The 72,089-nt window shown below is 40.5% G+C and overlaps 2 protein-coding genes and 1 non-coding gene across 3 annotated transcripts; 1 reads left to right on the top strand and 2 right to left on the bottom strand.

Annotated features, from left to right (window-relative positions):
- Positions 1 to 7,658: 7,658 nt before the first annotated feature.
- On the bottom strand, positions 7,659 to 8,084 carry LOC110775837 (uncharacterized). Its single transcript, XM_021980432.2, has one exon. It carries the CDS (start codon positions 8,082 to 8,084, stop codon positions 7,659 to 7,661), a length of 426 nt encoding a protein of 141 aa, XP_021836124.1.
- Positions 8,085 to 12,042: 3,958 nt separating this feature from the next.
- LOC110775838 (uncharacterized) lies at positions 12,043 to 13,140 on the bottom strand. The gene is made up of 2 exons (XM_056841801.1): positions 12,633 to 13,140; positions 12,043 to 12,521 (listed from the first exon to the last, which is right to left on the bottom strand). Exons 1-2 carry the CDS (start codon positions 13,138 to 13,140, stop codon positions 12,043 to 12,045), a joined length of 987 nt encoding a protein of 328 aa, XP_056697779.1.
- A 780-nt stretch (positions 13,141 to 13,920) lies between these two features.
- Positions 13,921 to 14,026, top strand: LOC130460426 (small nucleolar RNA R71). Its single transcript, XR_008920297.1, has one exon. It is a non-coding gene; the product is annotated as a small nucleolar RNA R71 (small nucleolar RNA).
- The last annotated feature ends 58,063 nt before the right edge of the window (positions 14,027 to 72,089 follow it).

Raw genomic sequence — 72,089 nt, forward strand, 5'->3', positions numbered from 1 at the left:
ATATACTGTAGGTCAATAAAAAATTCTAGATTTAACAACAAGAAGCGCAAATATTTAATTTAACATCTTAAAAAATTACAAATTTTGCGTTCGAAAAACTAAAACCTCCGAAAAGTCATAGTTAGGCTTCGAATTTGGGAATTCTGGGTTCGGCCGAAAAAGAATAATTTTGTCAAAATTTTAGAATGCTTTTTACATATAGAATTGACACAAAAATCACTCGATTTCGTTGAGTAACGAAGAAACTGCCGAAAAACTGCGAACATATAATTAAATAATCGCAAATTTGCAATTAATTACAATTACGAAATTAATCACCCCCTTTAATTCCTTGCAAATTTATAAAATTTAACCATGTTAAGAAATTTTTATGGAATTAATTAGAGGCTCGTGATACCATTGTTAGGTTATGATACATATAACTGAATAAAAATCATGCGGAAAAACCATAAAGCCATGAATCCAAATTAATTGCCACATAACAATTAGCATAATTTATGACACATACACTTTGTAGCGTGCCCTACCTAGCTGCGCCCGAACCGAACAAGGACAAGTCTAGGACTCCAAATGTCGTCCCTCCGTAGATAGTGCACAACACGCTCGGATCCGCCTTAGATTTAATTAACTAGAATTGCACTAAGGTACTATGTATTTTTCGGATTTTATGACAAATAAAAATCTGAGTTTTAAGCCTAAAACTTGAATGAATACTTGAATTACTCCTTATAAATTGTGAACTATGATCACCTATTTATAGGGTATGGGAATCGGATATTAGAATCCTACTAGGAAACTATTTAATTAATCAGAATTTAACTTAATTTAATTAAATTCTAGTAGATTTAGGAATTTAATCTTAAACGAATCCTAATCGATCAAGGTTTCGTACACAAGCACAAACACACACACGCACAGCAGCCCACGAAGGGCGTCGTGCGCACGCGCGCTGAGGCCCAGCAACAGCTCGCAGCCCACGAAGGGCACGCCTAGTTCGCTAGCCTTGCTCGCGTGCCTGGCCTTGCTCATCGCTTGGCTGGGCTTGCTTGCTTGGTCGTGCGGGCTTCGCTAGGCGTTGGGCGTAGCTTTGTGCTGGGCCTTGCGTCTAGCAAGCTCGTCCGATGTTTATTTTGTACGTCGTGCTTCCGATTAATTTTCCGATTCCGGAATTCATTTCCGATACGAACAATATTTAATATTTCCGATTCCGGTATATATTTCCATTTCGAACAAATATTTAATATTTCCGTTTCCGAAATTATTTTCCGATTCCGATAATATTTCCGATTCCGACAATATTTCCGTTTCCGGCAATATTTCAGATTCCGACAATATTTCCATTCCCGATAATATTTTCCGATATGTACCATGTTTCCGTTTCCGGCAACATCTACGACTTGGATAATATTTATATTTCCGATACGATCCATATTTTCGTTTCCGGCAAAATCATCGTTTCCGGAGTATTCATAATTTTCCTTTGACGATTGATAAATTAAAAAGTGATACCGCAAGTGCACGGTGTCTGTTGTTAGCAGATACTTAGCAAATACGGGTCGATCCCACAGGGAGACAGGTTCTATTAGTTTTTGCCCAACTATACGAACTATTTCATTAACTAGTAAAGCTAAAGCAATAATAAAAATGCGTAATTTATCAATGAATTAAAGGTCTAGGGCGTCTGTTCGGTTCACCATGCTTATACCAATCCAATAAACACAATTCAATTCGACAACGAATAAACTAGGCCGAGTAATGAAAGTACATGCTAGTCCTACGGTCGGGTCTTAACACTTTCAATTCAACATATGCAGTACGATCGCTAACATAATCAGAATCGCCAATTGTACAAAGCCTCTAAAAACACGATCTTTCGATTCTAATTCCTATTAGCTAGATAATTAATCCATGAAATTGGCCAATAACATGAATCAACGATTAAAAACAAATCAATTGGAATTACTCATTCATAATCTATAAATTTACAAACTTTAATGCATAAAGATTATGGTATTAACATGGCTTCCCTTACGAGAAAACGCTCACTTTTTGAATTTGAACCAACATGAAACAAATAATAAGAATTGAATTATAATCAACGAACGAATTAATCTAAGGAACGAAAATAATAAATTTGAATTAAAGCAAGCAAGAGAAATTATGAAATTACCTACGATTGATGAATGATTGAAATCAGAAAAAATAACGTTCGACAATGGAGAGAGAAAAGTAATAAGCGTTCTTAAAATTCTAAGGAAGAAAAATAATAACATAGAGACCCCTAGGAATATAATTCCTTTCAATATTTATAGGCTTCCTATTTCTGAAATAATAATAGATAAATAAATGAGAAAATAAAAATAGAAATCGTCAATGATTGGTCGATGGCGTGATGACGTGGCGATGAAAACCCGACGGCGAGAGAGACATACGCAATATGGTATTTCGTCGGCTTGGGCGCACTGTGGGCGCAGCCTTGCGCTGTGAGCAGGCGAGCAATTGCTTAGTGAAGCGTGAGTGCGATGTGGGCGCAACACTTGGGCTGTGGGCGCAGCACTTGGGCTATGGGCGCATCGAAGAAGAGGATATGCCCTGTGGGCGCAGCACTTCGTTGTGAGCATGGCAGACGTTATTTAGTGAAGCGACGGGGTGCTGCGGGCTGGGTGCATAAAGCGCTTCGTTGTGGGCACATTACACGATTTAGGTACGATGTTGTGACGATGCTTCCCACATTACCGAGATTTTATGACGAGCATCGGAAACTAGCCCCATGTCATCCAAAATTACGAATTGCCTCGATGGCCGATTCCGCAAATCATTTCCGAAAACTTCATTTTCCAATCAAACACGACGTTTTCAATACGAACCATCCGATAGTCATTCGACCCACCTCTAAATCTCCAGAAACATCCAAATGATTGCAAAATCACCTGATATATCAAAGAAAACACAAACGGAGCGTAATAGAGTACGATAATGACGACTTATGCAATAATGACTCTAAATGCAACTAATATGAGAGAAATGTCTAGAAATGCAACCTAAATGAGCCTAAAATACCCTATATAAATATGATTCATCAAATTCCCCCAAGCTAGACTGTTGCTTGTCCCCAAGCAACACTGGACTGAAGACAGAGAAATGAGACGCACATGACCTCCATTGAACCTGAACAAACCTACTCAACTCTCGGGCAAACAATCAAACAAAGTTATTGAGACAGAAATTTAGCTCGGATACAAATAGAACCACGAAGCATCATGATCCACAATTGAAACAACCAAGCTAAGCCACAAACTATTCTCAATCAAGCTAGTCGTCGCCGCATACCTTGTAGAATATAAATATATGATATAACATGGGGTAAGATGACAATAGCAAGGAACAATTTTCATTCAATCGCAAAACAAACATGCCAATCAAGAGGTCTTTATAATAAGCTTGTAATGGGGCTAGGTAAAAATAAAGGGTAGGGTATAATTTGGGAAAAAGTGAGAGTAAGGTCCAACTTGGGGAGCAAAGGTGAACTATATGCGTCGGCGTGATAATGCCGAAAATCTAACTCCATCGAACCATGAAACCCGAACAATCAACCAAGTTATAACCAAGGGGAAAAACATAATATAATGTCAATGATCTTTCTTCATTCCCCTTCCCCTACTTCCAAACTATATACAAAAACGAAAAACATATTTATTGAATTATTTTTTTCTCTTTTTTTTTTTTTTTTTTTTTTCTTTTTCAATTTTTTTTTTGTTTTTTCTATTTTTTAAAATGAAAGAAAATAATGCAATCAAAAGTACATAAAAAAATCTAATACTAACTGTTACAAGCTTGGGTGACAACATTAATATGCACCATTTCCGAACCACAAATCTAAACATAGCCTCGAACCACGATCTATTGGCTTAGTGTGCCAATCAATCAACATCAATGAAACCATTACGAACACCGAAGCTCCCCCAAGCTAGACTCGGGACAAGTAACCAACGGGGCTAATAGGGCTCAATTTGTGGAGTTAAAAGAATAAACGGACAAGGCTACAACATGGGTATGAAAGGCAGGAACTGACGTTTCTAAATTCGTCTGAAGGCTTCGTAACATAATGGCCTCTGTCATATGCGGCATGCGTGAGTTGCAACTAAGCTACTAATGAATCTCAAACCAAAATCATACGATAACAAGTCACATCAATCACACAAACACATAGTAAGGTGACCTACAAGGTAATTGGCTAGCTATTCTTGACACGAGACCAACATCTTACCGCATACCATTCAATTGGTTCACACAATGCCAAGCAGTTATCAATGTATAGCACAACCGACTTAATTTCAGAATCATAGCTAAGTTCAAGAAAAACACCAGAGAGTCAAATAAAGTCCGAACATGGTTTGAAAGTCAAATTCACTATGCAGGGTATAAGGAAATATGAATGCAATGCAAGTAAAGAAAACAACTAAACTAATCAATAATACTAGGAAAGCAGTATATTTTTTTTCGTTGCACGTAAACTCCCACCCCTAATGGATGGTACAAAGCGTACAACACCTAAAAAAAAGCAATAAAACTATACTAGAAAGCAATAAAGATAGATATCCCTCCCCCAAGCTAGAATGAACACAGTGTCCCTACTGTGTACACATAAAACGATGGAAAAGGAGAGGATTAGCTCACTCAGCATGAGCATCATCTACCGAAGCTGGTCCAGTAGTGGTGTTAACAGGTGCAGCGGTGGAGCCAGAAGCTGCAACCTGTTGACGAAGAGTGGAGACCTCCTTATCTAGAGCTGTGAATCTCTGCCCAAGGGTATCAAAACAACGAATAACGTCAGAGGCAAAAGTATCAAAGGTGGTGAGAAACTTACGAAACTCCCCAAGTGGCACGGGGGTAGAGCTCGATGGCTGAGGATCGGTGGCGACGGACAAAGCTACAACACTCCTAGGGTGTACCAGAGTGAAAGGAATGGAACGATCAATGGGCACAAGTGGAGTAGTTGGCTCGAGCAAGGGAGAAGGAACAGAAGGCCTTGTTATCCATGGTGCAACACCCGTCCCGAGGTGCGGGTCAGGACCAAATAACCAAGAGTTGGGTTGATCCAAACGAGCTCGAGGGTTTGGAAAAAAGGCATGTCGGATTCTTTCTGATATTGGTTCAAGTCCCTTCACAAACCTTACATATTTAGTATCATCATGAGCTTTCAGCCAGTCAAATCTTTTCATAGCAACAATATCGATGAGGTTAGTAGAGGGAGACTTCCGCTTCCCTTTCAAGTTGATTTTTAGTTTGGTGGCAAGAACCGTCACAAAAACACCCAAGGTTATGTTGCCACCTGCTTTAAGCCTCTCGGTAAGGAACGCCTGCATTAGGAATTTGCCAAAGTTCAATTGGCCCATGGTCTCTACATCCCCATGAAGGAACCACCAAAGCAACTACAAGTCTTGATCTGTGGGTTGACCCTTTTCACCTTTCGGGTGAAGCACTTGTAGTAAAAACCTGTGAAAGAGTCGGATGGCAGGATTCACTATAGACAATGCTCGGCTATGCCCCACTTTCCAATCATCCCGACCGGTTAGTTCCTCCCAAAAGGAGCCTTTGTCAAAATAACCATTTTCCCAGTCCCCATCAAACTCGCCAAATTCATCCGAGCCAATATCACCATCTTTTGGCCACCCGAAAACATTGTTGAACTCGTTCCAAGACATAACTCTTTTCACACCACCTAGATAAAAAACGACATCACCTTTACCCGAACCAACAACAAAGGAGGATAGGAACTCATATGTCAATTCCGGATGAGTATCATATTGCATATTCAACACCTTGGTCCATCCATATTTTAATTCTAGCAATCCCTTGAAGGCAATCATCAACACCAATTAATTTTTCATCTCTCGGTGAGTATAAAAGAGTAGGTTTTACCGGCTTCGTTTGCAAATCAATGAAAAAGGCTTGTTGCCTTTCGCTAAGCCAAGGGAATGTGAATTGATGAGACGATGAAGGAGGGGCGGGGTCATTTGTAGGGGGTGATGGTGGGGGTGTAGTGGAAGTGGATGCACGATGCTTGGATTTTCCTTTAGATTTGGGTGCGGGTTTAGGCTTTGATGTGAGCTTCTTTTTCTCAATAGATTTCTTAGGCTCAAGGGCGGTGGAATTCGCCTTAGCCTTTGGTATATTTCTTTTGGTAGGGATCATGATGCTTACTCCAATTCACCAAAGACAATAATGTAGAGTCAACCACAACACAAGTTCACCAATATCAAGCATAAAATTCACCAATTCTAATCCACAATTGTGACAAGAACAATCAAGTATTCGATCAATTATTATGAATGAATAATTGCCACAATAAACTCAAAATAATCAATCAATTAATCTCCAACACCAAGAAAGAGGCAACAAAATCTCCCAAATATGACAAAGTAGAGGCAAAAGTGAAATTAACTGAAGAGAAGTTTTCACCTACACCAATTCCAAGCAATGAATTCAATTAGATGATTGAAAACCAATTGTAGTATGCTCCAATAATGCCCAGATGTCACTCAATTGCATCAATTAACAAAATAGCAAAAACCCCCAAATTGATTGAAAGGTTAGGGTTTGTGATTTATTGGGAAAAGGGGGTGCGTTTAAGGTGGTTAAGGAAGCTGGAGTAGGGGGGCGCGCCGACCGCCGGTGCAAGGCCGTGCGACGGTTGTGGGTGAGGCCGACGAGGGTGGTGGCAGGGAGGTGTGATGCTTGTTGCGTGGGTGAGAGGGGAAAACGGCAGGAGAGGGACGACTTGTGGGGGTTGCGAAGGTGGGCGGTTGGTGGTTTGGTGCCGGCAGAACGCCGATTAGATGATGGTGGTGCAACGACAGATTACCGCCGGTGGTTGCTGGCGGTTCGGTGGATAAGGTGATGTGGGTGTGGGTCGCGGGTTCGAAGAGGGAGAGAGAGGGTGGGCGGTTATATTTTTTATTTTATTTTTGTTTATATACGAAGGGGGTGTACGAGTTGCGGCCACAGCTGGCTGCTGCGGGCAAGGCAGAAACGCTTAAGGGATGGGGGTGGGCTGGCTACGGGGTAGCTGCGCCCACATCGAGGAAGGTGTGCGCGCCTTGCGCTGCGGCCACAGTAGAGTGCTGCCACCATGACAGACACGGGCGAGAGAGTTCCTGCATAGGCTGCGGGGTAGCTGCGCCCACAGCGAGAGATGCAGGGTGGGCTGGCTGCGGGGCGAGACTGCGCGCGCAAGCGAGGGAAAGGGGCAAGCGGTTCATGCGCGCCTTGCGCTGTGGCCACAATTCTTGTTGCCACTTGCTCCTAGCGTGGCTTATCGATGCATCGAAACTCCGGAATTACCTGAATTGAACACTAAAAACTTGATCTCGTGCCTACAAAACCATCAAAATAGACCCAAACATCACTAGACACAAATGTTAGTTTCGTTAGTAAAATGAAACAAACAAAATAAATAAATAAAAACGATGAACGAAAAACTAAACTAAAAATAAAATAACCTAAAAATAAATTAAATTAACCAAATAAATCAAAAAAAGAAATAATAAAATAGAAATATTTGGAAAAAAAAATTGAAATGAGAGAGAGTTAGAGATCGGGTTGCCTCCCGATAAGCGCTCGTTTTAAGTCATTAGCTTGACTCCAAACCTCAAAAATCAAGCGTCGATGGGTGGATCGGAGAGATAGATCATCTCCAATTTTCCGATAAACGCTCCTTCAGTGTATAGCTTCAAACGCTGACCGTTCACTTTGAATTTGGTGCCATTTTCACTAGCAACCTCAATAGCTCCATGTTCCTTGACTTCGGTGCTAGTAAATGGCCCGGACCATCTAGATTTAAGCTTTCCGGAAAAAAGCCGTAATCGTGAATTGTAAAGCAAGACCTTATCACCGATGTTGAACTCTCGTTTTTGGATCATCTTATCATGAAACTTCTTCGTTTGCTTCTTATAGAGCCTATGATTCTCGTAAGCTTCAAACCGAAGTTCATCTAGTTCATTCAATTGAAGAAGTCTCGCTTCACCTGCCGCTTCTAAATCCATATTGATCTCCTTGACGGCCCAATTAGAGAGATATTCCATTTCAACCGGTAAATGATAAGTTTTGCCATACACCAATGAAGGAAATAATGCCCTTGGTCCAAGTATGCATTCTATGTTAAGTCTAATAAATGCGGTTCAGTATTAATTAACAAGTTAATAATTCAGTGAGATCAAGTGAGCTGAATACCTAGCTAGAGGCCGCTTCAGTTCAAGTGGAATTAATGATATTAATCCACAGCTTACTCTTGACTGAACCCGTAGGGTCACACAAATAGTACGTAAACGGATCAAGTATTTAATAGCATTAAATACTCCATCTATGGATATTCGGAATCGAAGGATCTTGGTTTCAGTGGGAGCTGAGATCGTCACAGGCAAGAAATGAATACTCCGGAAACTATGATATTGCCGGAAACGGAAATATGGACCGTATCGGAAATATAAATATTATCCAAGTTTACCGGAAACGGAAACATGGTACGTATCGGAAAATATTATCGGAAATGGAAATATTGCCGGAATCGGAAATATTGCCGGAAACGGAAATATTGTCAGAATCGGAAATATTATCGGAATCGGAAAATAATTCCGGAAACGGAAATATTAAATATTTGTTCGAAACGGAAATTAATTCCGGAATCGGAAATATTAAATATTGTTCGTATCGGAAATGAATTCCGAAAACCGGGAATTTTATCGGAAGCGTATCGTACGAATAAGCATCGGACGAGGCTTGCCGGACGAAGGCCCAGCACGAAGCCAGGCCATCGCCCAGCAAGCAATGGCGCGCCACAACACAGCCCAAGGCTGCGGCAGGCCTACCGCAAGGCAGGCCCAGCGCGCAGCTTAGGCCATGGCAGCCTCGTGGGCTGCGGTAGCTCGCATGGGCTTCGTGGGCGTGTGGGCTGTGCGCGGGCATGGCCTGCATGCTGGCGGGTCATGCTCGTGTGTGTGTTTGTGTCCATGCATAATTCCTAAAACTATTAGGATTTGATGTATGATTAAATTCCTATTCCTATTAGGATTATTTAATTAAATAGAGTCCTTGTAGGATTCTAAGTTTAATTAAATCGTATCCTACTAGGATTCCAGTTCCCTTTCCAAACCTCTATAAATAAGGGCCTAGGTTCATAATTTATACGAACGATTGAAGTATTCAAAGGGTAAGTTTTTGAAATAAAATTAACCATACACTTGCAAACACTAGCCGAAATTCCTAGTACCTTAAGGGCGATTCTAGTTGGTCAATCTTAAGGCGGATCCGGACGTGCTGTGGACTATCTACGGAGGGACGACACTTGGAGTCCTAAAGACTTGTTCTTGTTCGGTTCGGGCGCAGCTAGGGAAGGCACGCAACAAAGAGTATGCATCTAAACTATGCTAAATGATTATGTGTAAATAATATGTTTTCCTGGTTTTTCCGCATGATTTATGAATTGTCATATGTATCATAACCTAACAACCAACCGATACGGAGTTATCCCTAACGGAGTCTTGTAGGCCGTGTGCAACGCCCACAATGTGTCATCCAACTTCAACGACCAATCTTTTCGAGACTTGTTGACCACTTTTCCGAGAATTCTCTTGATCTGTCGATTAGAAACTTCGACTTGGCCACTCGTTTGACGATGATAAGCCATGCCAACCTTTTGAGTAACCCCGTGCTTCTTCAGAAGAGCCTTAAAAGTCCGTTGATGAAAATGGGAACCCCCATCACTAATCACGACCCTTGGGACTCTGAAGCGCGGAAAGATGATTTTCTTGAAAAGCTTCTTAACGACGTTAGAGTCGTTGGTTGGCGATGCAATAGCTTCCACCCACTTTGTAACATAATCAACGGTAACCAAGATGTACCGATTCCCACATGAAGAAGGGAACGGTCCCATAAAATCAATGCCCCATACATCAAATGGTTCAACCTCAAGAATTCCGGTCTGTGGTAGCTCTTGCCTTTTCGAAATGTTGCCCGTTCGTTGACATTCGTCGCATGCATTGCAAAAGAAGCGGGCATCCTTGAATATAGAAGGCCAATAGAAACTACTTTGGAGAGTTCAATGGGCGGTCGGAATAGCACTAAGATGACCGCTAGAAGGCAAACTGTGGCAATGCTTAAGAACACCGTGTGTATCCCAATCCGCCACACACCTACGAAACATACCATCGGCACACTTCCGATACAAATGTGGATCGTCCCAAAAGTACCGCTTAGCATCATGGTAGAATCTCTTACGTTGTTGATATGTCAACTCCGGAGGGTGGGAGCCACCAACACAATAGTTTGCAAAGTCCGCATACCATGGGGATTGAGTAGACACAGAGAATAGATGATCGTCAGGAAACGAATCATTGATAGGCCCGTCTGTGCTAGATTGAAATTTCAACCGAGAGAGATGATCTGCAACAACATTCTCAGCACCCTTCTTATCCCGAATCTCCAAATCAAACTCCTAAAGAAGAAGAATCCATCGAATAAGTCTCGGTTTGGCCTCTTTCTTGGCCAACAAATACTTCAAAGCGGCATCATCAGTGTGTATAATGACTTTCGAACCAACAAGATACGTCCGAAATTTGTCAAGAGCATAAACAACCGCAAAGATGTCTTTCTCAGTAGTAGCATAATTCATCTGAGCTCCATCCAAGTTTTTGCTTGCATAATAGATGGCATGCAACACCTTGTTCTTTCTTTGGCCAAGCACTGCTCCAACAGCATAATCACTCGCATCACACATAATTTCGAACGGCAAATCCCAATTCGGAGGCTGAATGATTGGAGCAGTTATCAATGCTTTCTCAATCCTGTCAAAAGACTCCAAACAAGCATAAGTGAACTCAAATGTGGCATCCTTGAGCAATAATTGAGTAAGGGGTTTCGCGATTTTAGAAAAATCTTTTACGAAACATCGATAGAAACCCGCATGACCGAGAAAACTCCTCACTCCCTTGACATTCACTGGAGGGGGAAGTTTCTCAATCACCTCAATTTTTGCTCGGTCAACTTGGATGCCACGCTCAGAAATAAGATGACCAAGTACCACTCCTTCATTGATCATAAAGTGGCACTTTTCCCAGTTCAATACCAAATTCACGTTAGAACAACGTTTAAGCACTTTAGAAAGATTATGCAAACATACATCAAAGTCAGAACCATAAACACTAAAATCATCCATAAATACCTCCATGATATCCTCGATGAAGTCAGAAAAAATGGCCATCATACACCTTTGAAATGTAGCAGGGGCGTTGCACAAGCCAAACGGCATTCTGCGGTATGCAAAAGTTCCATAAGGACAAGTGAACGTCGTCTTTTCCTGGTCGTCTGGGTGAATGAGAATCTGAAAGAAACCTGAATATCCATCCAAATAACAGAAAAAGTTGTGTTTTGCTAATCTTTCTAGCATCTGATCAATAAAGGGGAGGGGAAAGTGATCCTTCAAGGTGGTTGTATTCAACATTCTATAATCTATACACATACGCCAACTTGTAACAACACGAGTGGGGATAAGCTCATCCTTATCATTCTTAACAACCGTTGTCCCCCCCTTCTTGGAAACGACTTGCACCGGGCTCCCCCATTTAGAATCTGAAATGGGATAGATGATGCCCGCGTCAAGTAGTTTCACTACCTCTTTTCTCACCACATCTTGCATATTAAGGTTCAAACGACGTTGTGGCTGCATGCGAGGGCGGTGATCTGCTTCCAAATTAATTCTATGCATACAAAAGTCAGGACTAATGCCCTTGAGATCGCCAATGCTATACCCGATTGCCTTTTTGTGCATATGTAGCACGGTCAGAAGCTTAGAAAGCTAGCTATCATCGAGTGCAGCATTAACTATCACAGGAAAATCCTCATTATCATCAAGAAATGCATATTTAAGGTGAGATGGTAATGGTTTTAGTTCTACCTTCGTTACCTGTGGCTCGGAAATAGAGCAAACATTTTCTAATACCTCAAAACCATCGACCTTCTCAGCTTCACTTCCATCTAAATCCGAGATCAAGGAATCAATCTCAACATCCCTTCTCCTTTTCGGGCCTCCAAGGTGAGAGTCGCCAGCAATAGATCATCATACAACATCCTAGGGATGTTGTTTAGAGAAATCTCTTCTACAATGTCAATCCTGCAACAAGTATTCTCAAGCATAGGAGACTTCACAACATTAGTTAGATTAAAAGTAACAGTATCATCACCAACACTCAAAGTAAGAGACCCAGACTTGACATCAATAACAGCACCTGCAGTACATAAAAATGGCCTACCCAAAATTATGAGAATTTGACTATCCTCCTCCATATCTAGCACCACAAAATCAACAGGAATTTTAAATTTCCCCACCCGGACAAGAACATCCTCCAAAATACCCAAGGGATACTTTATAGAACGATCTGCCATTTGCAACGTGATTTGTGTGCATTTTAGTTTTCCCATATTCAACCTATTACAGACAGAAAGGGGCATGACAGACACACTTGCACCTAAATCACACAATACTTTATCAATGAACAATGCACCTACATGACAGGGGATGGAAAAACTACATGGATCCTTAAGTTTGGGTGGAGACTTATTTTGCAATATGGCACTACACTCTTCAGTTAGAGCGACTCTCTCCACACCACCATAATCCCTTTTCTTAGTGATCATCTCTTTCAAAAATTTTGCATAAACAGGAACTTGAGATATTAAATCGGTAAAAGGGACCGTTACCTCAAGATTCTTGACCATTGCCAAGAACTTACCAAGTTGTTGATCGACCTTGGTTTTCTGCATCCGGTGAGGGAAAGGCAACTTATGCACAATAGGGAGAGAATTAGCAATCTTCTCTTTCCCCTTATTTGCGCCAACATCATCAGCATTATCAACTTTCGGGACTTTAGGCTCTACAAAAATTGCTTTCTCTGGTCCATCTGTGTTCTCCTTAGCAAAAGTTGCATCATCAATGGGCATCGGGGGTCCATCATATTTAGTGCCACTTCTAAGAGTGATAGCGTTGGCACTTTCTCTATTATGGGGCGGAGTAGGTGGCCCTGGTAGTGTACCCGGTTGCCTTTGAGATAGAGTGTCAGCAAGTTGAGCAACTTGATTCTCCAACATTCTATTCTGATTCTTGAACTATTTGATGCTCTCATCATGGTTCTTTTGAGCTATCTCTGCGGTCTTCTGCATATTTGAAATAAGCTTATACAGATCACCCATGTTAGTCTTTGGAGTAGCACTGCTTTGAGGGGGTTGTTGATATCCTTGATGCAGGGGCCTATTAAACCCCGGGGGAGCATTATGTGAGGCTCCTTGTTGAAATGGAGGCCTAGCAACATGTGGTTGAGGTAGATGGAACTGTGGTTGCGACCATTGTTGCTAGGGTTGAGGATTCTGAACATTGTTTCCCCGATATGAGAAATTAGGATGATTCCTCCAACCAGGATTATATGAATTGGAATATGGGTCATTAGGTTGCCTCTGTTAAAAAGCATTCACTTGCTCCATTTGTGTGGTATCCTGCAAACTATAAGAGCACTCATGACCAAAGTGACCTTGAATTCCACATACTTCGCAGTAAGAAGTTGTCACTGGAGCTACACTAGACATAGCATTGATACTCATTGGGGGAGTACCAGACTGAGGAGCCTTCAAAGAATCAATCTTCAGGTTCAAGGCTGCCACTTATGAGGACGATGGAGCATAAGCATCGACATCCAATTTTCCCTTCTTAGATATGGTTCTGGTGGTACTGTAATGGTTGGCAGCTAAATGGGCAAGAAAATCATAACTTGCATCCACTTCTTTGTCAATATAAACACCCCCAGCAGCAGAATCAACCGTGTTCTTTGTTTCATCTTGCAAACCATAGAAATTTGAACCAAGAACCATTTTTCAATGTTGTGATGCGGACACGACCGCTGCAAAGCCTTGAATCTATCCCAGGCTTCTCGAAGTGATTCACCAGGTTCTTGAGTGAATGTAGTTAGCTTATGCCTTATTTCAGCAGTCTTGGTGGGTGGAAAGAATTCTTCTAGAAAGGCCTGCGAAATAGCACTCCACTTTGTCTCCTTGACATCATTCAACCATGTCTGAGCCTTATCACGAAGGCTAAACCAATCAACATGACTTTCAATTGGTCTTGAGTGACCCCTTGATGCTTGATAGTACCACACAGTTGGTTGAACCTCTGCAAATGGTTGGTGGGTTCCTCAGATGGATGGCCACCATATTAACTTTGTGAGACCATGGAGATTAGAGCGGGCTTGATCTCAAAGTTAACTGCATCAATAGTTGGCATTGTGAGCCCAGTCGGAACACTATTCGAGGAAGGAACCCCATATGATTTCAGGGATTTAGACATCGTGTGACTCGGTGGAGTCTGTGAGTCTTGGGACCCTGACTGCTTCTTCTTTTTATGTTGCTTTTTTAGTTGACGAAGGGTCTTTCCAAGATCGGGATCGGGAGGAACCAAGGTACCCGTTCTGGCCAACTTGGGCATAAACAACAACGAAAGAAAATGCAGTGAGATTTGCCTCAATTGGAACTAAGAGTTCCAATGAGACAATGGAAACAGTTCAAATAATCAAACTAAAACTAATAGAATCTAGCCGTCTCCCCGGCAACGGCGCCAAAAACTTGATAGATTAAAAAGTGATACCGCAAGTGCACGGTATCTGTTGTTAGCAGATACTTAGCAAATACGGGTCGATCCCATAGGGAGACAGGTTCAATTAGTTTTTGCCCAACTATACGAACTATTTCAATAACGAAAGTTGATTTTTAGTATTAACTAGTAAAGCTAAAGCAATAATAAAAATGCGTAATTTATCAATGAATTAAAGGTCTAGGGCGTATGTTCGGTTCACCATGCTTATACCAATCCAAGAACACAATTCAATTCGACAACAAATAAACTAGGCCGAGTAATGAAAGTACATGCTAATCCTACGGTCGGGTCTTAACACTTTCAATTCAACATATGCAGTACGATCGCTAACATAATCAGAATTGCCAATTGTACAAAGCCTCTAAAAACACGATCTTTCGATTCTAATTCCTATTAGCTAGATAATTAATCCATGAAATTGGCCGATAACATGAATCAACGATTAAGAACAAATCAATTGGAATTACTCAATCATAATCTATAAATTAACAAACTTTAATGCATAACGATTATGGTATAAACATGGCTTCCCTTACTTAACCCTAGAAAAAGACTACTCACTCATAACTAATTTAACAATCATGAAAAAAAAAAAAGAATGGAATTCATAATCAACGAACGAATTAATCTAAGGAACGAAAATAATAAATTTGAATTAAAGCAAGCAAGAGAAATTATGAAATTACCTACGATTGATGAATGAATGAAATCAGAAAAAATAACGTTCGACAATGGAGAGAGAAAAGTAATAAGCGTTCTTAAAATTCTAAGGAAGAAAAATAATAACATAGAGACCCCTAGGAATATAATTCCTTTCAATATTTATAGGCTTTCTATTTCTGAAACAATAATAGATAAATAAATGAGAAAATAAAAATAGAAATCGTCAATGATTGGTCGATAGTGTGATGACGTGGCGATGAAAACCCGACGGCGAGAGAGACATACGCAATATGGTATTTCGTCGGCTTGGGCGCACTGTGGGCGCAGTATTGCGCTGTGAGCAGGCCAACAATTGCTTAGTGAAGCGTGAGTGCGATGTGGGCAAAGCACTTGGGCTGTGGGCGCAGCACTTTGGCTGTGGGCGCATCGAAGAAGTGGATATGCCCTGTGGGCGCAGCACTTCGCTGTGAGCATGGCAGACGTTATTTAGTGAAGCGACGGGGTGCTGCGGGCTGGGTGCGGCCACAACGCTCTAGATGTGGGCATAAAGCGCTTCGCTGTGGGCACATTACACGATTCAGGTACGATGTTGTGACGATGCTTCCCACATTGCCGAGATTTTATGACGAGCATCGGAAACTAGCCCCATGTCATCCAAAATAACGAATTGCCTCGATGGTCGATTCCGCAAATCATTTCCGAAAACTTCATTTTCTAATCAAACACGACGTTTTCAATACGAACCATCCGATAGTCATTCGACCCACCTCTAAATCTCCAGAAACATCCAAATGATTGCAAAATCACCTGAAATATCAAAGAAAACACAAACGGAGCGTAATAGAGTACGATAATGACGACTTATGCAATAATGACTCTAAATGCAACTAATATGAGAGAAATGTCTAGAAATGCAACCTAAATGAGCCTAAAATACCCTATACAAATATGATTCATCAACGATCTCAGCTCCCACTGGAACCAAGATCCGTCGATTCCGAATATCCATAGATGGAGTATTTAATACCATTAAATACTTGATCCGTTTACGTACTATTTGTGTGACCTTACGGATTCAGTCAAGAGTAAGTTGTGGATTAATATCATTAATTCCACTTGAACTGAAGTGGCCTCTAGCTAGGCATACAGTTCACTTGATCTTACTGAATTATTAACTTGTATAATTAACAATGAACCGCATTTATTAGACTTAACATTATTAACTTGGACCAAGGGCATTATTTCCTTCAATAGAATCCCTCTTGAAGTGTCGTAGAAAGGCTCTGGAAAGTCAAAGTACAAGTCATCCTATCCTTCTTTTGTGAATTGCCATTGAGTGTACGTTGATGGGGAGGTATTATGACTTGATCATTGCCAATTCGACGGGCTCTTAGCTTAGCCTTTTGCTGCTTGTTATCGAACTTAGTCGGCTTGTATCCTAGACAACAACAGTCAATCTGTCCATGAGTCTTGAAAGGAGACTCGGTAGGCGGTGGCAGAGTAGTGCCCAAGAAGCGCCCACGCTTGATCATCATGCGCCTTGCCATGGGATTCATTTTAGAATCAATGGCTCCAACTTCGACACTGAACCCCCAAAGGTCTTCTTCATTGTCATCATGTTCTATGAATATCAGAGCCTTGTCGGCTATCTTGGTTCTTGGATGGGATGTTTTTATTGTAATGACATTTCCTTGGACCTCCATTCGGACTTTCTGATGGAGCGAGAATGGCACAGCTTTGAGGTCATGGATCCAAGTTCTCCCCAAAATGAGATTGAAACTTGCTTTGATGTTGAGCACTTGAAAGCTCACTTTGCGCTCGATTGGGCCTGTTCGAAGTAGAAGAGTGAGAGTTCCCATTGCTTCCCGACGAGTGTTGTTAGGCGCGAAAACCTTGGGAGGAACAAGAAAAGTCACTAGGGGTGAAACCCAAATTCTCAGCAGTGCGAAGAGGACACACATTGATGGCTGACCCATTGTCCACTAGAGTCATTGTGATGATTTTGTCTTTGTATTCAACAGTCAGATAGAGATCCTTGTGATGGCTTGCCCCTCAGGTGGGAGGTCTTCATTTTTAAAGGTAATTCCTTCTTCCAGATTCATAAGTAACCCGACCAACTCGTTAGGAGTGACTTCTTGGGTGACATTCAACTTGACAAGAGCATTGATTAGAGCAGTGCGATGTTCCACGGATCAAGCCATGAGTTGCCAGATATTAACCTCTGCCTTAGTGCGCTTCAATTGCTTGATAAAAGGATTCTCTTTGGTGGGAAGAGGGATGTTAGCTGCCGGTGTCGTTCTGTTGACTGGCTCATGAATTCGACCGGATCTGGTCATGACCTGAACACTGTTTTCTGCCTTAGGGTCCAAGTACCAGACAACGCTCACAATTTCTCGGCATTCATCGTCAGAGATGTTCTCAATAGGAGGGTCCTGATATGTGTCTTCATCATCGCTGGCCCATATCCCACAAACTTCTTCTTGAGGCAATCCGATAACAATCCTAGACTCCGACCCTTCACTTGGTTGTACAGGGTGCGGTACAGGCCTTTGGTTATGAAAGATTTCCTCTACCTTGAAAAGACCCACAACATGGGAGAGAGTTTCTTGATTATATATCTTCGAGAGCCCTTATGCGAGCCTCAGCTTCTTCAATACGTTCATAGAGCTCTGCTACGGCCGCTGCTAGTGAAGTCATCTTGAATAGGATTATGAGAGAATGAGTCCGAGCACCCAATTACCACATGATTTTGATCTTTAGAACTTGGACTTCCCGAGACATGATATGATATGCATGAAATGAATGAGACCTAGACTTTACTCTAAGTGTCACTCTGAAGATTCGGGATTTTGGATTTTGTATTTGCATTCGGGATTTGCAACCTGTCGGAAATAGTTGAGAGGAGCTTCATTCTTTTGTGGAGGCTTCCTCCTTGTACTAGAACATGGAATATTGAACTCGGACTATTTTAGGGGGATTTCAACCCATTGAGAATTTGGACTTGTATTTTTTCAAGGGATTTTCAACCTATTGGAAATATTTTGGAGATTGGATATTGTATTATTTCAGGGGAGTTTCAACCCGATTGAAAGGGAATTGATTTTGTATTATTATAAGGGAATTTCAACCAGTCAATATTTTAGGTGAATTTCAACCCATTAGATTTTGGAATATTTTAGGTGAATTTCAACCCGGAGTAGAATTTGGACTATTTTAGGGGAGTTTCAACCTGCTGGATTTCGAAGTATTTTAGGGGATTTTGAACCCGTTAGACAATTGGACTTGTACTATTTCGGGGGATTTTCAACCCATTGAAATTCGAAGTATTTTTCGGGAATTTCAACCTATTGGAAGTATTTAGAATTTTGTATTTGGGAGCAATGGAAGACAAGGATTTTTTTTGTAGCTTGAAGATGAATTTGAAATTTGAATTTGTCTCGGAGTTTAAACTTTGAAATGGAAAAGACGCATTTTTGTATAGGGTATGAGGCTTAGAGTTTTGAAAATCCCGGCATTATGCCGCCATGGATTTGAGACATTGGATTTGGAATTTCGAAAGTCCGGCATCATGCCGCCGTGGACTTGGAATTTTGAAATGTTTGGTCATGGAATTTTGAATTTTAAATTGAATGAGGAAAATCCGGTGCTACGCCATCATGGATTTGGAATTGAAAAGTTTCGAATAGGGAACTTGAGATTTGGAAGATTGAATTTAGAACTTCGAATTTGCGGTTTGAAATATGGAATGGAAAAGTCGGCATTATGCCGTCATGGATTCGGAACTAGAAATTTTGAGTATGGGACTTGAAGTTTGAAAGTTTGAACTTAGGAATTTGGTCTTGAAGCTTGAATTGAAAAGTTGGCATTACGCCGGCATGAGTTTGGGTACTTGAATTTGATGTTTAAGATTGGAATTGGCAACTTGAATTTGAGGTTCGAAAGATGGAATTTGAAGATTTGAATGCTTGAACTAGAAAATCCGGCATGACGTCGTTGGACTTGAATTTTGAATTTGGAATTTGGACTAGAAAATCCTGCATTATGACGCCGTTGGATTGAATTTTGAATTTGAAACTCGAGATTTGGACTAGAAAAGCCGGCATTATGACGCCGTTGGATTGAATTTCGAGTTTGAAACTCGAAATTTGGACTAGAAAATCCGGCATTATGACGCCGTTGGATTGAATTTTAAATTTGAAACTCGAGATTTGGACTAGAAAATCCGGCATTATGACGCCGTTGGATTGAATTTGAATTTGGCATTTGTGCGTGAGGCGTGTTTGAGGGTTTTGAATCAAATGGAGTGGCACTCCTAAAAGACCTTAAATCGGCGATTTTAGATGCATGAGGCTTGAGTGATGCTCCTAGGGGGTTGGTTTCCTATTTGGAGGCTAATGGTTTTGGAAAAGCTAGAACTCGAAGTTAGCCATGTTAGGTTATGATTCATATCACAAAACATAAATCATGCGGAAAAACCATAAAGCCAGGAAAGCATATTATTTACACATAATCACTTAGCATAGTTTAGATGCATACACTTTGTTGCGTGCCCTCCCTAGTTGCGCCCGAACCGAACAAGAACAAGTCTTTAGGACTCCAAGTGTCGTCCCGAAAACATGGTACGTATCGGGAAATATTATCGAAAATGGAAATATTGCCGGAATCGGAAATATTGCCGGAATCGGAAATATTGTCAAAATCGGAAATATTATCGGAATCGGAAAATAATTCCGGAAACGGAAATATTAAATATTTGTTCGAAACGGAAATTAATTCCGGAATTGAAAATATTAAATATTGTTCGTATCGGAAATATATTCCGGAATCGGGAATTTAATCGGAAGCGTATCGTACGAATAAGCATCGGACGAGGCCTGCCGGACGAGGGCCCAGCACGAAGCCAGGCCATCGCCCAGCAAGCCAAGCGCGCCACACGAACAGCCAAGGCCACGCCAGGCCCAGCGCAAGGCCAGGCCCAGCAGGCCGTGGCAACGCGCACAGCGCGCGCAGCTGCGAGCAGTGGGCTGCGAGCATAGCTGCAGCTCGCGTGGGCTTGTAGCTCGCGTGGGCCATGCGGCCGTGTGGGCTGTGCGCGGGCATGGCCTGCATATTTCGGGTCATGCTCGCGTAAGTGTTTGTGTTCGCATACGAAACCTAAAACGTGCAGAATTCGTTTAATGATTAAATTCCTAATTCTATTTGATAAATTAATTAAATAAGAGTTTTATTATAATTCTAATTTAATTAATTCGTATCCTAATAGGATTCCAATTCTCTTTCCATACCCCTATAAATATGTGGCCTGGGTTCACAATTTATAACGAGTTATTCAAGTATTCAAAGTGAGTTTTTGAGAGAAAAATTCAGTCACACATCTTGCTCAAAAGTGCCGAAAATTTATAGTACCTTAGGGGCGATTCTAGTTGGTCAATCTTAAGGCGGATCCGGACGTGCTGTGGACTATCTACGGAGGGACGACACTTGGAGTCCTAAAGACTTGTTCTTGTTCGGTTCGGGCGCAGCTAGGGAAGGCACGCAACAAAGAGTATGCATCTAAACTATGCTAAATGATTATGTGTAAATAATATGTATTCCTGGCTTAATGGTTGTTTCCGCATGATTTATGAATTGTCATATGTATCATAACCTAACAGTGGTATCACGAGCCTCTTATTATTTTCATAATCTAAATTGCATGAACATGGTTAAATATTACAAATTTGCAAGAATTAAAAGGGGTGATTAATTTTCGTAATTGTTAATTAATTGCAAATTGCGTTTATTTAATTATACGTACGCAGTTTTTCGGCAGTTTCTTCGTTACTCATCCAAATCGATTGATTTTTGTGTCAATTCCGCATGTAAAAGGCATTCTAAAATTTTGACAAAAACTTTTTTTTCTGCCGAACCCAGAATTCTCAAATTCGAAGCCTAACTATGACTTTTCGAAGGTTTTAGTTTTTCGAATGCAAAATTTCGTAAATTTAAGATGTTAAATTAAATATTTGCGATTCTTGTTGATAAATCTTGAATTTTTGATTGACCTGCTGTATATGTTTAACAAGTTTGAATGCCTAGCCTTGTTAATTATGCAATCTAATTTGTAATTATGATTAATTAGTTAAAAATTAGAATAATTTAGAATTAATTTGATTTTCATAATTAATTATAATTTAATTAGAAACCTATGATTAAAAACCACCATAAAAATTGTAAATTTATGATAAATTTTAAATTTTTATGACCTAGGCTTGAATCCATGATAATCGGAAATCAATTGAATAATAAATTTTCGATTTTTTCGCCCTAAAATTATGAAATTAATATTAATTTATTAATTTGTCATTAATTTTAAATATAAATTTTAAATTTTTATGCGATTCGTTCATATAACTTGCACGAACAAAGCAATGGACGCTTCGTGTTACCCTTAAGGGGTGTTGTATAGTGCGGGCATGCGACGACGAGCAAGGGAGCTCGTCGCCCGTGCGGCACGAATGCAATGAGCAAGGGCATGGTGCACGAGCACAAGGCAGCAGCCCTGCCTTGTGTCGTGGGCCACGAGCTATGGACGAATGGGCATGGGCGAAGGCAAGGCACGGTAGTCGCGTGTGGGCAGCAAGCGAGCTGCGCCACAACGCGCACTGCCTCGCGCAAGCGCGCGCAGCCTCGCGCGCAGCGAGCGCAAGCTCGCGTGCCACGAGCGCTGCGCCCAGCGTCGATCGCGCGCAGCGAGCAATTGCTCGCGCACAGCGAGCGATGGCTCGCGTGCATCGAGCGCTGGAGCGCGCGCAGCAAGCGCTGGCGAGCGCGCACAGCGAGCGATGGCTCGCGTGCATCGAGCGCTGGCGCGCGCGCAGCGAGCACCAACTTGTGCGATGGCTTGCGATGGGTAGATGCAGCAGCTATGCGACGAGCGCATGGGCTGCGCGCACATGGCCAGCGATGGCTGTGTGCGTGTGGCCCATGGGCGTGCGATGCGTAGGGTGTTTGCATTACGATCGTTTTGAATGTTTAATTTGAAATTTTCAGTTTACGTAATTTCAATTAATTTTAAAATTAATAATTTAAATTATTTTCTTGGATTTTAATTTTGAATATTGTAATTATAATAAATTTTATTTATTCTAATCATTTTACTAAAATTAAAATCATGAATTAATTTAAATACGACTGAAATCAAATTAAAATTTTTGGATTCAATTATAAATTTATATGGGCTTTAAATTTTAATTAAATTTGTATGTTTCCGGTTAGACTTGAAATACATTTTTATGTTTAAAATTAGTAAAGCATATGAATTTATTGGTTTAAGTGGGAGCGCTTTTTAGTCATAAACTCTTGATTAGGTCTACGAATCCTTAAGGTTAAAACAACTTGATTAGAATTAATAAGGACTGAATAATTGGTAGATTATTGGTGCCCTTGATTAATTGCTGCAAATGTTTACGTGATGCATAATGTGTTTTACTAACCAGCTATGTGGGCCATTCATGATAATGAATGGGTGAATGGTATATATATTGTATATGTACTGTTTTGCAGGTTATGAAGTGACTAGTATGGCCCAAATAGGATAGAAAATATGGTCTGCGTACCATTAATTTGAATGTAATTGGTCTAAAGTACCAAAGTTGTTTTTCAATTTAAATATGGTCTGCGTACCATCAAATAGTTGTAATTAGTTTTAATTATAGCTTATCCTATTTGAAGAAAATGGTGGCTCCCACGGAGATTTTCAAGACGGACTTTGAAGTCAAAGCTTCAAGATGAAGTCGGGCCATACTAGATCACATTTATCTTATGCATGCTTTAAGTTATTTATTGCTTTAAATATGTCTTAATTATGCATAAGATTGTGGCTTGATTATGTTGCATGATTAAGGATTTTAGTTCGCTTAAAATCTAACCAACATAGTAAGAGCCTTAAGTTCCAAACTTAAAAATTAAGTTAAAAGGTGCCATGCCAAAATATACACTTGCTTGGATATCCTTTACATCAATCTAGTAATAGTTTTCGCTCAGCGAGGTGTTACTTATTGGTCCTAAAGGGGCAAGGTACACAAATAATTGTGAGTACATGTTAGTTTTGGTGAAACTCAGCGATATAAGTAAGGAGTCCTTTTATGTCGTGGCAAAATCGATAGGTTTACCTAATAAGTTCTTAGACGTACCTATCAACCAAGAATAGTTTCTAGACTATTAGCAAAAGGCTTTTGCTTACCTAAGATGTTTTAGGATTAAGTCGACAAACAGTGCTTAGTTCTTCAATGATTTTAGGATCTTGGAATCATTTTATTCACACCTGCCGGAACACATAACTTGAATAAAATGCTTAATAAACATTGAATTATGCATGTATGCTAGAATTTAAGTTTATTAAGAGAAACTGTGAATGGTTATTTATTTGTTTATTCTTTTCAATTGTAGTTTTTAATATGGCAAACAACAATTCATTCAACATTCGATCAATTCTCGAAAAGGAGAAGTTGAACGGGAAAAACTTCCTTGACTGGCAAAGGAACTTGCAAATAGTTCTTATGCAGGAAGAAAAGGAGTATGTCCTAGATGAGGCGATGCCCGAAGCCGCAGGCGACGGGGTCACTCAGGCAGCCCTCAATCGTTGGATTGATGCCAACAAGGATGTGAAATGTCTAATGCTCGCCACCATGAGTGCGGATCTGCAGAAAACGTTCATCAACTCAGATGCTTTCACAATCATCAGTGAGTTGAAGAACATGTTCCAAGATCTGGCTCGAGTCGAAAGATTCGAGACTCATAGGCAAATTCTTGAGACCAAGCTTAAGAAAGGCAAGCCCGTAAGTCCACATGTTCTCAAAATGATTGGACTCATTGAGAATATGAGTCGGCTGGATCAACAATTTTCTCAGGAAATGGCTATAGACACCATCCTCCATTCTCTTCATAGCGGGTATGATCAGTTCAAACTGAACTACAGTATGAATAGTCTGGACAAAACGCTCACTGAGCTTCACGGTATGCTGAAGACCGCTGAAAAGACGCTCAAAAGTGATAAGCAGGATGTGCTTATGGTGCGTGGGGGCAAGTTCAAGAAATCTGGAAAGAAGAGGAATGCTAAGAAAGGTGGCAACAAGGCCAGCCCAACTAAGCAAACTGGCGCCAAATCTGTAAAGAGGAAGGTCAGTCAACCCACTTCTGAATCCGAATGCTTCTACTGCAAGAAGAAGGGGCATTGGAAGAGAGATTGCTTGAAGCTAAAGGAAGATCAGAAGAACGGAACAGTCGTTCCATCTTCAGGTATTTTCGTTATAGACTGTATACTTGCTAATTCAACTTCTTGGGTATTAGATACAGGTTGTGGCTCACACTTATGTTCCAATCCACAGGGACTAAGAAGAAGTAGAAAGTTAAGCAAGGGTGAAGTTGACCTACGAGTGGGAAATGGAGCACGGATTGCTGCATTAGCTGTAGGAACTTACTTTTTGTCGTTGCCCTCCGGGCTAGTTTTGGAACTGGAAGAATGTTTCCATGTTCCAAGTCTTACTAAAAACATCATTTCAGTTTCTTGCTTAGATGCTAAGGGATTTTCTTTTTTAATAAAAGACAATAGTTGTTCGTTTTATTTTAATTAAAGAGATGTTTTATGGATCTGCTAGATTAGTCAATGGAATTTATTTATTAGATCACGACAAACAAGTATATAACATAAATACCAAAAAGGCCAAAAAGGATGATTCAGATCTCACCTATCTGTGGCATTGTCGATTAGGCCATATAAACTTGAAACGCTTAGAAAGACTTCAAAAGGAAGGAATTCTAGAACCATTTGACTTAGAGGATTATGGTAAATGCGAATCATGTTTACTTGGCAAAATGACAAAGCAACCTTTCTCTAAAGTTGGAGAAAGAGCAAATGAACTATTGGGTTTAATCCATACAGATGTATGTGGACCAATGAGTACAAATGCTAGAGGTGGTTTCAGCTACTTTATCACTTTCACTAATGACTTCAGTAGATATGGTTATGTCTACCTAATGAAGCATAAGTCTGAATCCTTTGACAAATTCAAGGAATTTCAGAGTGAAGTAGAGAATCAATTAGGCAAGAAGATTAAGGCACTGCGGTCTGATAGAGGCGGTGAATATCTGACCTATGAATTTGATGACCATTTGAAAGAATGTGGAATTCTATCAGAATTGACTCCTCCTGGAACACCACAATGGAACGGTGTGTCGGAACGGAGGAACAGAACCTTGCTAGACATGGTCAGGTCAATGATGGGTCAGGCCGAACTTCCATTAGAATTTTGGGGACATGCACTAAATACAGCTGCACTCACTATAAATAGAGCTCCGTCTAAAGCTGTCGAAAAGACTCCATACGAATTATGGTTTGGAAAGCCTCCAAATGTGTCTTTTCTTAAGATTTGGGGATGTGAAGTATAAGTCAAACGATTAATTTCAGACAAACTTCATCCAAAATCTGACAAATGTATCCTTGTGGGCTATCCAAAGGAAACAAAGGGGTATTACTTCTACAATACATCTGAGAAAAAGGTGTTTGTTGCTCGAGATGGTGTCTTTTTGGAGAAAGATCACATTTCCAAAATGACAAGTGGAGAAAAGTAGACCTCGAAGAAATTCGAGTCGAACAACAAACTCTAGAGAATGCTCAAGATGACATTCAGGATGAAACTCAGAGATCTTTAGAAGAATCTGGTGAGAATCATGGTCAATCTAGAAATGTTACCCCGCGTAGATCGCAAAGATATAGATCTCAACCGGAAAGGTACTTAGGTATTTTGACGAACGAGAGCTATGACGTTCTATTACTTGAAAGTGATGAACCTGCGACTTACAAACAAGCTATGACGAGCCCTAGCTCCAAGCAGTGGCAGGAAGCCATGCAATATGAATTAGACTCCATGTCTGAAAACCAAGTATGGGATTTGGTCGATTTGCCAGATGGCTACCAAGCCATTGGAAGCAAATGGGTTTTCAAACTGAAAAAGGACAAGGATGGGAAACTTGAAGTTTTCAAAGCTAGATTGGTTGCAAAAGGTTACAGGCAAGTCCACGGTGTGGATTACGATGAAACCTTTTCACCAGTTGCAATGCTAAAGTCTATTCGGATAATGTTAGCAATCGCTGCATATTACGATTACGAAATATGGCAGATGGATGTCAAAACTTCTTTCTTAAACGGCGTTTTAACAGAAACTGTGTTTATGACACAGCCTGAAGGTTTTGAGGATCCAAAGAATGCTAAAAAGGTATGCAAGCTAAAGAAGTCAATCTACGGATTGAAGCAGGCATCCAGGAGCTGGAATATACGTTTTGATGAAGCAGTCAGTGACTTTGGTTTCATCAAGAACGCGGACGAATCTTGTGTATACAAGAAGGTCAGTGGGAGCAAAATTGCTTTCCTAGTATTATATGTCGACGACATATTACTTATCGGAAATGACATTCCTATGTTGAACTCTGTCAAGATTTGGCTTGGGAAATGTTTTTCGATGAAAGATCTAGGAGAAGCACAGTACATATTGGGCATCAAGATTTACAGAGATAGATCTAAAAAGATGATTGGACTTAGTCAAAGCACTTATATCAATAAGGTGCTTGATAGGTTCAAGATGGCGGACTCCAAGCGAGGCTACCTACCCATGTCTCATGGAATGACTCTAAGCAAGACTCAGTGCCCAAAAACACTTGATGAGCGTAGACGAATGAATGGGATTCCATATGCATCATTGATTGGTTCAATAATATATGCTATGATATGTACACGCCCGGATGTTGCGTACGCACTCAGTGCTACGAGCAGATACCAGTCAGACCCAGGAGAGGCGCATTGGACTGCTGCCAAGAACATTCTGAAGTACCTGAAAAGGCACAAAGATGACTTCCTGGTCTATGGTGGAGATGATGAATTAATTGTTAAAGGCTATACGGACGCAAGTTTCCAAACCGACAAAGATGATTTCAGATCACAATCTGGGTTTGTCTTCTGCCTCAACGGAGGAGCAGTAAGCTGGAAAAGTGCTAAGCAAAGCACCATTGCGGATTCTACAACTGAAGCGGAGTACGTTGCTGTACATGAAGCAGCAAAGGAAGCTATATGGCTAAGGAAGTTCATAGGTGAACTCGTTGTACTCCCCTCCATTAAAGGACCAATAGCCCTGTATTGTGATAATAACGGAGCTATTGCACAGGCAAAGGAGCCTAGACACCACCAGAGAGTCAAGCATGTACTTCGTAGATTTCACCTTCTACGAGAGTTCGTTGAAAGAAAAGAAGTCGAGATAAGCAAAATTGGTACTGATAACAACATATCAGATCCATTAACTAAACCTCTGCCGCAGGCGAAGCACAACTCGCACACTGCAGCTATGGGAATCAAGCATATTGGAGAATGGCTTTGATGTCTCTGTTTAATGTTTTAAAGTTTTAGAGGTTAAATCTTTGTAAAACATTATTGGTTAATCATTCACAATAAATGAAAAGAATTCATTTTTCCATTTAATTTGTGGTTTATTAAATGATGAGTCCCTTCAATTTGACGATATATTCAAGATAGACTATCAGGACCAGTCCTCTGACTAAGAAATGTCTATCAAGTGAACTTGAATGTCAAAGGTTGAAAATGGTCCCTAGTCGGAGTTTTCTATAAAATTGGACGTATAGAAAACATTAGACGATTAGAATGCAAGATGACTAGTAGTTCTGTTTCTTGAACTATGTGGACATGGCAATGTCATAATCATTTGCATAGATACTTACTTTGGGAAGACTAGTATCGGACAAGACCTATGAAACTTTACTGTAAGAGATGAAAATCTGTCATAAGTAAATTTCATTAAAATTATTAGACACTAAATCCTCAATACCTGAGTGATTTGAGATTACTTGTTTGAGAACTGGTTGCTTTGACGTTGACCAACCGTCGCACCGTAAAAGGAGGCTATAAAGGCAACGCTCAGGTAATCACCTATCAAACGAAGTCTAATCTCAAGATCACAAGATTGGGATTGTCCTCCCATAAATCGGGATGAGATGCTTAAAAGTTGTACAAGGCCACTCGGAGAGCTAGAAACTGTGAAATGCATGGTCGTGCTCGGATGAATCATAGGCTATGATTATCTGTTTATTTGATCAGTTGAACTCTGAAACCGAGGAACACCTCTGGACATAATAAGGATGACAACTCCTACCTTATGTTCAAGAGCAAGCATCGAGCGACAAAGGAATTAGGAAATGCACACTTGTCCCTAAGGACAAGTGGGAGACTAAAGGAAATAATGCCCTTGGTCCAAGTATGCATTCTATGTTAAGTCTAATAAATGCGGTTCAGTATTAATTAACAAGTTAATAATTCAGTGAGATCAAGTGAGCTGAATGCCTAGCTAGAGGCCGCTTCAGTTCAAGTGGAATTAATGATATTAATCCACAGCTTACTCTTGACTGAACCCGTAGGGTCACACAAATAGTACGTAAACGGATCAAGTATTTAATGGCATTAAATACTCCAACTATGGATATTCGGAATCGACGGATCTTGGTTTCAGTGGGAGCTGAGATCGTCACAGGCAAGAAATGAATACTCCGGAAACGATGATATTGCCGGAAACGGAAATATGGATCGTATCGGAAATATAAATATTATCCGAGTCGTAGATGTTGCCGGAAACGGAAACATGGTACGTATCGGGAAATATTATCGGAAATGGAAATATTGCCGGAATCGGAAATATTGCCGGAAACGGAAATATTGCCGGAAACGAAAATATTGTCAGAATCGGAAAATAATTCCGGAAACGGAAATATTAAATATTTGTTCGAAACGGAAATTAATTCCGGAATCGAAAATATTAAATATTGTTCGTATCGGAAATATATTCCGGAATCGGGAATTTAATCGGAAACGTATCGTACGAATAAGCATCGGACGAGGCCTGCCGGACGAGGGCCCAGCACGAAGCCAGGCCATCGCCCAGCAAGCCAAGCGCGCCACACGAACAGCCAAGGCCACGCCAGGCCCAGCGCAAGGCCACGCCCAGCAGGCCGTGGCAGCGCGCACAGCGCGCGCAGCTGCGAGCAGTGGGCTGCGAGCATAGCTGCAGCTCGCGTGGGCTTGTAGCTCGCGTGGGCCGTGCGGCCGTGTGGGCTGTGCGCGGGCATGGCCTGCACACTTGCGGGTCATGCTCGCGTAAGTGTTTGTGTTCGCATACGAAACCTAAAACGTGTAGAATTCGTTTAATGATTAAATTCCTAATTCTATTTGATAAATTAATTAAATAAGAGTTTTATTATAATTCTAATTTAATTAATTCGTATCCTAATAGGATTCCAATTCTCTTTCCATACCCCTATAAATATGTGGCCTGGGTTCACAATTTATAACGAGTTATTCAAGTATTCAAAGTGAGTTTTTGAGAGAAAAATTCAGTCACACATCTTGCTCAAAAGTGCCGAAAATTTATAGTACCTTAGGGGCGATTCTAGTTGGTCAATCTTAAGGCGGATCCGGACGTGCTGTGGACTATCTACGGAGGGACGACACTTGGAGTCCTAAAGACTTGTTCTTGTTCGGTTCGGGCGCAGCTAGGGAAGGCACGCAACAAAGAGTATGCATCTAAACTATGCTAAATGATTATGTGTAAATAATATGTATTCCCGGCTTAATGGTTGTTTCCGCATGATTTATGAATTGTCATATGTATCATAACCTAACACAAAATTCAAAGACAGACTGACTCCCACTTGAAAACTTGAGCAAACGTGGGTAGCAAGCCACTGTGAGCCACTGTGCTGGATGCCGGCAGTGGCGTTTGGCGCAGGGGCCTGCGCCTGGCGCCAGCGCTGGCATCCAGAACTTAAGCAGATCAGTGGCTTGATGCTCAAGGTCTGCTCGTATTTTCGAAGTTGAAATCAGGAACTCCCTAGTGGAGTCGCCAGAATTTAATTTATTTAATTATACAAGAGGCTCGTGATACCACTATTAGGTTAATCCAATCGTCATGCGGAGTAAATCTATAGTTCTAAGAAACATGTACATTTCATATAATCAATAAGAAAATTATTGGGAACATACTTTATGATGTGTGCCTTTCCCTAGGTGCTCCTAAACTTTACAAGAACGAGTTTAGGACTCCAAATGTCGCCCTTTAGTAGTAGTCTAAAGTATGTTTGAAACTGCCATAATTAGATTAGCTTTGAATCGCAATGTAAGGCATAGATTTAATTTGGGATATGTCTTTTAGTTGATAGGCAATCAGTGAAAACTCAAGTGATAAATATTATGGCCATATGCCTATATTTATAAGAATGGGAAAACCCCAGGATCCAAAAGCCCTAATTAACACTTTAGGAAGTTTAGGGAAAATGAACAAACTCTAAGAAGCCATTCGGTCGAACGGCCTTGCTTGTGGCCCGAGTTAATTTCCGCGCAACTAACCTTTACGCCTAAGCAATTCTCATGGGCTAGACCATATGCGTGTGGGCTGCTGCGCTGGCACTGGGCTGGCGCACGCTTGCATGTTGCTTGTCCATCGAACGAGTGCGCTGGCTTGCGTGCCCGTGGCTCGCCCATGGGACTGGCCTTGCGGCCAGCTCATGGAATTTAATTTCCTCGTCCATGAGATGCGATGCACGCGGCCTTTGACCCATGCTTCCTGTTGATGGATCGAGCTTTGTGTTTCCGGTTTGTTTTCCGATTCGAACAATATTTTCGTTTTCGGTAATATTTTCGAGTCTGACCAATATTTCCATTTCCGATATTATTTTTTATTTGAACCATATTTCCATTTCCGGAAATACTTTGATTCAAACCATATTTTCATTTCCGACAATATCTCTGATTCAGACACAATTTTTTACTATTAAAGTATTTACTAAAAATAATATATTCACCTAAATGATTTTTTTGTTCACATAATAATTGTGAGACCCGACGGGTTCAATCAAGAGTAAGTTGTGTCATTAATATTAATATTAATTGCACTTGATCTGAAACGGCTTCTAGTTAGGCCCCGATCACTTGATCTCACTAAATATATATAATTAACTCGTTAATTACTTTTAACCTCATTTATTAGACTTTGTATTAAATACATTAAATGCGCAGCAAGGACATATATCCTTTAGTATAGAAATCTGACGTTGATGCATGAAAATGATGGAGGCTAGGTTTGACAAGGAAACTAACATGGAGGCAGGTGAACGCACGGAGGACGTAAGTTAGCAGTTGGAAGAAAGAACTGCGGAGTCCAAGTTCTTTTATGATTCTTCTTGTGGAGTTAGGGAGTTTGAGGTCAGAGATGGGCATGTTTATTCCAAATTTGGTTAGCAACTAGGAGTTGTAAGCGTGGGAAGTGGAAAATTCTTGTAATGCTTTACAAGCATGGATTTAGGGTTATTTACAACCAAAGACTCAACCCTATTGGCTTCGTCTCCCCTTTCTTCAAGGGTGATGCACAAACTGACTTATGGCGAACACATTCACCCCATGCCAGATCCAAGTCAATCGCCTGCTTTTGATCTCCCTACCATTCAACATCCACTAATTAAAAATGCAGCAGACATACCTCCTAAGTGGTGAAAAATAGGGGAAAATGCAGTAAGTACGGGAAGAGGAATAGCTCACTAAAATGTGGAAACTGCAAAGAAGTGGCTAACAGTTTAAGGACCTGTACGAGTGGAGGAGAAGATTTTGGGAATAAAAAATACACGGCATAAGGAGCAAGTAATTCTTAGGGGCCAGCTAAGACTAGGATGTCAAAGAGAATTGCATAATGTCTGCGTATATTGGAATGAATTGGTTAGTTGTTGTCCCTTTTTTGGGAAGTATTGATGCACATAGTTAAGTACAATCATGTTTTGTGAAGTATAGATCATAATCAGTGAGGACCAGTCAGTTTTTGTGAAGCTGCTTATTGCTTTAAGTTAGGTGCATCAATTGTGGCCTTTGTACACAAACATTTACGTGGAATCACTTTTTGTAAAGATACTATGAAAAGAAAAATATTTATGGAATATAATCTATGTTTATTACTTTAAAGTTTGTACAACAATTCTCTCTACTTCATTGCTAGAAAAAATCAGAATTACAAACTGTAGGGGGGTTTTTTGTACGTTGCTTTCCCTTCCTACGGGGGGGGGGGGGGTTAGAACCTTTGTATCTTTGTATTTTGAAGGAGTCGCCACCAAAAATTATTCCGCGAGCTTTCAAAATGATTCAAATGCGTGACACAACATTTTCGAAAATACCCTAGTATAGACTATCTGGGTTTGAATTTAGAACAAATAGAATTTCTACTTTGTATTGTGGTCACTTTGCTTTAAAGTTAATTTAAGGAAACCTAAGATCGGTTTGTCCAAGAAATTATCTTTGTTAAGCGTGGCGTAACCTTGTATTTTGTTGTATTTAGCATGTTAGGTGATGAAAGCAATAAGCAAGTAAAGCAATATCACAATGGAAAATAGATGCAAAATTAGTAAAGTACAAGACCACCTAAAAATGGACTAGGAAGTAGAACCACATTGCCTAGAAGGACTAGGCAAGTAAAGTTTCGGAATTGAAATTGCATAATTGAAAGTGCGGAATTGAAATTGCATAATTGAAAGTGCGGTATTGAAATTGCGTAATTGAAAGTGCGATATTGAACTTGAATCTTAGTACATGAGATCCGAACGCCAAGCAACTCCTTAAAAATAAGTGCGCCCGACACTGATTCAAAGCAAAAATCTCTACTTTAGGTCAAGTTGCTCGACCTAAAGTGTCATATTTTGAACATATATCTTGAACTTGAAAAGTTTGAATCTTGAAATATTAGACTTGAAATATTGAACTTGAAATGTTGAACTTTGAAATATTGAACTTGAACTTGAAATATTGAACTTGAAATTGAAATATTGAACTTGAAATTGAAACATTGAACTTAAGAGTCTTGAATCTCAAAGATTGGACCTTTTAATGTTGAAAAGGTTTGATCTTTGATGTGCTCTTATTTTGAAATGATCCTAGTTTAGGGAAGTGATTGCAAACAACCCTAAACATTATTGGATCTTGAAACTTGAACTTGAAATTTGAAAAGTGGAGTCTTGAATCTCAAAGATTAAACCCTTAAACATTAGAAAGGCATCATCTTTGATTACTCCGTGTTTTGAAGGTGATTCTAGTTCAAAGAAGTGATGACAAATAACTTTGAACATCAGTGAATCTAGAAAGTGTGCATTTTTGTATTACATAAAGTTTGTATTTTATAAGAAATGTATGATTGTTGTAAGTGACACTTTTAGGATTAAAAATGCAAACTTACTAATCATTTTTTAAAGAGAAAATCAAAGAAACATGAGTGATTAGGGTTGGGATTCGGAATTACCTAGTTAGGTTTAGGCAAGAATTCCTTTTATAGCTCCCAATAGCTTAGAACTTGGAAATTGTATGTGATTTTGGAGGATTTTTGTATTTTGATTTGAGTGGAAATTTTTGTATCACGACGTTGTGTTTTGATTTTGACTCCCCATAATGCTCAGAATTAGGCGTTTAAATAGAAGAAGCTGCTACTAAACGCCAGCTCACGCCAGCGTCCAGTGAAGCTGCCAGCGCCAGGCGCTGCTGACGTGGCGCAAAAGCTGCCAAACAAGGACGAAAGATGCCGTCCTTGTTTTGGCTTGTAATGGTGTACCTTCGTACGAATTGTACGAAGTTGGCACGTAGTGTTTGCTTGATGATAAAGGCTTAGTTTGCGTCTAAAAACAAGCCGTTTCGGGTTTTTGAATTCGGTTTTACGGGACGAGGCCCGGCTTGCTTGGTTTTGTGGGTCGGCGCCCGAATTTGGATTGCTTAGTGTCATTTCGACTGGAAAAGGTCTTGTAAAACCAATGGGATAGTCCATTGGGTGAGATTGTACTTGGATTTTGAAATTGATTTTTGGAATTTGTATGTTGTACCGAGTTCCGGAAAGGGAACGGCCTCGGGGATTGGATTTTGGCTCTTGGATTTTGGAAGTGTTATTAACAATTGGGATTTCGCAGTTGCTCCAACCGCCCAATAAGGATAATGGTATCGTCATCATCCCAATAGGGAGACACAAATTAGGTGTCTACACAAACATTACTACTATTGTTTATATTGCTGAATGCATTAGCTTTTTCTCTGGTTTAATCTTGTTCTTCAATTGCTTGAGTTCTTTATGCATTCCCCTGTTTTCGTCATTTCCCCCTTCATATCTAACTCTCTTGCTTTGTACTTCATGATGTTTCTGTTCAACATATCCTTTGCACCATCTGAAATTGTCACATGGATCACAGTTATAGTAAAACTTTTGTGGGTTTAATGTCGCCCGCGAGCTCCTTATGGCAAATATTATACCAGAATGGAAATTTTATTTCTTATGTATGAAAAGTCATCGATGGAAGATAATGATATTTTTAAAAGAGAACTCATGATAAGTAAATGAAAATCACAGACGAAAGGTTAAACTAAGGATTTATGTGAAAAATGCAGTATTTATAAGATGAATGCACCCAATAGCTATTTTTGGTTCTTTAGTTTTTAGAAAACTAGGCGTTACAAACATTGTTAAGATATGTTAAGATATTAGATATTATTCTGTGAATATTCTGTAGAGTCCTAACTATGGTAAGTTACCTAATGTGTACCTAGGGTTTAGGTAACTGAGTTGTACTATATATACGTGTGTTATTAATGAGAATGATACGAGATTGCACAATATTTGACATGGTATCAAGAGCCTAGGTTAAAAACCCTATATTTTTTTTTCCGCACGAGTTTGAGAGAGTCTGAGAACAGCGAATTCCTTCGCTTGTTGAGTACTGCGTTCTGAGGAGTTACAAATTCCTAGGGCATAATAATGGGTAATGACGAGGAGCCACCACAAAAGACAATCGCCGCCGCCGTCGACCTGGACTACTATCTTGGGTCAGGTGACGGCCCCGGTATTGTCATCACCAATGTAAAACTTCAAGGAGCATCGAACTACGATGAGTGGGCCAAAGCGGTTCGTCGCTCGATGATTTCAAAATTCAAATTTGGTTTTCTTGATGGGTCTGTGAAGGAGCCCATTACGGACGAGACGAAGATGAAACATTGGATTGCGGTCAATTCGATGGTGGTGTCTTGGATCACAAACACCATTGACGAGAGTTTGCGTTCGAATCTGGAGGACTTTGATATTGCTCACGAGTTGTGGAGTCATTTGAGGACGCGGTACTGCGTCGTGTCGGGCACCAGGGTCTGCCATATTAAGATGGCTCTGAGTGGTTGCAAGCAGGGCACGTCTGAGGGCGTCATGGAGTACTATGGCCGCTTGTTGAAGGTATGGAAGGAGTACGTACAGTATGCACGAGTTCCCAGGTGTGTATGTGCGGGTTGTACGTGTAATATAGCGAAGCAGGTGGGGGAAATTCACGATGAAGATCGTCTGCACTATTTCCTAATTGGCCTAGATGATCACTATGAAGCCATTCGTGCACAACTGTTAGCACGATCGCCGTTGCCAGGACTCGACGAGGCGTACCAGACGGTTATGAATACCGAGACCATGCGCGCCAAGGCTGCGAGAGGTCCGGAGAGTGTCATGGCGTTCAAGGTCGAGACTAAGGCTCGGTCGAGGTCGGGAGATGTCAGTGGCAGATTTTGTGGTCATTGCAATCGTGAGGGTCATGAGGAAGAAACTTGTTATCAGCTGATTGGATTTCCTGAATGGTGGGATGAGAAGAAACGAGGAGGACGAGGGCCTGGTCGAGGAGGCAGGACGTCGATTAGAGGAGGCAGAGTAGCTCGCGGGGCAGCGTCGTCGACCAGTGGTGTCGCTCGTGCCAATGCCGTGAGCAATGCCACAGGAGGGGCGACAACCACTGTGACGAGTGGAGACGGATCGCAGGGTGCAGTGACGACAACCAATCATGAGCTTGTTGGGGTGACGAAGGAGCAAGTCCAGCAAATTGTTGACATCTTGTCACGACCTTCAAACAAGTTGCAAGGTAATCTTGATTTACGTTGGATTGTTGACAGTGGGGCATCACGTCATGTGACGGGTGATATTTCAATCCTGAGAAATATCAAGACATCAAGAAATCAACAGGTTGTGTTGCCGGACGGTCAACCTGCTAATTCAAACCAATATGGTTCGGTGGTCTTGGAGGATGGTTTCGTGCTCGATAATGTTCTATTTGTGCCTAAATTGAACTGCAATTTGATTTCTGTAACTCAATTAAGTGACTAATTACATTGTGCTGCTCAATTTACTAACAAAATGTGTGTTCTTCAGGACCGCTCGACGAGGATGGTGATTGGCGTAGGTGATCGACAGGAAGGACTATATTTTTTCCGTGGGGCTCCAAAGGTTCGTGTGCTAGCAGTGGAGTGTGTGGTCGACTTGTGGCATCAACGGATGGGGCATCCGCCGGAAAAAGTGTTGCAGTTACTTCCTCATGTGAGTCATAAGATTAGGAAGAATAAAACAATTTGTGATGTATGTCCGCGGGCGAGACAATGTAGGGAGAGTTTTCCAGTTAGTGTTAGTCGTGCTAGTCGCACATTTGAATTGGTTCATCTTGATTTATGGGGACCCTACAAGACTCCCTCGTCTTGTGGGGCAAAGTATTTTTTTACCATTGTTGACGATTATTCTAGAGGTGTGTGGATTTATTTACTGAGTAATAAAATGGAAGTTGCATCGACATTTCTTGATTTTGTTGCCATGATTAAGTGTCAGTTTAATAGATCCCTTCGAGTAGTACGCAGTGATAATGGTACTGAATTCAATTGCTTACAAAATTATTTTCGTCAACATGGGATTCTGTTTGAGTCGTCGTGTGTTGGGACGCCTCAACAAAATGGGAGAGTCGAGAGAAAACACCAACATATTTTGAATGTTGGGAGGGCGTTACGTTTTCAAGGAAATCTTCCAATAAAATTTTGGGGGGAATGTATTTTGGCCGCCTGTTACTTGATAAACCGTACACCTACCCCGATCCTTGACAATAAAACACCTTATGAGATGTTGTTTGGTAAACCACCATCATATGTGCCTATCCGCGTGTTTGGGTGTCTGTGTTATGCATATAATCTCCGGTGTAAAGGGGATAAGTTTGAGTCTCGGAGTCGCCGATGTGTGTTTTTGGGTTATCCGTTTGGCAGGAAGGGGTGGCAACTTTATGATCTAGAGACACATGAGTTCTTCATCTCACGGGATGTCAAGTTTCATGAAGGGACGTTTCCTTTTGTAGATGAATCGGATGTGTTGCCACTGGTGCATGATGGTCATGGGGGGCTTGACCATTGGAGTTTGGATGAGAGTGGGACTACGGGTCCTGAGACCGTGTCGTCGCCTGCAGGTGATACTGCTGGGGTGTCGCCGCCTACAGGTGATACTGAGGGAGTGTTGTCGCATCCGGGAGCTGATGAGGGGGTGTCATTGACCAGTGGCGACGACAGGGGAGTGTCGTCGCCTGTGAGGGAGGAACAACAACATGAAACACCTAGTCAAGTGGATTCAGACGTCGTCTCCTCACAGACAGGTGTAGAGGAGACGACGGGTAGTGACGAGAGTGAGACAAGGCAGTGTGTGGAGGATACGGAGTTAGGAAGGGGGAAGCGTGCGAAGTTTCCGTCGACAAAGCTGAAAGACTGTGTGATACATACAATACGGGAAAAATATAGTACTTCCGACAAAACACCTACGACGTCATCACTCTCAGGTACTCCTTATCCTATCACATATTTTGTTAATTATGAGCGTTTTTCGTCAAAGCACAGGCATTATATAGCAGCATTGCAAGAAGGGCAAGTTCCTAAGAGTTTTAAACAAGCGATGCAGCATGAGGGGTGGCGTCAGGCAATGGCTGCTGAAATCGACGCGTTGGAGGAACAGGGGACATGGACGTTGGAAAATTTACCGGAAGGGAAGAAAGCACTGGGGAGTAAATGGGTGTATACTGAGAAGCGTGATGAGGATGGGAATTTGTTGAGACTGAAGGCTCGATTGGTATGTTTAGGGAATCATCAGGAGGAAGGGTTGGATTATAATGAGACATTTGCTCCCGTCGCGAAGATGGCGACAGTTCGAACTTTCCTAGCTGTCGCGGCTGTCAAACAGTGGGACGTGCATCAGATGGACGTCCACAATGCGTTCTTGCACGGTGACTTGGAGGAAGAGATCTATATGAAGATTCCTCCTGGATTCCAGAAGAATCACTCTGACAAAGTGTGTCGAATGAGAAAGTCGTTGTATGGGTTGAAACAAGCACCTAGATGTTGGTTCCAGAAGTTGTCGACGGCATTGACGCACTATGGATTTCGACAGTCGCTGTCCGATTATTCGCTCTTTACTCTGTCTAAAGGTACGTTGCAGCTGAGTGTGCTCATTTATGTGGACGACATGATTATCGCGGGCAATAACAAGTTTGCGCTTGAGAGTTTTAAGGCATACTTGAAGGAGTGTTTTAAAATGAAAGACCTCGGGGCTCTGAAGTACTTCCTTGGGTTAGAGGTGGCACGAAGTAGTCAAGGGTTCTATGTATGTCAGAGAAAATATGCCCTCGACATCATCTCAGAGGCCGGATTGTTGGGAGCAAAGCCTGTGGACTTTCCCATGGAACAGAATCATAGGTTGGCATTGGCAGACGGGCCAGACCTGTCGGACGGTGAGCAGTATAGGCGTCTGATCGGACGTCTGGTTTATTTGGCTGTCACGCGACCAGACGTTGCCTACTCTGTACATGTCCTATCTCAATTTATGCAAGAACCAAAGGAGGCACATTGGGAAGCAGCTTTGCGAGTAGTGAGATATTTGAAGAAGTGTCCGGGTCAAGGTATACTACTTCGGTCGGACAGTGCGTTGCAGTTGGAGGGGTGGTGCGACTCGGATTGGGCAGGGTGTCCAATGACGCGTCGGTCGGTGACTGGATGGTTTGTGTCACTTGGTATGTCGCCAGTTTCTTGGAAGACCAAGAAACAGCATACTGTTTCTCGGTCGTCTGCTGAGGCAGAATATCGGTCGATGGCAGCTCTGACGTGTGAGTTGAAGTGGTTGAAACAACTACTACGCGACTTGGGGGTGACACACGACCAAGGCATGAGGATGTATTGCGACAGTCAGTCTGCGTTGCATATTGCACAGAATCCGGTGTTCCATGAAAGGACAAAACACATCGAGTCAGATTGTCATTTCATTCGAGATGCAATCAAGGAAGGGATCATCAGTCCGTCGTACGTGTCGACGAAGGTTCAGTTAGCAGATATCTTCACCAAAGCGTTGGGGAAGGCGCAATTTGAGTTTTTTTGAACAAGATGGGCATTCGAGATCTACATGCTCCACCTTGAGGGGGGATGTTAAGATATGTTAAGATATTAGATATTATTCTGTGAATATTCTGTAGAGTCCTAACTATGGTAAGTTACCTAATGTGTACCTAGGGTTTAGGTAACTGAGTTGTACTATATATACGTGTGTTATTAATGAGAATGATACGAGATTGCACAATATTTGACAAACATTTTAACTATTCTGAAACATACTCTCTCCGTATTTTAATATGAGTAACAGTTTCATCGGCACGGGGTTTTGGGAGGGCAAGTTGATTGTATTAAAATAAGATAGAAAGTGGGCAGTAAGTTATTATTTATTGTATGAAATTAATAGTAGGTGAATCATTTGTTGTGAGAAAAAGAAGATATGAGTAGTGGTGGAGATTATAGGAGGGAGAGAGAAAAACTAGTATAATTGACGGTGGGAATAGGACATACCAAAAATAAAAAGTGGCACTCATTAAAATACGACCACTTTTAGAAAGTGTAAGTGTGTAACTCATGTTAAAGTACAAAGGGAGTAGGGGTAATTGGTCAAATATTTTAGTCAAATTGTCATGTCAATATTAAATATATCAAATATTTTAGTCAGATCATCATATTAAACATATAAAATATATAATACGTAGTATGTTAAAATATGATAAAATGAGTACATTCGAGATTATTAATTACGCAACATATTTAAAGGATAAATAATTCAATTAAAATTTTTATAAAAAAGATGGTCAAATAATAATTTTTAAATATCCGTACATACACGGGATCTAATCTAGTAGAAAAAATAAGTCAAAGTCAGAAATTAAAAGAACAGAAAAGAAACGAAACGTGTGTAGAAATGTCACAGTAGTTAAATGGTTTGAGAAAGTGATAAGTTGTTAACTATGCGGGCGGTGACCGGTAAATGCCGATTTTAGAAGCCAACTTTCGGTGAGATAAGTGGGGGTGACGGGTCACTCCGTCTTCCTTGAGATTCATTTCTAAAATGTCAAACACTCTCTTTCTATTCTTGGTCAGCATAGTGGGCACGTGTCCTAGCTGCACCACCACCTGCTTTTTTAATCCCTTTTCTTATCACACTTTACTTCTATATATATATACTAGTTTTATATGCATGCGAAGGTATATAAAAAAAATAAAATTATGTTATGTAGAATAATTATTTGCAAACTTTTTCTATAGAAAAAGTAGACATCAAAATAATTGCGGGATATGTTTTTATTACGAAGTACTACATCCGTTTCATTAAATTCTTTATGCTTTGAAATTTTGTCCTACAATCAAAACTTTGACCATAAATTATCACTATTATATCTATCAAAAATTATCATGAGATATCTTGTTAGATTCGTCTCAAAATGTATTTTATAAATATAAATATTTTTTTTCATACAGAATTTGATATATTAACGGTCAAACATTGCACCGGAGTCAGTGCAAATAGTAAATGTAAAGATCTTTTTAAAATGGAGGTAGTATATTTGTTTGATTAAATTTTGTTTAAAAAATTTATATTAAAATATGATTTATTTGTGACAATATAAAATGTGGCATAATAAATACTTGAAAGGAAAAAGTAAATTATGTAATTAATAAGGAGTATATTTGACCGTGATTAAGTACTTGGTTGTGACTTTCTTTTTTTACGTTTGACTTTTTGTCTATCGTGATTAAATCTAATTGACTAACTATTTTTATTAATCTCTCTTTAATTTTTTTTTCAATTAATGTTAATATAATTGATAAGTAGTATTAAATTTGATGGACTATTAAACTTTCTTGATTGGTGATTCGGTTTTAAATTAATTAAATTAATTTCATAAAACAATCAACTTTTTTAATTAGTTCAATTTGATATGAAGTTATGGAGGGTATTTTAGACTATTTTATAAGGGGCACCAAAAGTGTATTTACAAAAATAACATCAAGAGTTCCCTTATATAATAGAGATTACTCCGTACAAATCATTATAAGAGCACCAATATTCGGGATGAATCTTACTCCGTCCATTTCGAAATAATGGAACAATTTACCTTTTCGCGCTTACCAATGTAAATATTTGGACTTTAATATCTCTAATTTTTCATTCATAAAAATTACAAAAAGTTGACATTCCGAAAATACATATCGTGATGAATCAAATAAGACCCCACATGACTATATTTTTGCTTACCCATAAATCACAAATGATAGTCAAATTGAAATTAGTGAATGCTGTCAAAAGTCAAAGTGCCCCTATTAATTCGAAACAGAGGGAGTATTTTATAAAGTTTTACATAAGACGATATTTTACGTAAGATGACTTTCATATCAGCATGACATTAACAATTATTTTTATTATTTTCAAAAATAATATATGAAGTATATCATTTTCTGATTTACTTTTCATGATTTTAAATAAATTCGCTTATTCTCCTTCCCGTCTTTCGTTCTAGGATTGTTGGGGACAAGTAAAGGTTTAATTTGGGGGAGTTTGATGAGCGATATTAATGCCGCTCTTTGCATTTTATTATCATTTTATTCTTAGATTTATTTTTCATTTTATTATCATTTTATTCTTATTTCTACTTAGTTTTTTTTTATAATTTTTAGTTCGTTCGTCATGTTTCTGCATTTACCGTAACGTACATTATCTCGTCTTGCTATATTTTAGTCGTTTTAGAGCGACATAAATGTTGCTCATCAGCTGCTTTTCGGGTGATGTGCGTGTGCGCGGTATGACTTTGAAGGAAATAATGCCATTGGTCCAAGTATGCATTTAATGCTAAATCTAATAAATGCGGTTCAGTATTAATTAATTATGCAAGTTAATAATTCAGTGAGATCAAGTGAGCTGTATGCCTAGCTAGAGGCCGCTTCAGTTCAAGTGGAATTAATAATATTAATCCACAACTTAATCTTGACTGAACCCGTAAGGTCACACAAATAGTACGTGAACGGATAAAGTATTAAAGTGAATTAAATACTCCATTTATGAATATTCGGATCGACGGATCTCGGTTCCAGTGGGAGCTGAAATCGTCAAAAGGCAAATTATGAATACTCCGGAAACGATGATATTGCCGGAATCGGAAATATGGATCGTAACGGAAATATAAATATTATCCAAGTCGTAGATGTTGCCGGAAATGGAAACATGGTACGTATCGGAAAATATTATTGGAAATGGAAATATTGCCGGAATCGAAAATATTGTCGGAAACGGAAATATTACCGGAATCAGAATTATTATCGGAATCGAAAATATTAAATATTTGTTCGAGACGGAAATAAATTCCGGAATCGGAAATATTAAATATTGTTCGAATTGGAAATGAATTCCGGAATTGGAAAACGAATCGGAAGCGCGACGTACGAAATAAACATCGGACGAGCTTGCTAGATGCAAGACCCAACACGAAGCTAGGCCCGCGCCTAGCGAAGCCCGCGCAAGCGAGCAGCAACAGCAGCCCAGCCGTGCCAAGCAAGGCAGGCCCAGCCGAGCACGAAGCAAGGCCAGGCCCAGCCAAGGCAAGGTGAGCAAGGTAGGCTGGTAGCAGCGCCCAAGCAATGGGCCGCGTGATTGCCAGCGCTGCTGGGCCGAGCCGCGCGCACAGCGCCCCTTCATGGGCTGCGTGTGTGTGTGTTCGTGCAATGCTACGAATCCTTAGACGCTTAGGATTTGTCCGATTAGTTGTTTTCCTAAATCCACTAGAGTAAGTCGTTTGATTAAACACTAAAATACAAAGGATTAATTTAAGTTGAATTCTAATCTAATTAGTAAATTGAATCCTAGTGGAACTCTAAGTCTGATATTTCCTCCCTATAAATAGGTGATACATAATCACAATTTATAATACATCAATCATAAGTATTCATATAGTTTAAGATTAAACTAACTTAATAATTTGCCAATATAATTAAGTTTCGAATAACATAAAACCTTAGATAATATTCTAGTTAATTGAATCTAAGGCGGATCCGAACGTGCTGTGGACTATCTACGAAGGGACGACACTTGAAGTCCTAAACTTGTTCTTGTTCGGTTCGGGAGCACCTAGGGAAGGCACGAGTCACATGTATGTATACTAAATTATGCTAATTGATTATGTGGCAATTAATTTGGATTCCTGGCTTTATTGTTTTTCCGCATGAAATATATGTTTTATATTTGTCATAACCTGACAGACCTTGTGCCTTGTTGTGTGCATGCGCGTGCGGCAAGTCTAGGGAAGAAATAGCTGGGTGAGCAGCCATGGAGCGATGGCCTTCTTCCGCACCAAGCTATGTTTGTGTCCAGCGTATTGGGCGAAGCCAACGTTGGTGAGTGCGCGACACAAGGAGAAGCAAGGGAGCAGCAACGAGCTTTGCTCGCGCATGGGTCGCATCAAGCGCGCCTATGCACTCCTGCACGAGCATGGCCCTTGCGACATTTGGCTTGTGCGGTGTGGCTGCTGCACAGCGCAACGTTGGGTTGGGCGCAAGCCAAGCCCACGTTGCAAAGTTTTGTGCATTTTTCCTTCGGTTTAAATTGAAGACCTAATTTTTGGTGTTTGGGCTTATTTTTGCATGTAGGGGCTAGCATGGGACTTTATTAATATTTTATTTTATTTTACTTGGGCTGGACCGTGAGTTTAAATATTTAAAATTAAATTTTCAAACGTTATTGGTTTAAGGGGATTATTTTAATGAAATTATTGAAATTAATTATTTTAATTAACTTTTGTAGGACAAACACTTTTAATTAAATAAATATTTGATTAAAATATAATTATGGATTAATAAATTGGAGTTGATCAATCTTTTTGAGCACGTGTACATGAACGTGATTTTAATTAATCATGTATATATGTAGGGGTGTGCACAGGTTCAAAACCGGACCGGACCGTAACGGAACCGGTTGGACCGGTGGACCGAAATTTTCAGAATTCACGGACCGAGGACCGGACCGGATTATTTCCGGTCCGGACCGGACCCGGACCGGAAAATTCAGGTCCAGTCCGGTTTTGGACCGGCTTGGACCGTTTTTTTAAAACTTTTGCGATTTACAATTTTAAACTCAATTTGGTTTTACAATTTTACCTTTTTACAACCTATATTTCTCTTTAAGTATGGCATACATGACATCATAAGCTTAATTTAAAGGGGATAAAGGCCAATGACATACAAAAATACTCCAAAGATTTTTTTTTGGGTGGGGAGATTAATGTATGTTGGCTACAGATTGGGCTCCTCTATCTAAAATTTATATTTATAAAGTTATATTCCGGGTCACCGGTCCGGACCGGAAAATTCCGGGTTTTGACCGGACTGGAAAACCGGAATCGTGTATTTTCAAGGACCAAGGACCGGTCTGGAATCTATTGATCCGGTCCGGTCCGGTCCAATTTCCGGTCCGGACCGGACCGTGCACACCCCTATATATATGTGTATGCTTACTTGGGCCATTCGTCTTAGTGTATGAATGCGTAAATATGGTTTGCAGGCGTTTAGTATGACCCAACATGGATAGGTAAATACGGTCAGCAAACCGTTTTATCTTTGAATGTAATTTTTAAAATATGGTATGTGTACCATGAAGTTTTATTATTAGATAATTTAATTCAAGTACTTCTAGGTAGAATTTAAAAATTCTATGTTAAAATTGTGAATGGATTTCAAGACGGTGCCAAGCTAAGAAGGTGAAGTTTGAAGATTGGATGCTTCAATACCGAGTCAAATGGCCATACTGGTTCACCAAATTTACTTATGCTTTTGTATATTGGTGTAGGGGAATACAGTTAACCATACATAACATGTGCGGAACAATCCCCAAAGCCAGGAAACATGTATAAAGCACAAATTAAGCAAACTTACATTCGAAGCGTGTTTTCCCAAGTAATCTGTCAACGGACACGAACAAAGAACTCCACTTGTCGTTCTTCTACTTGGTTCACCGGCACGTTCAGATCCGCCTTGATTATTGTAGCTTAGACAAAGTACAAGGTTTTTGATTTTTGGGAAGAACAGTTTTCACAGAGACAAAACTGAAGAACGTAATATTTAGAATTAGGTTTTGGGTATTGGAAAATTACTGACAAGTGTGGAATAAAACCCTAAGGTTATATTTGTGTGTAATCGGCCAAGGCACAAGGCCCTAACCGGCCACACACATGCTCACACTCACGCAAGCCCATGCGGCAGCCAAGCAACACAACAGTGGGCCGCGGGCCTTGCTGTTCGCTTGTTGCGCTGCTGCCCAATTGCGCGCACACTCGTGCCACATGCAGGCTTGTTGCTGCGCGCAACGTTGCTGGCTCGTTGGGCCTTGCGCGCTTGGATCGACGGGCCGACAATTCCGTTGCGGCTCGTATTCGCGACTAATACCTTATGGCTATTATTTATCGTATCGTATACGATGAATCACCGTCGTACGATACGATTATTCGTTTCGCCCAGCTTACGAATATTCGCGATACAATATAAGATTCCAATGCAAGGTCGTATCGTATAATACGTTTTCCAAAACTAATTCCCGAAAAGCTATTAAATGAATTTCAGATTCATTTAATCCGGTGATCTGTTACATGCCATTGGTGTGACCTTGTAGGTTCAGTAAAGAGTAAGTTGTGACTTTAATATTCATAAGAACTCACTGATCGGAAGCATTGCTCCAGCTAGCTGTTCTGATCACTTGATCTCACTGAATTAATTGTTCGCAATTAATCTGAACCTTGGTATTAGACTTAATGCACCTTGGGTGATGGACATATTTCCTTCAGTCTCCCACTTGTCATTCAGACAAGTGTGCATTCACATTCCTTTGTCACTTAGTGTTACTTACTGAACATAAGGTAAGATCCAAGCCATCCTTATTAGGTCCAGAAGTGATTCTCGGATTACAGAGCTCAACTGTTAACTTTTACAAAAGGTTAAGCCTTAACCATTATGAGCACGACCATGCATTTTACAATATCTAACTCTCCGAGAGGCCTTGTTACACAACAACACCATATCCCATCAAAGATAGGAGGACAATCCATTCTTGCTGTGAGGGGGTCGAAAAAGCACGAGGCTAATGCATGACCTCGTCCCTCGTGGGTGTGACTATTCTTTTTTATTCAATCTAGTGTAATTGGATTCCCTGTGAGCATACACCCAATTGACTAGTAATATAGGAGTCGCCATTCAGTTTTTAACGACAATGAGAAAAACTGACAAAACCCGGTTATCGTGACATAAAGGGAGTGCAATTATGTTTGACCACGACGGCCGTAGGTTCCCTTGTGATCCCTGGTGTGGGGATCTCTCAATATACACCCGCAAGGTAGAGATTGAGGGTTCGGGGGACTGTAACTACCGAGAGGAGTACTTCGCTCGTCGATAACTCCAGAGGCAGGATATCCTTACTAGCTCAGCATAAATAATTGAAGGGACATGCGTTAACTATTAAACTAATCTGAGTTGATTTTAGCAATATGCAACATATAATACTAATTCGATCGTGATTATCTGATTTAAATGAAGGAAATAATGCCCTTGGTCCAAGTATGCATTCAATGTTAAGTCTAATAAATGCGGTTCAGTATTAATTAACAAGTTAATAATTCAGTGAGATCAAGTGAGCTGAATGCCTAGCTAGAGGCCGCTTCAGTTCAAGTGGAATTAATGATATTAATCCACAGCTTACTCTTGACTGAACCCGTAGGGTCACACAAATAGTACGTAAACGGATCAAGTATTTAATGGCATTAAATACTCCATCTATGGATATTCGGAATCGACGGATCTTGGTTTCAGTGGGAGCTGAGATCGTCACAGGCAAGAAATGAATACTCCGGAAACGATGATATTGCCGGAAACGGAAATATGGATCGTATCGGAAATATAAATATTATCCAAGTCGTAGATGTTGCCGGAAACGGAAACATGGTACGTATCGGAAAATATTATCGGAAATGGAAATATTGCCGGAATCGGAAATATTGCCGGAAACGGAAATATTGTCAGAATCGGAAATATTATCGGAATCGGAAATTAATTCCGGAATCGGAAATATTAAATGTTGTTCGTATCGGAAATGAATTCCGGAATCGGGAATTTAATCGGAAGCGTATCGTACGAATTAGCATCGGACGAGGCCCGCTAGACGAAGGCCTAGCACGAAGCCAGGCCATCGCCCAGCGAGCCGCACGCAGCAACGCACGCCTCGACCAGGCCCAGCGCAAGGCCAAGCCCAGCCAAGGGCGCGCGCGCACGCAGCACCGCACATGGGCTGTGCGCTTGTCGTGGGCCGCAAGGCCTGCGCGGGTGCACGGCTTGTACGATGCGTGTGCGGGAAATCCTAATTCTATTAGGATTCGTGCGAAGATTAAAATCCTAATCTTATTAGAATTGCTTTGTTATTTAGAGTCCTAATAAAGTTCTAATTAACAAATCCACATCCTAGTAGGATTACAATTCCTTTTCCATACCTCTATAAATAAGGGCCTAGGGTCATTATTTATATACAAGTTTTCAAGTATTCAAAGCTAGGATTTTTAAGCAGAAAAATCAGCCATAACTCTTGCCCATTTAGCCGAAAATAAGTAGTACCTTAAGGGTGATTCTAGTTGGTCAATCTTAAGGCGGATCCGGACGTGCTGTGGATTATCTACGGAGGGACGACACTTGGAGTCCTAAAGACTTGTTCTTGTTCGGTTCGGGCGCAGCTAGGGAAGGCACGCAACAAAGAGTATGCATCTAAACTATGCTAAATGATTATGTGTAAATAATATGTTTTCCTGGCTTTATGGTTTTTCCGCATGATTTATGAATTGTCATATGTATCATAACCTAACATTAAATAGCATTGAGGGACCTAGCATGATAATCCGATTTCCCAAAAATATTATATTTATTAGGCGTGATAGAACAATCAGATTAGGTTAGTTTAACAGTTCATAAAAAGGGAGAGGAAAGCAGTTAAATCATCGAAAAGGGACACATTACGACGCACCCTTGAGAGGTGCGTCACGGTTCTCAGAAAACTAACCACTTTGACTTTGCTATTTCTCCTTTTTATTTAACGAATCTCAATTATAGGACAGGATACGTTCTGTTCGATTTATGGATCGATTGCGACAGAACGCGTGAACAATTTCGCAGCGAGAGGCTTAGGCTAAGGGTTGGAGTCAATACTCAGAATATAATTATGTGTTGTTGTGTGTTCTTTCACGTCGAGTTTAGGGGTCTATTTATAGGGAAGAGTTCGTGGAAAGATAGAATTGCAGAGTTCTAATCCACAAAGAATTAGGAAAAAACACGTACCCAGGTATTTTCAGCGCCCAGGCTTGGGCGCCGAAGATTTCGGCGCCCAGAGCCAGGCGTTGAAAATAGGGTCTGGGCTATTTTCTTTAGTCAGATTCGGATTCCTGAAATCCGTAGAGTTTGAGATTTAATCGAGTCTTTTAGCGCGTATCAATTTTATGACGGAATGCGTCTGGGCCCGTTACTAACTCTAGGCTCGTTAGGATTTTAATTAATACGTAACTCTTATTTCCGAATCTTATTAGGAATAGGATTCTCGCGGTTTTCTATCTCATTTAGGATTTATGTTGGAGTGCAACACCTAATTCTGACAGGTTTCTATCCTTTATGATTTGCCACTTTTAGAAGCTACCTTTTACGGCAATTACTATTTTTAGCAGGTTTCCATAAATAGCAGGTTTCGGGTGAAATGAAATGGGGAATCGAGATTTGTTTATTTTATAGGAGATGCGTTGTCAAGTGGAGATTTATGCTTTCATCATCGAACCTTTCCCTTGCGGGAATGGGGACAAAAGTAGGTGTCTACAGTTAGCCCCCACTTTCACTGAGTCTTGGAGTAAGACGATGGTCAAAGTATTAGACGGAGTGCGTCACACAAGCCATGGTGTATGTGACCTGTTTTGCGAGGGTCTCACGAGCCCCCGAGTGATAACATTTGACTTAAGGGTCATCACTTGAAATGTCGACATATCCCTCACGTGTCATTGGGATTTGTTAACGGATAGTATAGAATACTCCCTCACTTTGTCATTGGAAGTATCTAAAGAGGCGTAGAAACTCCCTCACCCTGTCATTGGGAGTAGCTATAGATGTTTTCGAAATCAAAGCTATGAAGTGTAATTGGGCCTGGCCAAGCCCAACCACGAGGTAAAAAATGTTTTTAAAGATTCTCATTTTTAAGGCTAGTTAAACGAGAAAACCCCCTTGTTTTTATAGGACGTAAAACGAAGGAAAATCCAACCACCTTGTTTTTATAGGACGTAAAACGAAGGAAAATCCAGCACCCTTGTTTTTATAGGACGTAAAACGAAGGAAAATCCAGCAAAAGTTATCGCTGCAGCGACTAAGGACCTGTGCGGTTTAATGGCGCAGACCCCGCCGGCTAAAGATGGCGAGCCTGTCCGCTAAGGGTGGACACCCCGTCCGATAGAAGTGGACGAATCTGTTTTTGAATTTTGAAAATAAGGACCTACGCGGTTCGTGACGTAGACCCCGCCGGCTAAAGATGGCGAACCTTATCCGCTAAGGGTGGACACCCCGTCCGATAGAAGTGGACGAATCTATTTTGAAATTTTTTTTGCTTTTTTTTGAAATTAAGGACCTACGTGGTTTGCGCCGTAGACCCCGCCGGCTGAAGATGGCGAGCCTATTTTAAATTTTGAAGACTTTATTTTTGTCGAAAACTGAGGACCTGCGCGGCTAGTGACGCAGACCCCGCCCGCTGAGGGTGGGCGAGCCCAGTCCGCTGAGGGTGGACTTCCCTGAATTGGTTTTTTTTTTGATTTGGGAACTCGCGCGGTTTGTGACGTGATCTTGCCGACTGAAGATGGGCAAGCTCCTATTTCTTTGGTTCTTTGTGATTTCTTTTGAGAATTTCTTTTTATTTATTCTTGTAAGAGCGAATTCTTTCGAGGGATGCTCGAATTTTAGTTGTAAACTGAACGTGGGCCGACAACGTGTTCAGACGGATCTTTGTCTTGCGACCGTCCGCTCTCGTGATTTTGAGCTAGTCTTTACGGCTCGACTTGGTCTTTGATCAGAGGACCGTGCACAAGTGTTAGTGACGTCCTTTCGATGAGGTCGAACCTGTTGTTGTTCTTTTTCGAGATATCCAAACATGATATGGTGTATGGCGTAGTCCGGGAATGTGATCTTGATTGTGCGCTCCTCGTTGGAGTCTATTTTTTTTCGCGAGCCCCAAAGCACTGGGGCTCATCGGTTGTTTTTCGCATCTTGTAATCATGTTTGGGGTCATGCTCGTATGTGCGAGCGACCTTTCATAGTAGTGTGCTACTTTAGCGAAGCCGTGGAGTGCGACTTTAGTTTTCAGGTGACATCCGGTTTTAGCTCGGCCTGGATTAACCCTTTGACAGACAAACATTTTTTGGAAAACCAATGACTTGACGACACATATTTTTGGTGTTTCGAAGAATGACCATGATATTTAACTTGTTTTTTTTTTTGAAAAGTGTACATAAGCATTTTCTGAGACGAGTCTAAGTTTCAACCGAGTTTTAATGTTATGTTTTTTTTTTGCTTATTTGGGAGCTAAAGGTGCTTTGGGCTTGATCTTACTTGCAATAGGGCCTCGTGTTTAGCAACACGGTCTTAAGTCCTTTCCTGTTCCGTGTTTTGTGAAATCTGGGCCTTGGGCTGCATTTTCAGCGCCCAAGTTCAGGCGTTAAACATTTCGGTGCCCAGGCGTGGGCGCTGAAAGTCCTTTCCTGGTAATATTTGATTTTCGGATTTCCTAACACGTTTCCGAATGGGATCAGGATGTCATTGGGTGCGTTCAGCTATATATATGGGTTAGATACGTCCTTATTTTCCACCACTCTCAAATTCTTTCTCTTCTTTTGCTGTGCTCTAATTATTCACTGCTTTTGCCATGTCGATCCCTACTTTCTCACTCCAACGGACTGTTAGGCGTTGGCTACGGGCCCTTACTCCCACAGAAAAAGCTTTGTTAAAATAATACCACTTAGAGGCACTTTTAGGCTTACAACAAATTAATATTGATTATAACTTTCTGCATGCTGCCCTAAGCTTTTTGGACTACGATCATCATGTTTTTTCCTTTCGGGGCAATGAAATATGTCCTTTGCCCGATGAATTTGCTGCGATCCTTGGTTATCCTACTAATGCTACTCCTGTTACCCCTGGGACCGTTGAAGAGGGTAAAACAACCATAAGGGCTTTCCTGGGGCTAGATGATAACATGTTTGCTGAAATTGTTGTAGACGATAAGGTTAACTTGGCAAAACTTGTAAAACATCATTTTAGGCCTAGTAAGAATATGACCGAACTGAAATTGAATATTCGAGCCCTTGTATTTTGCTTGTTGAATCATTATTTGCTGTCGAATAACAATGGTGAGTTCGGTGACATAAGGTTGATCCCTTTGATTAGCCAGATGGAAAGTTGCTATTCTATTATGCCGTTGGTTATTGCCGAGACTTTGCTGAGAGCGGATGAGCTGAAGAAGGATGCCAAATCTGAACATTTTAAGGGAAGCCCCCTATTACTGCAGGTAATAGATTTTTTCCTGGCGCACATGTATGTTTTTTTTGCATATATTTCTTTTAGCCCGGGGCTGAGTTTCAGCGCCCAGGGCTGGGCGCTGGAATATTCGGCGCCTGGTCCTGGGCGTTGAAACTGCGCCCCAGGAACCGTTTTTTCTTTCTTTTCATTCTTTTGATTCGATCGTACCTGTTTTTTGCAGATTTGGCTTGCGGAACGGCTTAGAATTTTGGAAGCTCCTGCCGATCCTAAACATTATCGCCCTATAGCTTTGGGTAACCCGAAAATACTTGCACCAAGGCCAGGACGAGGCCGAATGGACCTCCCTTTTTACTTATGGCATTTGTTCTATTAAGTGGGTGGTACCATGGTGGGGTTTGACTACTATGACAGGGGGGTCTCATGTATCTGTTTAGGTTTCTTTGTTGGGGCTATCTCGTCCCATTTATATTTTCCATTACCGAGTCATGCGCCAATATGGTTTAAGGCAAACTATCCCCTTTTCTGATACGGTACCACCTAAGGTAGCGACCTTTTCACAAACACGGGTCCTAGCGTGGGCCAAGTATTATGATGGTCTCCCGTGTTGGGCCGTAGCTACAAATGGCTTTGTGGGTCTTTCTGAAAACTACAAGTTTTGGATGAGCTCCGATGACAAAGATGTGAGGACCAAGGCTCGTAATGGGGAGCCGGCTGAGCTTTTGATACCTCGTATTCGTGTTAAGTATGAGGGTCCTGATTCTGCCAAACCTCGTACCTATAGTGTTAAGACTGTGAAAGCTCGTCCTGATCGAAAGCGAAAGGAAGTTCCTCCCCGTTCCAGTTTCAGGCCTAAAAAGATGCCTAACATGAAGGGGCCTGCTGTTGTTAAAAGAAATGCAAGCTCTCGCGGAGATCGTCGCCGGAACAATGTATGGGTTAGGAAGGCTCAGCCACCTGTAGAAACATCGGCTAGTCTAGTTGATGATAATAATCCTTCTCCCATCATTGCCTGTGCCCTCAAGGCTGAGCGGGCTATAACTGAGAACGTTTCTGAAGCCTTGGCATCTTTGGAAGTTAGTGTCCAGGAGCCGGTTCTTATGGAGATTGACATTGGGGCAGCGCAGAGGACTGTGGGAGTGGATCCTGCGAATATTGCCCTCTACAAGACTTTATTTGATGATCCAGAACAACTAGAGTAGTGTAGTTCTTGCTAGGGTGTAGGTGCCCTCTATTTATTTCAGTCGTGTTTGTTTTTTATTTTTAGCACTCTGTTTTCCTTCTTATTATATTTTAATAAAGGCGTATTTTTAGTTTTCATTTATTTTGTTTCTCCTCTTTTTTATGTATTTTATATGTCTAACACTTTTTTTGCACAAAGAATATTTTTTTTTATTATTTGGACCGAATCCTTGGTAAGGATTGCCTACGTATCTTGTCAGAATCAGGTTGCGCGTAGTTCTAGCTTTAGAATAAGTTCTAGTATGCCGGATTTCGGTAGATATGTCCTGAAGTGGAAACATATTACTTAATTGGTCAAATGAGTGAAGTATTTATCATTATTTTCATCTGCCGTTTTTTTTCCCATAGGTTGCGTAAAATTCGACTAATTTGTATAGCTATATTCTTGGTAAACCTATTTGGATACGTACTGTACCCCCCAAGTGTTCGTTATTTTTCCGTTGTGTGCGGATAAAATGAAGAGCACTTTCAAAAAGAAAACTTTTGGCAGGCAGAGAGTTTCAAAGCCCAGGCTGGGGCGTCAGAAATTTCGGCGCCCAGCCCTGGGCGCTGAAAATGACTTGGGCGGTCAATTTTTGACGCTTTGCTTCACATGTTCTTGCGTTTATTTTTATTCCTCCTTTTTTTTTGTGCCTTGATATTGTGCTTCGTATTTAAAGTTAATTTTGAGGCTATTTTGGAGGCTTTTTTTTGACTGTTAGCGTGAAATGCACTTTTGTCTGGATTAATTTTTCCTATTGGTGACTCAAAACAGTTTTGAAAATGGAGTTAGGGTGCGGAAGTTATGAAGATCTTTGTGTAGGCTTTGGAGGTGGGTTGTTAGTGAAGGGTATGATGGAATCTATGTTTTATGAATCTGTTTTTTGGTAACATTTGCATTGTTTTAAATTTTTGATTTCCTTTGATTTTGGGTTGCATGGATTGGCTCTTATGATGACACTGGTTGGCTTTTTAGGTTTTGGGGATATGAATGGGATAGTGTGGTTTATTTTGTGGGTTTCGGGAATTGGTTCCCATGGCACTATTTCAAAACCGAGTGGGCCTTGTTTGTTGGGCCTAGAGTGGGCCGCCTCTTTATTTTTGTATTTTGCAAGTACATTTGGTGTTTATTTAGTGTTAGAATAAAATTTTTAGGAGAAATATTACGCCTTTATTGATTCGGAAAGTAAGGAAAACACACTGAAATAAAACTGACCCATGTTCTAAAGGGCCTTAGGACCATCTAAAGTCTATATTATTTTCTTCTATCAATCTAAAGAACTACTAGGCGCTTTTTACTAATGGTGCTCTATGTGGCTCAAGCCTGGGGTTTAGTCTCATAAAACTTTGGTCCTTCACCGGTACTCATCTTGAATTCCATTCCTTTTGCGTTGACCCACTGATATGTCTTCACCCATCCGTTCTCGACCTCTTCTAGTGTTGATGCAGGAGAGATTAACCGGGTTGGATCGAAACCTTCATCTTGTAAAGCTAGGGTAGTCATCACAGTCTCGTCCTCCATAGGCCTCGATTCGTTAAACAATGTCCATAGCGCCTGGTTGTCCAATATTTCAGCTGTTTTAGTCTTGGTGAGGTGGGGTGCCTCATCCAAGGTGTGGCGGTCATGGAAAATTTCAAATCCGGGTTTTAGCAAGCCATCCTGAACGAAGGGTTCAGGGAAGTCACAGCATGGGTGTTCTTCTCCTTCCCGAATGAACATCCCGTTAAGGGTCCTTTGATATGGGGGAAGGAGGGTGGTTTGTTTGGTTTTGTTAAGGCGTAGCCTAGATAGGCGGTCAACAATATCTTCCTCCGTTGGTTCATAACCTAAGCCAAAGGGAGTAGATTTTTCGGGAAAAGGATGGAATGTGCATTCCTTCTTCCTTATGCCCAATGGGGTTCCTGGAAAATAGCCTTGAGCTAACAGCATTCTAGGGATGACTCGGGATGCATGCGGGTCTAGGAATGCTGGATCATAATCTTCGATGAACTGGATTGTTTCTTCCATTTGAAACCCATAAAGGTCGTCTGCAGCTTCAGCCGTTCCAACCATAGTACAACTGACGTCGAGAGGAGGGGCGCGGATTTCTAGTATTACCCCGTTATGGTTAAGTTTAACCATTTGGTGCAAGGTAGAAGCCACACCTCCTAAGTCATGGAGCCAAGGTCGTCCCAAGAGGAGCTTGAAAGTGGGTTTGATGTCGATTATCTGAAACTCCGTGGTGCGTGCCACAGGCCCGGTTTGTATGGTAAGGTTGATTTTGTTAGGTTATGATACATATGACAATACATAAATCATGCGGAAACAACCATTATGCCAGGAATACATATTATTTACACATAATCATATAGCATAATTTAGATGCATACTCTTTGTTGCGTGCCTTCCCTAGCTGCGCCCGAACCGAACAAGAACAAGTCTTTAGGACTCCAAGTGTCGTCCCTCCGTAGATAGTCCACAGCACGTCCGGATCCGCCTTAAGATTGACCAACTAGAATCGCCCTTAAGGTACTAAAGATTTTCGGCACTCTTAGGTAAGAAATGTGTCTGAATTTTCTCTCAAAAACTCACTTTGAATACTTGAATTAATCTTTTAAAATATGTGACCCTAGGCACGTATTTATAGAGTTATGGAAAGGGAATTGGAATCCTAGTAGGATGCGAATTAATTAAACTTAGAATCCTACAAGAACTCTAATTAATTAATTTATCCTTTTAGGAATAGGAATTTAATCATATACTAACTCTAATAGTTTTAGGAATCATGCATGAACACAAACTCTCACACACACACGGCAGCCACGAGGGCCGCCCATGCGTGTGCGTGCGAGCAGCAGCCCACGCAGCGAGGCCATGGCCTTGGCGCGCGCTGGGCCTGCCTTGCGGTGGGCCTGGGCGCTGCCTTGGCTGGGCGCGCGTTTGGCTTGCTGGGCGATGGCCCGACTTCTGCTGGGCCTTCGTCCGGCAGGCCTCGTCCGATGCTAATTCGTACGATACGCTTCCGATTAAATTCCCGGTTCCGGAATTCATTTCCGATACGAACAATATTTAATATTTCCGATTCCGGAATAAATTTCCGTTTCGAACAAATATTTAATATCTCCGTTTCCGGAATTATTTTCCGATTCCGATAATATTTCCGATTCTGACAATATTTCCGTTTCCGGCAATATTTCCGATTCTGGCAATATTTCCATTTCCGATAATATTTTCCGATACGTACCATGTTTCCGTTTCCGGCAACATCTACGACTTGGATAATATTTATATTTCCGATACGATCCATATTTCCGTTTCCGGCAATATCATCGTTTCCGGAGTATTCATTTCTTGCCTGTGACGATCTCAGCTCCCACTGAAACCAAGATCCGTCGATTCCGAATATCCATAGATGGAGTATCTAATGCCATTAAATACTTGATCCGTTCACGTACTATTTGTGTGACCCTACGGGTTCAGTCAAGAGTAAGCTGTGGATTAATATCATTAATTCCACTTGAACTGAAGCGGCCTCTAGCTAGGCATTCAGTTCACTTGATCTCACTGAATTATTAACTTGTTAATTAATACTGAACCGCATTTATTAGACTTAACATAGAATGCATACTTGGACCAAGGGCATTATTTCCTTCAGTCTCCCACTTGTCCTTAGGGACACGTGTGCATTTCCTAATTCCTTTGTCGCTCGATGCTTGCTCTTGAACATAAGGTAAGAGTTGTCATCCTTATTATGTCCAGAGGTGTTCCTCGGTTTCAGAGTTCAACTGATCAAATAAACAGATAATCATAGCCTATGATTCATCCGAGCACGGCCATGCATTTCACAGTTTCTAGCTCTCCGAGTGGCCTTGTACAACTTTTAAGCATCTCATCCCGATTTATGGGAGGACAATCCCAATCTTGCGATCTTGAGATTAGACTTCGTTTGATAGGTGATTACTTGAGCATTGCCTTTATAGCCTCCTTTTACGGTGCGACGGTTGGTCAACGTCAAAGCAACCAGTTCTCAAACAAGTAATCTCAAACCACTCAGGTATTGAGGATTTAGTGTCTAATAATTTTAATGAAATTTACTTATGACAGATTTTCATCTCTTACAGTAAAGTTTCATAGGTCTTGTCCGATACTAGTCTTCCCAAAGTAAGTATCTATGCACATGATTATGACATTGCCATGTCCACATAGTTCAAGAAACAGAACTACTAGTCATCTTGCATTCTAGTCGTCTAACGTTTTCTATGCGTCCAATTTTATAGAAAACTCCGACTAGGGACCATTTTCAACCTTTGACATTCAAGTTCACTTGATAGACATTTCTTAGTCACAGGACTGGTCCTGACAGTCTATCTTGAATATATCGTCAATTTGAAGGGACTCATCATTTAATACTAAACCAAGATTAAATGGAATATGAAAATACATTTCATATATGATAAATGTTCAACCCCAATGTTTTATAACCATGGGCCCCAAACCCATCTTCTAAAACAATTCATGGAATTCAAAGCTATGCTTGATTTCCAGTGCTACAACGTGAGTGTTGCTTCTCACTTGTTGCATAGGTTTAGTTATCATGCTTTGCCAATCTTAATATCCTTTTCATCGAATGTTCTTCGAGATATGATGATAAGATCTTTTCGAGTTTGTTTATTATGTGATCTAGTCTTTCTTACTTCGATGGTGGTTTTACTCATTTTGCAATGAAGAACCATCAAGTTAGCAGACGTTTTTCTTGCTTCAAGAGTGGTTCTACGCATTTTTCAATGAAGAACCATCAAGCCAGCAGATAGGTGATCTACCCAAGTTCAGTGAAGAACTTTAAACAACCCTGTTTTATTGCTTCTTAGGCAATAAGTACTTTTACTTCAACTGTATAGGTTGCTAGTGATGCTTTGTTTGGATTTACCTATCCAAGCAGTTCATAGATATGTGGAAGACTCTCCAACTATATCTTAGAACATAGAAATTATTATTTTAATTTCGCACGCAACAACTCATGGTCTCCAATCCATGTTGCCATTTCAAAACACGATGCTCTATAGCTCGTCCTTATCAATGGTTAACTCCAAAGGAATCTTGCTTGATCCTTTGCCAGTGTTTATGCGTGTAGCATCAATATTTAGCATATCTTTATTTCCTCGAGTCAAGAACTAATCTTATGTACCTTTTCAAGTACCATAAGTTTTTCTTGATTTCAATCTAGTTGATCTTCACTTAGATCAATAGAGATTGGTATATGTTCGTCATGCCCAAAGTCATACGATACGTTTTTGGCGATCCTCATATTATATCATATATGATAAATTCTTTTGCAGAATAATTCCCAATTGAATTCTATTCATGTAACTTTAGCTCATCTAGTTTCAGTAGATACTAAATCCAGCTAAATTCTTTGACATATAATATAGGTTAAGAATCTTACTTAGATCCTTGGATGTTTAACTTAGTAAATGCTTATACATAGTTCAAACATTCTTTACTTAGATTTATTCACATGGGTCGAATATCTCCAATGGAGTCATTCGTGTTTGATTTAGTAAATGCCATTACTTAATCTAAAACATTAATATAAGATCTTTGTAAATAGATCTTAATACCCAGTATGCACTAAGTTTCGCCTTGGTCCAACATTGATGAATAATTTCAAACCTAAGTTATTAGCATTTGAATGTTATTTCACAATAGAGAGATATGTGTGTGGTACACATAGGACCAATTAAGTTTTATGTACTCCCACTAAACTTCTTATATATCTATAAGAATCATGTACATTTTATGAAACTAAAATGCTTATTAGCTTCACTAAAATACAGTTCCAATTCCCAATTGCTTGCTTAAATCTGTACTTAGATTTCATAAGTTAGCATTCCTTTTCAAGCATTTGTTTGGATCCACAAATCCTATGACATGCCATGTACATAGTTTCTTCCAACATTTGACTGAGGAAGATGTTTTGTCATCCAATTGCCATATGTACCAATATGCAATCATTGCTTGAATTATAGACTTAAGCATTACGATTATGCATGAGGTTTCAACACAATCCACGCCGTGAATTTGCTTGTAACCTTTAGCAACTAATCTAGCTTTGTGTGTGAACACAATTCAATGTTTGATGGCTTTTATCCTTAAAACAAACTTTCAACCAATAGGTGTGAACCTATTCTTGCAAATCAACAAAATTTCAATTTTGTCATCAAAACATTGAGTATGTTTTATGGCCTTTAACCAATTAAACATATAGTCTATATATGGCCTCTAACCATTTTAGGGAATCTGGGTTTCGTCATAGCTTTCTTACAGGTCACAAACTCATTAATCTATATGATAATAGTTTGACTGCAAGTTGTAGGTTTCTTCACTATTTAATAGAAGAATCTCATAGTTTCATTGACCTGATCTCTATGTTTCTTCACTATCTAATAGAAGAATCTCATAGTTTCAGTGACTTGAATTCTATGCCTACTTGGGTATAGAACATCAAACAATAGAATATCAATAGCCACTTGAAAGTCCTTTGAATATTCTTGTTCTCCTTGAAGCACTTGTAAAGTCTTCTAAGAGATGTCTATTCTTTAAAGCCACTTGTAAAGTCCTTACAGAATAAGTTCGGATTTTCTGAAGCACTTCGAAAAGCCTCCGGAATGTCCGTTTATGTTTGTTGTTTGCTTCGAAGACTTTCGAGGTCTATTTTCTCCCACTTGTCATTTTGGAAACGAATCTCCAAAAGGACATCATTTCGAGCAAACAAACATTATGTTCTAAAAAATTCGTGGTAGAAACAATACCCTTGTGTCTCATTTGAATAAATCATAATGTAACATATATCTAGACTTGGGCCTTAGTTTGTTGAATAACAAACACTAAGCTCCCACTGAGTTTAGCAACTCTTTAGATATATTTAATTGAAAAGATATCCTGAAATTACTTTTCAATAGCTTTGACGAATTTGGTTTAGTTTGGTGGTAGTTGAGCATTTTGTTTTAGAAATTATAGGAAAAGTTTTTATGATTCATCATTAATCGAATCAAGTACCAATTGACTTCGATTATTCCAACTAAGATATGCCATATCTTATGGACCTAGATTGTGAAATTACAACACACAATCATTGATGATCATATTTGGTCTCAAGTAATCATCAACATGATCTAACCTAGATCTTTATGATTTCTTGCCAAGTGGGATTTATACTTCTGAATCTTTGAACTAGCCAAACAGATTCAACTTATATCACATTTGAGTAAATAAACCTACATTCACTCAAATCTATGTGAAATAATAAAGTCATAAAATCTTTCTTTAGCTTTGAACTCTATTGTCTAGGCGTTCTAACAATAGTTCATATCTTTTGTTACTTTCAACAAGTAAGACTAGTCGTCTTAAATTGATCTAGAAATCAATGAACTTTCAAAAGTCCATAAAAATAGAGTTTTTGAATGTTAACTTGTTGATATGGTCTAAGCAACAATGCCAAAGATTAGTGGAACTCAAATCAAGGGGTTGATTTGAACCTAGTAAAGTTCTTTAAAGAGTTGTTTGTTTTAATCAAGCATATTGACTCAACCTGTAATTGACCATTTCATTCAAATAAACAAACAAACATTGTTTTTGTTTTTCTTGAATGTAAGTCTTTCTGTGTTTGAAAACAGAAATTTAGGTATGTTGATTATGGAACAAAATAGCCATTAAGTTCCAGCCTTAAACTAGATGACCCTACAACTAATGTAGCATTGCCATGCTTCATTTCCCACTTGTAGGTCATTAGTGTATCCTAGCTTCCATTGTTTGAGTTATTATCGAAGTAAGAACCTCAAGCGGTATATGATACCAAGGAAGTTTGATTGCTAGGTCACTTCTCTTTAAACATAAACTTATAGGTAGAAACGGAATCGTAAATTCATTTCATTTGTTCCTCGTTTTCCTATTTCTTGTACCCTTTCTTATAGTCTTAAGAATTGATTTCTTTAGTGTTGACTTTTATACTTTGTTAGACATGTCCAATGTCACCAACAAGGTTTTTACCATTTTAATTTATGTTGAATATTCTGTTTCAACTAGATGATCTTACAAGAAGCTTCTAAAGTTCTCTAAGCATCGATCTATTCGAATGTCTAGGGACTAGACTCATTCGAGAATTAAATGGACAAAGATATTAGGTTGTTAACCATTGGTAAAGCTGAGCGTATTAGACTCAATGCTTTATGATCTCAAAACTACAGTGTATTTTGAATTCACAAGCACCAATTGGTTTGCCATTCGATTTTGATGTTCGAAAACAACCATAAAAGTCGCTATAAGAAACGTACATTTTAAATTGCTCATTTTCTCTCATTTCCGTGAATCGTTCTTGGATTCACTACCAATCGAGGAAATTTACTCTTACCTTTCTAAAAGGATTTACCGCAGTGCAAGATATTTAATTATAAACAATAATTAAAACATTCATTGAAGCATGCAAAGTCTAAACATTTATCATGAATAATAACTTGAAAATTAAAGCAATCATGCAATTTCAACAAGTTATTAGCATTTTATTCGAATTTATTGTTCCGGCAGGTGTGAATAAAATGATTCCAAGACCCTAAAACCATTGAAGAATTAAGCACAGTTTGTCGACTCAATTCTAAAACATTTTAGGTAAGCAAAAGCCTTTTGCTAATAGTCTAGAAACTACTCTTGGTTGATAGGTACGTCTAAGAACTTATTAGGTAAACCTATCGATTTTTCCACGACATAAAAGGACTCCTTACTTATATCGTTGAGTTTCACCAAAACTAACATGTACTCACAATTATTTGTGTACCTTGCCCCTTCAGGACCAATAAGTAACACCTCGCTGAGCGAAAACTATTACTAGATTGATGTAAAGGATATCCAAGCAAGTGTATATTTTGGCATGGCACCTTTTAACTCAATTTTTAAGTTTGGAACTTAAGGCTCTTACTATGTTGGTTAGATTTTAAGTGAACTAAAATCCTTAATCATGCAACATAATCAAGCTTTTGATCTCATGCATTTTAAGACATATTTAAAAGCAATAAATAACTTAAAACATGCATAAGATAAATGTGATCTAGTATGGCCCGACTTCATCTTGAAACTTTGACTTCAAAGTCCGTCTTGAAAATCTCCGTGGGAGGCACCATTTTCTTCAAATAGGATAAGCTATAACTAATTACAACTATTTGATGGTACGCAGACCATATTTGAATTGAAAAACAACTTTGGTACTTTAGACCAATTACATTCAAATTAATGGTACGCAGACCATATTTTCTATCCTATTTGGGCCATACTAGTCACTTCATAACCTGCAAAACAGTACATATACAATATATACCATTCACCCATTCATTATCATGAATGGCCCACATAGCTGGTTAGTAAAACACATTATGCATCACGTAAACATTTGCAGCAATTAATCAAGGGCACCAATAATCTACCAATTATTCAGTCCTTATTAATTCTAATCAAGTTGTTTAACCTTAAGGATTTGTAGACCTAATCAAGAGTTTATGACTAAACGGGCTCCCACTTAAACCAATAAATTCATATGCTTTACTAATTTTAAACATAAAAATGTATTTCAAGTCTAACCGGAAACATACAAATTTAATTAAAATTTAAAGCTCATATAAATTTATAATTGAATCCAAAAAGTTTAATTTAATTTCAGTCGTATTTAAATTAATTCATGATTTTAATTTTAGTAAAATAATTAGAATAAATAAAATCTATTATAATTACAATATTCAAAATTAAAATCCAAGAAAATAATTTAAATTATTAATTTTAAAATTAATTAAAATTACGTAAACTGAAAAATTTCAAATTAAACATTCAAAACGATCTAATCGCAACGCAAACACCCTACGCATCGCACTCCCATGGGTCGCACGCACACAGCCATCGCTGGCCATGTGCGCGCAGCCCATGCGCTCGTCGCATAGCTGCTGCATCTTCCATCGCAAGCCATCGCACGCTATGGTGCTCGCTGCGCGCGCGCCAGCGCTCGACGCACGCGAGCGATTGCTCGCTGTGCGCGCGAGCCATCGCTCGCTATGCGCGCGAGCAATTGCGCGCGATCAATCGCTGGGCGCAGCGCTCGTGGCACGCGAGCTTACGCTCGCTGCGCGCGAGGCTGCGCGCGCTTGCGCGAGGCAGTGCGCGTCGTGGCGCAGCTCGCTTGCTGCCCACACGCGACTGCCTTGGCTTGCCTTTCGCCCATGCCCATTTGTTCATAGCTCGTGGCCCACGACACAAGGCAGGGCTGCTGCCTTGTGCTCGTGCACCATGCCCTTGCTCATTGCATTCGTGCCGCACGGGCGACGAGCTCCCTTGCTCGTCGTCGCATGCCCGCACTATACAACACCCCTTAAGGGTAACATGAAGCTTCCATTGCTTTGTGCGTGCAAGTTATATGAACGAATCGCATAAAAAATTAAAATTTATATTTAAAATTAATGACAAATTAATAAATAATATTAATTTCATAATTTTAGGGCGAAAAAATCGAAAATTTATTATCCAATTGATTTCCGATTATTATGGATTCAAGTCTAGGTCATAAAAATTTAAAATTTATCATAAATTTACAATTTTTATGGTGGTTTTTAATCATAGGTTTCTAATTAAATTATAATTAATTATGAAAATCAAATTAATTCTAAATTATTCTAATTTTCAACAAATTAATCATAATTACAAATTAGATTGCATAATTAACAAGGCTAGGCATTCAAACTTGTTAAACATATACAGTAGGTCAATCAAAAATTCAAGATTTATCAACAAGAGTCGCAAATATTTAATTTAACATCTTAAATTTACGAAATTTTGCATTCGAAAAACTAAAACCTTCGAAAAGTCATAGTTAGGCTTCGAATTTGAGAATTCTGGGTTCGGCAGAAAAATGTTACATTTGTCAAAATTTTAGAATGCCTTTTACATGCGGAATTGACACAAAAATCACTCGATTTGGATGAGTAACGAAGAATCTGCCGAAAAACTGCGTACGTATAATTAAATAAACGCAATTTGCAATTAATTAACAATTACGAAAATTAATCACCCCTTTTAATTCTTGCAAATTTGTAATATTTAACCATGTTCATGCAATTTAGATTATGAAAATAATAAGGGGCTCGTGATACCACTGTTAGGTTATGATACATATGACAATACATAAATCATGCGGAAACAACCATTAAGCCAGGAATACATATTATTTACACATAATCATATAGCATAATTTAGATGCATACTCTTTGTTGCGTGCCTTCCCTAGCTGCGCCCGAACCGAACAAGAACAAGTCTTTAGGACTCCAAGTGTCGTCCCTCCGTAGATAGTCCACAGCACGTCCGGATCCGCCTTAAGATTGACCAACTAGAATCGCCCTTAAGGTACTAAAGATTTTCGGGACTCTTAGGTAAGAAATGTGTCTGAATTTTCTCTCAAAAACTCACTTTGAATACTTGAATTAATCTTTTAAAATATGTGACCCTAGGCACGTATTTATAGAGTTATTGAAAGGGAATTGGAATCCTAGTAGGATGCGAATTAATTAAACTTAGAATCCTACAAGAACTCTAATTAATTAATTTATCCTTTTAGGAATAGGAATTTAATCATATACTAACTCTAATAGTTTTAGGAATCATGCATGAACACAAACTCTCACACACACACGGCAGCCACGAGGGCCGCCCATGCGTGTGCGTACGAGCAGCAGCCCACGCAGCGAGGCCATGGCCTTGGCGCGCGCTGGGCCTGCCTTGCGGTGGGCCTGGGCGCTGCCTTGGCTGGGCGCGCGTTTGGCTTGCTGGGCGATGGCCCGACTTCGTGCTGGGCCTTCGTCCGGCAGGCCTCGTCCGATGCTAATTCGTACGATACGCTTCCGATTAAATTCCCGGTTACGGAATTCATTTCCGATACGAACAATATTTAATATTTCCGATTCCGGAATAAATTTCCGTTTCAAACAAATATTTAATATTTCCGTTTCCGGAATTATTTTCCGATTCCGATAATATTTCCGATTCTGACAATATTTCCGTTTCCGGCAATATTTCCGATTCTGGCAATATTTCCATTTCCGATAATATTTTCCGATACGTACCATGTTTCCGTTTCCGGCAACATCTACGACTTGGATAATATTTATATTTCCGATACGATCCATATTTTCGTTTCCGGCAATATCATCGTTTCCGGAGTATTCATTTCTTGCCTGTGACGATCTCAGCTCCCACTGAAACCAAGATCCGTCGATTCCGAATATCCATAGATGGAGTATCTAATGCCATTAAATACTTGATCCGTTTACGTACTATTTGTGTGACCCTACGGGTTCAGTCAAGAGTAAGCTGTGGATTAATATCATTAATTCCACTTGAACTGAAGCGGCCTCTAGCTAGGCATTCAGTTCACTTGATCTCACTGAATTATTAACTTGTTAATTAATACTGAACCGCATTTATTAGACTTAACATAGAATGCATACTTGGACCAAGGGCATTATTTCCTTCAGATTTTCCCCAATACAGGCCTTCGGGAGTTATCATACGCTCGTACCCCTTGCGTGGGGGTTTGGAAGTCATCGCTTCCTAGCTCCAAGCAATGGGCGGTTCGCAATGGGCAGACATTAACCGCCGAACCATTATCTACGAGCGCTAGGGGGATGTTTTGTCCTTTGCATCCAACCACTAGGTAAAGGGCTTTATTGTGAGCACCCCCCTCTTTGGGTAAGCCTTTATCAGTGAAAACTATGGCCTTTTCTCCGGAATCTCTCGTGACATGGCTAACCAATGAGTCAGGTGCGATATCTGTAGGTACTGAGATGAGGTCAAGTGAGCGAATAAGCTTTTCGCGATGTTCCTTTGAAGTACACATAAGATCCCAGATGGTAATCTCAGCCTTGGTTCTTTTTAGTTGTTTCAGGAGAGGATTTTCAATGACTTCCGCGACGGTGGCGTGCCGTCCATTCTCAGGAGTTTGCCTAACCGGGATGTCGTCCATAGGAGGTGGGTGAATATCCGATTGGTATATTCTTCCGGATCGGGTGAGGTTGTCGACCTCGGGCTCCTGATGGGTGGTGTCAATGAGAGCACACCCGGGCCAAGTTTCAGTGAAGAAGTCCTGGCCTGAGACTTGAGATAGGTAAATATCTTCAGCATCATCATTCCACACACTGCACACTTCCCTCTCGATTCGATCCATAGGGACCACAGCGAGTGGTGCACCTTGAGGTGTAATATACACCGTGGGGTCGAAATTCTCTGGTGGGTCGAGAGAGATGTGACAAGAGCCGAGTGGGCTCTTGTTGTTGTTGGGTTTGCCAACGTTAGGGAGAGGTATCACTTCATCCTCTATCATGTCCTGGATCGTATGTTTTAGATTCCAGCAGTTTTCAGTGTCATGCCCATTTCCTTGATGGAATTTGCAGTAAGTACCTTCGACCCAATATTTGCTTTTGACAGGAGGGTCACGGGTGGGGCCTATAGGTCTCAACATTCCTTGATTGGTTAGTCTTTCAAAGGCTTGTACCAAAGTCGACCCGAGTGGGGCAAACTTTCGGTCTCGGACCCATCTTCCAGGGTTTCTTCGGGCGGGAGTCTCTTCTACAGCATGGACTTCTTGGGCTTGGGATGTGTTACCCCGATTATAGGTGTTGGTCTTATATGCGGGTTTGCTCTGTATGGTTTTGGCGAGGTCGTCCTCGATCTTTATTCCCACATCATAAACTCTTTTGAAAGTGTCAAGTCCCAGGTACCTAAGGTGTTGTCTGTAAGCCGGGTCCAGGTTGTCAATAAATTTTTGGACCAATTCTGTTTCGGGAGGCCTATTGATTAGCTGGGCCGCCTGGTCCCTCCATCTAGCAAAGTAGGTTGTGAAACCCTCATTTTTCTTTTGGAAGAGAACTTCCAGCTTGTGCATGGTGACTTGGAAATCCATGTTCGACGAGTATTGCTTGATGAAGACATTGACAAAGTCTTCCCAAGTGGGGAAGAGCTTAGAGTCCTGGTGATAGTACCATTTGAGCGGCACAGGTTCCAAGGACAAAGGAAAGGCAGGTAGGTACATAGACTTGTCCACGCCTTTCAAGTTCATGGCATTCACAAAGCTCAGTAGATGATCACGGGGGTTGTCCGTGGCCTTGAACTTTGGTAAGTCAGATGAACTGAACTTTTCTGGTAGTTTGCCAGGAAAAGGTTCAGGATCGAGAGAGAAGTATTTGCTCCCCATGGTTTGCTGTAGGACCATTTTTTCAATCCTCTTCTCGTTATCGAGGTCATTTTTGGCTTGCGCAGCCGCTAAAGCTTCATTTTCCATTTTCAGTTGGCCCATAAGTTGGGTCATTTGGACCATCTGGTCTCGCAAATCTTCGATGGACATGTTTGAAGGTGCGAATCGAGGTTGGGGAAGCGGAGATCCTTGAAATGAGGGACGACGGACGGAGCTTGGAGTTACTAAACCTGGTGTTGGCGATGTATCTTCGAGACGCACTAACCGTTGATTCCCTGATCGGCACCAAGTGGCAGGACCAGTCCTAGGCATAAGATAAGCTAAAGTTTAGGTTCCCAAAGTTTCAAGCATTACTTAGTCTAGACTTCGACTCTCTAAATTGGTTTTTCACTCTTTCTTTTGTCGGTACATTTTTTGGTTTTTTTTTATTTTGGTCATTCTTTGGATTTTCGAAACACTTGCCCGTGTGACATTCATAGTTATTAGCACGTTCGGTTTTGGTGCCGGGTATTGTCGTCGTAGGAGGCCTAACAACGACACAAAGAGTTATTAAATTTTTTTACGAGCCGCTTTTTGAAATCGAGTGCTTTTCTTACGCCCTCGTAGCAATTCTTTTGATGAACATTTTTTTTTTGCGCTACGTATTTTCCTTTCGTTCGGGCACCGAGGCTGCTGCACCTGACCAGGAGGCCAAGCAGCAACTTCAGCGCCCAGCTAGGGGCGTGAGAAATTCTGGCGCCCAGCCAGGGGCGTTGAAAATGCGTCCCTGGCTGGTTCTTGTTTTCTGTCTTCTGTTTATACGACTTCGACTTGCGTGCTTGCCTAATAGCGTCCTTTACGCGTAGCAGCGTTTGTGGGATTCGTTACAGGCCATCCCGAGCGTCGCTTATTTCTGTGGCGATCATTCGGGTTTGTGGAACACGTGTTTCGGTATAACTCTTTGGCAAATTAGTCTATGAATGTTTGGGCAATTTTTAAGGTCGTTGGTTTTCTAGGATGGTTTGTCACACACAATCACATATTTCGCTACACATAACTACATTACAAACATGGATTTGAAAATCAAATATGTCACGTAGTTTATGATAGGCTTCTATGGGTTGTTTATCTGCGCCTGGCTTGGTACCGCTTCTATCGTAGATCCAACACATGCCCCGGTCGAGGTAGTGTCTTCAACAGACGAATTTCGCTCAAGAGGCCAACTCGCAAGTGCAAGCCAAGGGGGCATGCAGGCGAGAGGGACCTAATGAGCGAGCGATTGGGTTCGGGATAGGTGTACTACCTGCACAAGTACCGAGTGGGAAACATGCGCGGCGTATGCACCCCCTATTGGCGAAAAAAGGTATCCTTAGTCCCAACTCCCGAGGGAGCCGAGATTCGTTATGCGGTTCTGCCCGTTCACATTAATATGCTGATTTTCAGGTCGTCCCAACTTGATGGGGAAATAAACGCGGGGTAGGATCGTTTCACCCTTCGGCTATTTTGATTACCTACAAGCACGAGTATTTCCTTCACTATCCCCAGTGGAGTCGCCACTGTGAGGGGGTCGAAAAAGCACGAGGCTAATGCATGACCTCGTACCTCGTGGGTGTGACGATTCTTTTTTATTCAATCCAGTGTAATTGGACTCCCTGTGAGTATACACCCAATTGACTAGTAATATAGGAGTCGCCATTCAGTTTTTAACGACAATGAGAAAAACTGACAAAACCCGGTTATCGTGACATAAAGGGAGTGAAATTATGTTTGACCACGACGGCCGTAGGTTCCCTTGTGATCCCTGGTGTGGGGATCTCTCAATATACACCCGCAAGGTAGAGATTGAGGGTTCGGGGGACTGTAACTACCGAGAGGAGTACTTCGCTCGTCGATAACTCTAGAGGCAGGATATCCTTACTAGCTCAGCATAAATAATTGAAGGGACATGCGTTAACTATTAAACTAATCTGAGTTGATTTTAGCAATATGCAACATATAATACTAATTCGATCGTGATTATCTGATTTAAATAGCATTGACGGACCTAGCATGATAATCCTATTTCCCAAAAATATTATATTTGTTAGGCGTGATAGAACAATCAGATTAGGTTAGTTTAACAGTTCATAAAAAGGGCGAGGAAAGCAGTTAAATCATCGAAAAGGGACACATTACGACGCACCCTTGAGAGGTGCGTCACGGTTCTCAGAAAACTAACCACTTTGACTTTGCTATTTCTCCTTTTTATTTAACGAATCTCAATTATGGGACAGGATACGTTCTGTTCGATTTATGGATCGATTGCGACAGAACGCGTGAACAATTTCGCAGCGAGAGGCTTAAGCTAAGGGTTGGAGTCAATACTCAGAATATAATTATGTGTTGTTGTGTGTTCTTTCACGTCGAGTTTAGGGGTCTATTTATAGGGAAGAGTTCGTGGAAAGATAGAATTGCAGAGTTCTAATCCACAAAGAATTAGGAAAAAACACGTACCCAGGTATTTTCAGCGCCCAGGCCTGGGCGCCGAAGATTTCGGCGCCCAGAGCCAAGCGTTGAAAATAGGGTCTGGGCTGTTTTCTTTAGTCAGATTCGGATTCCTGAAATCTGTAGAGTTTGAGATTTAATCGAGTCTTTTAGCGCGTATCAATTTTATGACGAAATGCGTCTGGGCCCGTTACGAACTCTAGGCTCGTTAGGATTTTAATTAATACGTAACTCTTATTTCCGAATCTTATTAGGAATAGGATTCTCGCGGTTTTCTATCTCATTTAGGATTTATGTTGGAGTGCAACACCTAATTCTGACAGGTTTCTATCCTTTATGATTTGCCACTTTTAGAAGCTACCTTTTACGGCAATTACTATTTTTAGCAGGTTTCCATAAATAGCAGGTTTCGGGTGAAATGAAATGGGGAATCGAGATTCGTTTATTTTATAGGAGATGCGTTGTCAAGTGGAGATTTATGCTTTCATCATCGAACCTTTCCCTTGCGGGAATGGGGACAAAAGTAGGTGTCTACACTTGCAATCTATGAACACTCACTTCGATTGATAAAACGTCCAATAACTGCTTTTATAGCTTCCTTTTACGGTGCGACGTTTAGCTAGCATCAAAGTGAACTAATTCTAAAACGAGCAGACATAATCGCTCATGTTCTGAGGAATGGTTCTAATCACCATTAATGAGAACTACTTATGACATGACTTTAATCTCTTAAAGTGTTCCCATGGTTAATCTGATACAAGATCCAATAAGTATCTACGCAAAACATTCTGACATCCAGTCAAACTAGTTCAAGAAATAGAACCAAAATCTACTTGCAATCTAATCTTCATTAGTCATTGGTCGTCCACCTTTCAATGACCTGGATTAGGGATCCTTTGTGACTTCAATATTCAAGTTCACTTATCGGTGTTTCTTTGTCGAAGAATCCATCTTGACATCCCATTTAAATGTTTTGAGTCACATGGACTTATCATTTAATACTAAACCAAAAATAAATGAATATGAAATAATAAATTTCATAAATATGAAATGGTTAAACCAATTTTTTTAAACATAGATCTAACAAATGTTCTAAAACAAAACTTAGAAAATCAAAGCCAGTCTACAACATGCTTGATTCCCATGGTTGCTACATGTGCGTTGTGTTTAACTTGTGGCAAAGGTGTAGTCAATGGATCCGCGACGTTGTCGTCAGTTCCAACCTTGCAAATCTCGATTTCTTTCCTTTGAACGATCTCTCGAAGTATATGAAATCGCCGCAGTACGTGCTTGGACTTCTGGTGGCTCCTAGGCTCCTTTGCCTGGGCAATGGCTCCGCTATTGTCGCAATACAAAGCCACTGGTCCTTTAATGTAGGGGACAAACCCAAGTTCTTCGATGAACTTCCGAATCCAAACAGCTTCCTTTGCTGCTTCCGAGGTACCAATGTACTCGGCTTCAGTTGTAGAATCCGCAATAGTGCTTTGCATAGCACTTTTCCAGCTTACTGCTCCGCCGTTGAGGCAGAACACAAACCCAGACTGTGATCTGAAATCATCTCTGTCGGTTTGAAAGCTTGCGTCCGTATTGCCCTTAACAATCAATTCATCTGTACCACCATAAACCAGAAACTGATCCTTAGTCCTTTTCAGGTACTTTAGGATGTTCTTGGCAGCAGTCCAATGCGCCTCACCTGGTTCTGACTGGTATCTGCTCGTTGCACTGAGTGCAAACGAAACATCCGGCCTTGTACAAATCATAGCATACATGATGGATCCAATAGCCGAAGCGTATGGAGTTCCACTCATCTTTCTACGCTCATCAGATGTTTTGGGACACCGACTCTTGCTTAGATATGTGCCATGTGACATGGGTAGATGGCCTCTCTTGGGTTCCATCATATTGAACCTAGCTAGCACTTTGTCAATGTAAGTGCTCTGGCTTAGTCCAATCATCCTTTTAGATCTATCCCTATAGATCTTGATGCCCAATA

This window comes from Spinacia oleracea, chromosome 4, assembly GCF_020520425.1.
Source record: "Spinacia oleracea cultivar Varoflay chromosome 4, BTI_SOV_V1, whole genome shotgun sequence".
In the NCBI taxonomy this organism is placed as follows: Eukaryota; Viridiplantae; Streptophyta; class Magnoliopsida; order Caryophyllales; family Amaranthaceae; genus Spinacia; species Spinacia oleracea.

Excerpts from the sequence above, each read along its gene's own strand:
- LOC110775837 (XM_021980432.2), bottom strand. The coding sequence starts at position 8,084 with ATGGAATATCTCTCTAATTGGGCCGTCAAGGAGATCAATATGGATTTA.
- LOC110775838 (XM_056841801.1), bottom strand. The coding sequence starts at position 13,140 with ATGTTGGAGAATCAAGTTGCTCAACTTGCTGACACTCTATCTCAAAGG. Across the intron at positions 12,522-12,632 it reads AGTCGCTCTAACTGAAGAGT|GTGCAAGTGTGTCTGTCATG; the intron begins GTAGTGCCATAT and ends TGTGTGATTTAG.